The sequence below is a fragment of the Chiloscyllium punctatum genome, chromosome 28 (assembly GCF_047496795.1).
Source record: "Chiloscyllium punctatum isolate Juve2018m chromosome 28, sChiPun1.3, whole genome shotgun sequence".
Taxonomy (NCBI): Eukaryota; Metazoa; Chordata; class Chondrichthyes; order Orectolobiformes; family Hemiscylliidae; genus Chiloscyllium; species Chiloscyllium punctatum.
In genome coordinates this window covers 9,352,615-9,424,703 of record NC_092766.1, presented here as the reverse complement: position 1 = coordinate 9,424,703, position 72,089 = coordinate 9,352,615, and the positions used below count along the sequence as shown (strand labels likewise).

Sequence of the window (72,089 nt, the reverse complement as noted above, 5' to 3'; positions counted from 1 at the left end):
TATTTTTAAGCTGAAAGGAGAAAGATTTAAAAAGGATATGACGGGCAGCTTTTTTGTACAGTGTGGTTCATGTGTCGAATGAACTTGCGGAGAAAGTGGCAGGTGCAGTTATAATGTTTAAAAGACATTTGGATAAGTTCATGATTAGGAAAGGTTTGAATGGGTTATGGGCCAAGCAAGGCAAGTGGGATGAGTTTAGTTTGGGAACGTGGTCAGCATAGACTAGTTGGACTGAAGGTCTGTTTCCATGCTTTATGACTCTATGTTGACTCACCGTTATTCTCCCAAGAGCAAGTAAGGATGGAAACAAATGTTGGCCCAACCAACATCACTGACATCCCATGAAATAATAATAAAACTAAGGCTAGCACTCCATTGAGCACAGAGGAAATGCTGCACTGTCGATCAGGCTGGGACCTTGGAAAGCAAGCATGTTCCCACTTTCCCATTGCACTAATTTGACAAATGAGTGAGGTAACCTTGTCGAGCCAGCTCATATTTATCCCTCCATTCTCATCACTGCAAATAATCTGATTATTGCCACATTGTTGTCTGTGAAGGCTTTCTGTTTGTGTTTGCTCTGTTACCTCTGACCACATTTCAAAAGCACCTTGTTGACTGTAAAGCAATTTGGAACATCCTAGGATTGCAAAAGGCACTGTTCATGTGTTAGTGCTTTTGTCTTTATTTCAAGGTAAGGAGCACTGTCTTGTTAGTTTGTCTGAAATGGGGTGTAATTTGTCACTATCTTGTTTCTGTGCAGGTGTTTGATTTGCGTCAGTGTCACCGACAGATGCAGCAACAGGCAGCCACAGCACAGGCAGCAGCTGCTGCTCAGGCCGCAGCTGTGGCTGGGAACATTCCAGGCCCTGGCTCTGTGGGAGGCATTGCTCCTGCCGTTAGTAAGTATCAGTACATCCCACGTATATATTGCTTGTCTCTGCAGAACGAACATCGAAAACATTCCCCTTCTTTGAGAATGTAAAACAAGGTGCCATCTGCCCTTTCTTCTAGATGTCAATGATCCCATTGCAGTCTGCAAAAGAAACCGGAGAAGTTCTTTGTATCCACGTGCATGTTTGTTCTCTAACAAGTGTTCCAAAGAAATTGTAGCACTGCCTAAAGTGAAAAATTTAGTCAGGATGCAAATTTGTCCATTTCCTTTTTGCATCAATGTTGAGATGGAATCTGTGGTTTTGGAAGTTAATTTTAAATCAACCCTAAATTGGAAAAGATGCTGAACCTTCAGCTTCCTGAAGACACTTCAAAACTTGGGTTGTCACTTGAAGCTTGAGGAAGGAAACAATGTTTCTGTGAGTGTTCAATTGGTTAGAAAAAAAAGCCATAATTCAAAAGAGAATGAACAAACTTGAATTCAAAAGAGAAAGGAGAAGATTAGAAAGGGAGGAGTTCAAGTTGGAATTAGAAAAGCTTGTAGTATGTGTATTGAATGGAAAAGTTGAGGATGATCAAGATTGCACTCCACATATTTATTAATTTATAGATTTGTAGATTCATACACTGCAGAAAAGGCCCTTTGGCCCATTGAGTCTGTAGTGACATAACTACTAAAAGTATGTTAATCTAATTTCTTGCACTTGTCCCATATCCTTGATTGTTATGATATTTGAGGTATCCAAATATCTTTTAAAGGCTTTGTTTCCGGCCTCCTCTACCTTTCCAGGCAGTACGTTGTAGATTCCCACTACCCGCTGAGTGGCAATATTTTTTCCCAAGTCCCTTCTGAATCTCCTGCCCTTTACCCTAAACTATGCCCACTCGTGATTGACCCCTCGACCAAGGGAAACAGCTGCCCTACTCCTTCCTCTTTATCCAGTCCTGAATTGTCTTCGATGTCCAAGGATCTCTGAACTTAGCGTTGCTAGAATTTCCTTGAAAGGGTACAAGTTGGACATGTACTCTCCTGAGCTCCTTTTTTGAAACCGCTCCCTACATTGCTCCGCTGCACAGGTTTTAAGGAATTTGTCCCCTCCAAACCCTTTATATTATAACTATCCCAATTTACGTTGGGAAAGTTGAGATCCCCCAGTATAATGACCTGAGATTACTCTTGCACATCTCTGTTAACTGTCTACATATTTGCTGCTCTTTTTCCCCACTGACTCTTTGGGGCCTACAATTCACTCGCAGTAAAGTAGCTGCCCTTAACATTCCTAAGTTCTACCCATGCCATTAATCCATGCCATTAACTCATCAGTCTTACCTATTACACTCAAGCATTAAAGTAAAGACTGTGCAGCCTTGCCCTACACTCTTGACACTCAACATAGTTGAACTCACTGTGACTTGCTATAGCATGATATGTCTCTGTTTTATCGATAATGTGTGACCCCCATAGTTCTTTGTCTCTGGCAAATAATATTTGTCTGATATCTAAATTTAATGAGGAGAGAGAGAGAGCACGTACTTTGTGTCATTAGAAAATAAATGCCAGTTGTCTGAAACAATGCTGCTGAATTCCTTTTAGTGTTTAATGAGGATAGAGGTGGAGACGTACTCCAGTCTTGCAGAGGAGCTCTCAGGTGACTGTGACAGTAAAGACTGCTGTTCTCCATGCCTATGAGTTAGTACTAGAGGAAACAGGGCCACAGCTGCCAGAGAGAAGATGCTGTTCTTAAAATAAAGGAAGCTGCAGTGATAACCTCCAAAGTTACAGATTAACTCAAGCATATTAACAGCATGTCCCATCTGGAGACTTCGAGAAATTGCAGAGGTGGGAATTTTGAGAATGGAAAGATGTCTAACTCTGCTGATGACTGTGGCATAAATGCAGACACAGACAGCCGACAAGTAGTAAAAGAGAAATTCGAGAGGATGTTTATTTTAAGGGGGTGGAAATGCCTACAAAAGGATGTACAAAGGCTGAGTGGAAATGGGAGAAGTTTGTAGCGTCCATGCAAACAGTTGCTAGCCCTCCAGAAAGTGCTGTCCTAGCTAGGAAAGCTCAGGACAAGCAGGTAGTTCTCCCCATGTATATTGATTGTTCTCTGCACCCTGATTCACTATAAACATTTTCTATTTGAAATAATATCCCCATGTTTGTCAACTAAAGCAGGCAAGTTAGTTGTCATCCTTACAGTTCAGTTGTTTAGGGTGTAGGTTTGATATCCAGACGTTTCATTACCTGGCTAGGTAACATCATCAGTGGCGACCTCCAAGTGAAGCGAAGCTGTTGTCTCCTGCTTTCTATTTATATCTTTCTCCTGGATGGGGTTCCTGGGGTTTGTGGTGATGTCATTTCCTGTTCGTTTTCTGAGGGGCATCTAGATCTATGTGTTTGTTTATGCGTTGTGGTTGGAGTGCCAGGCCTCTAGGAATTCTCTGGCATGTCTTTGCTTAGCCTGTTCCAGGATAGATGTGTTGTCCCAGTCAAAATGGTGTTTTTGTTTCATCCGTGTGTAGGGCTACGAGGGAGAGAGGGTCGTGTCTTTTTGTGGCTAGCTGGTGTTCGTGCATCCTGGTGGCTAACTTTCTTCCTGTTTGTCCTACGTCGTGTTTGTGGCAGTCCTTGCATGGAATTTTGTAGATGACATTGGTTTTGTCCATGTGTTGTACTGGGTCTTTTAAGTTTGTTAGTTTTTGTTTGAGAGTGTTGGTGGGTTTATATGCTACTAGGATTCCGTTGTTCAGTTGTTGTTGGCATGTGACATGAATTTTTCTCTACATGGTTTGCTGAAGGTATTGGTGCAAATGATTTTCTGTTTCCTTGTTTAGGGTTAATTTTAAGATGTTGCTGATTAAAGATGTGGGGCTTTGTGAAGAAAGGACGTGGTTGGCAAAATGACATAGGCACATACAGGATTTTAGGAAAGATTGCTGAAATGACTGATAACTTGAAGGGACAGATTTCTCTTTGTGGATCAGCTGCTAAGATTGGATTATAGACAATAGGTGCAGGAGTAGGCCATTCAACCCTTCTAGCCTGCACCGCCATTCAATATGATCATGGGTGATCATTCCTAATCAGTATCTTCTTCCTGCCTTATCTCCATAACCCTTGATTCCACTGTCTTTGAGAGCTCTATCCAACTCTTTCTTAAATGAATCCAGAGACTGGGCCTCCACTGTCCTCTGGGGCAGAGCATTTCACACAGCCACCACTCTCTGGGTGAAGAAGTTTCTCCTCATCTCTGTCCTAAATGGTCTACCCCGTATTTTTAAGCTGTGTCCTCTGTTTCGGCACTCAACCCATCAGCGGAAACATGTTTCCTGCTGCCAGAGTGTCCAATCCTTTCATAATCTTATATGTCTCAATCAGATCCCCTCTCAGTCTTCTAAACTCAAGGGTATACAAGCCCAGTCGCTTCAGTCTTTCAGTGTAAGGAAATCCCGCCATTCCAGGAATTGACCTCGTGAACCTACGCTGCACTCCCTCAATAGCCAGAATGTCTTTCCTCATGTTTGGAGACCAGAACAGCACACAGTACTTCAGGTGTGGTCTCACCAGGGCCCTGTACAGCTGCAGAAGCACCTCTTTGCTCCTATACTCAATCCCTCTTGTTATGAAGGCCAGCATGCTATTAGCCTTCTTCACTACCTGCTGTACCTGCGTGCTTGCCTTCATTGACTGGTGTACAAGAACACCCATATCTCTCTGTACTGCCCTTTTACCTAAATTGATTCCATTGAGGTAGTAATCTGCCTTCCTGTTCTTGCCACCAAAGTGGATAACCATACATTTATCCACATTAAACTGCATCTGCCATGCATCTGCCCACTCACCTAACTTGTCCAGGTCACCCTGTAATCTCCTAACATCCTCATCACATTTCACCCTGCCACCCAGCTTTGTATCATCAGCAAATATTGCTGATACCATCTTCTATATCATTAACATATATTGTAAAAAGCTGCGGTCCCAGCATGGATCCCTGCGGTACCCCACTGGTCACTGCCTGCCATTTCCGAAATGGAGCCGTTTATCACTACCCTTTGTTCCCTATCAGCCAACCAAGAAGAGTAGTCAAGCACGATTTCCCCTTCATAAATCCATGCTGACTCTGTCCTATCCTGTTACTACTATCCAGATATGCCGTAATTTCATCCTTTATAATAGACTCCAGCATCTTTCCCACCACTGAGGTCAGACTAACTGGTCTATAATTTCCTGCTTTCTCTCTCCCACCTTTCTTAAAAAGTGGTATAACATTAGCCATCCTCCAATCCTCAGGAACCGACCCCGAATCTATCGAACTCTGGAAAATAATCACCAAAGCATTCACGATTTCCTGAGCCACCTCCTTCAGTAGCCTGGGATGTAGACCATCAGGCCCCAGAGACTTATCAACCTTCAGACCTAACAGTCTCTCCAACACCAATTCCTGGCAAATATAAATTCCCGTAAGTTCAGGTCCTTCAGCCACTGTTACCTCAGGGAGATTGCTTGTGTCTTCCCCAGTGAGCACAGATCTGAAGTACCCATTTAATTCTTCTGCCATTTCTTTGTTCCCCGTAATCTATTCCCCTGTTTCTGTCTTCAAGGGCCCAATTTTAGTCCTAACCATTTTTTTGCCTTGCACATACCTAAAAAGGCTTTTACTATCCTCCTTTATATTTATGGGCCAGTTTTACCTTCATACCTCATTTTTCCTCTGCGTATTTCCTTCTGTTGCTCTTTAAAAGCTTCCCAGTCCTCAGTTTTCCTACTCATCTTTGCTATGTTATACTTTTTCGCTTTTAACTTTATATGTTTCTTAACTTCCCTCGTCAGCCACGGCCGCCCATGCCTCCTTCTGGGATCTTTCTTCCTTTTAGGAACGAACTGATCCTGCAACTTCTGCCTTATACATAGAAATATCCGCCATTGTTCCTCCACGGTCATCCCTGCTAAGGTATTGCGCCATTGAACTTTGGCCAGCTCCTCCCTCATAGCTCCATAGTTCCCTTTATTCAACAGAAGTACTGTCACTTCCGATTGTACCCTCTCCCTCCCAAATTGCAGATTGAAGCTTAATGTATTATGGTCACTACTTCCCAATGGCTCCTTCACTTTGAGGTCTCTGACCAATTCTGGTTCGTTACACAATACCAGATCCAGAATTGCCTTCTCCCTGGTCGGCTCCAGCACCAGCTGCTCTAAGAATCCATCTCTGAGGCACTCCACAAAGTCTCTTTCTTGAGGTCCAATACCATTCTGATTCTCCCAGTCTACCTGCATGTTAAAATCCCCCATAACAACAGTAGTAACATCTTTGCGACAGGCCAATTTCAGCTTCTGATTCAACTTACATCCGACATCCAGACTACTGTTTGGGGGCCTGTAGATGACTCCGAAGCGGGTCTTTTTACCCTTAGTATTTCGCAGCTCTATCCACACTGACTCTACATCCCCTGACACTCTGTGCCCCTGCGCAAGGGACTGAATATTCTCCCTTACCAACAAGGCCACCCTGTCCCCCTGCCCGTCAGTCTGTCCTTACGATAGCATGTGTCACCTTCAATATTCATTTCCCAGGCCCTGTCCACTTGAAGCCACGTCTCCGTTATCCCCACAATATCGTATCTGCCAATTTCCAAAGAGCCTCAAGCTTATCCATCTTATGTCTACTGCTTCGTGCATTCATGTGTAGTATTTTTAATTTGTTTCTGCCCTCACCCTATCCATCAACCCCTATTTCACTCAACCTTGCAGTATGATCCCTTTCCAAGTTTTCTGCCTCATCGATACAGTTGTCTTTCTTGACTTCTCTTGTTCTAACTTTCCCTTCAATTTCCTTTTTAAACATCCAGTTTGTCCCCACCACCACCACCCCCCGCTACTTAGTTTAAATGTAGCTGTGTTGCAGTAAAAAACCTGCCTGCCAGAATGCTGGTCCCTAACCTATTAAGGTGCAAGCCGTCTCTCTTGTAGAATTTATGCTTGCCACAAAATATACCCCAGTGATCCAAGAACTTAAATCCTTGCTTCCTGCACCAGTTCCCCAACCACACGTTCAAGTCCATTATCTCCCTGTTTCTGGCCACACCTACCTGAGGAACTGGAAGCAAACCGGAGATAACCACCCTGGACGTCCTGCTTTTCAGCATTCTTCCTAGTTCTCCGAAGTCCCGCTGTAGTATGTTCCTCCTCTTCTTCCCGACATCATTTGTGCCGACATGTACCACCACCTCTGGCTCTTCACCCTCGTCCTTGAGGATGTCCTGCACTCTGTTCACGATGTCTTTCACCCTGGCACCCAGGAAGGCAACACACCATCCTTAAATCCCGTCTGCTGCCACAAAAACCCTGATCAGTTCCTCTCACGATGGAGTCCCCGATTACCACGGCTCTGTGTGATGTCCGACTCTTCCGCTCTGTCTCTGTGCCAACTTTTGATTGACAGACCTGGCCGCCTTGCGAACTGGCAGTGTCATCAGTCTCTACTGTTTCCAAAAGCTTCAAGTTGTTCATGACACATACTTCTCCTGGGGTCTCTTGCACCTGTCTCCTCTCTGCCTTCCTCATCGTCTTCTGCTCACTTCTGCTCTCTTCTGGCATGATTGGTGTAATAACCTCGCTGAAGGTCTTGTCCAGAAAGATCTCGTTCTCTCGGATGAGCCTAAGGTCCTCGAGTTCTTTCATCAGTGCTGCAATATGCTCGGTCAATAGCTGAACGTGAACACACTTTCCACATATATACAAGCCAGACACACCAGAGTCATTGACCTCCCACATCAAGCACATAGCGCACTGAACCAGCTGGGCAGTCATGTCTTCACCCTCTTCAACTGTGGCGTAATCACTTCACTCAACCTTGTCAAAGACTCCTGAGCTGAAGCATCTCTCTTCAATCCAAACTTCCTTAGACCCTCTTTTTGTGGCAAGTCTGTGGACTCTTAATTTAGGTTAGAGGAGGAGGGAGGGAGACCCTACCTTGTAGAACACAGCCACTCAAATAACAATCACTTACCTTCCCGACCGGCTTTGCGCTCCACCTGAACTTCTGCCCAGCTCCCGCCGCTCTCTGCTGCGAAAAGACCGTTGGCGTCGAGGTAAGTTCTTTATATAGCAATCACTTTCCTTCCCGACCGGCTTTGCGCTCCGCCTGAACTTCCGCCCAGCTCCCGCCGCTCTCTGCTGCTAAAGATATGACAGACGAGTCAGAAAATCAACTTGGTTAAAAATGCCATTGGAGCACAAACTAAGGAAGAAAAATAATGGCCATTGAATGTGCCTAAAAACAAACTAGAACTACGTAAAAGCACAAACAAGATATAGCAAAGCGGATAGCAACAGTATCTAGAGACAATGATCAGAAATAGCAGTGATATGCATTGCAAAGAAATTGAAAAATGTGCATGCTTGTTCTTCAATTTAGAAGGATGAGATCTAATAAGGTATAGAAGATGCTAAGGGGGATTGATAAAATCGACACAAAGGATATTCCCCCTTGCAGGACAACCTGTAATGAGAGGTCATAGTTTTAGGCTAAAGGGAGGCAGACTTCAAATACAGATGAGAAGAAATGGTTTCTCTCAAAGGGTGATGAATCTGTGAATTCACTCCCCAAGAGTGTGGTTGATGCTAGGACATTGAATAAATTTAGGAAGGAGATAAACAAATTCTTAATTAGTAATGAGTTGAAGGATTATGGGGAGCAGGCAGAAAAGTGGAGTTGAATTGAGATGAGATCAGCCATGATCCTATTGAATGGTTCCCAGTTACCCATCCGTTCTGCTCACCTAATTCTGGACTGGTGCTATTCAGTTGATTTCATCCTCACTATTCAGTTGATTTCATCCTCACTATTTGCCACGCTTCCAAGTTTTCACTTCCATTGACATTGCTTGAATAAAGATGATATTGAACTTGGAAATTTCCTGAGTGCAGGTGAGCTGTGTCCTTAAGGTAAACATCGAGCATCTGCTTGGTGCTTCCTTTGTTGAAAGGAGCTGAGTACTGTAGTCTTTGGACACACCTGGAACAGTTTCAGAAAACTGTCCTTATAGGTACTATCTGTAACAAATTTCGGTGGATATTATCAATTTATTCTGTAATGGTGCTTGGACAATATGGTATGTAGAACCATTTGTTCCAACCAATTCTTCAACTGAGATGAAACAAAGGCTGTGTAAATGCTAGTTCAAAACCCTCTTTTGTGTGGAGTCAGTCAAAGACTCTGAACTGTTCTTTATTAGTGCTGGCAATATGGCTTTGCATGGTGCGCCAATGTTATGATTCACTATCTTCCCCATTACAACTCTCTGCAGAAATGAATGCAATGATCTCTCTGGTAAGGAGAGTAACACTGCATGCCTTACGTTCATTACTTCTCAGACATCCAATGATTTCCAGACATTATTCCTTAAGAATTGGGAAATAGTAAACTCAAGGTTTGAATGTAATTATTGATAATTGTCAGATCTTCAGTTTGAAACTGTTTGAAGTTGTGTTATGAATGACAGAGATAAATTCTGATTCTACCACCTTTTATTTGTAAGCTTCTGAGGACATTCTAACTGCAAAGTGAATAGCTCAGTTCAATCAACATTTCAACCTTCCAATCACCACCATACCCCCTCCCCAAAGTCCAGATATTTCTCCCGTGACACCCCCCTCCCGAAAATGATGTGATAGTAGGAGTTGCTTGTTCTCCATTTGATGTTTTACTCATTTGCAGTTCTGTGACTGTGATATGGGTTCATTCCTTGAATCAATTACTTTTGCAAGCATCTTTAACAAGATCAGATTGTTATACAGGTGATCTCATAGTCGAGTTACGTTATGCTTCATGTAACACCGGCCTTTTGAACTATATCTCCTAATGTTGTGGGTCTTTTAATACTTATCTCCACTCTTATCATTGCCCTAAATTGCTGAAATGTCTCTGTTGTTTCAGGTCTTTCTGCAGCTGCAGGAATAGGTGTTGATGATCTGAGGCGTCTCTGCATCCTCCGTCTGAGCTTTGTAAAGGGCTGGGGCCCAGATTATCCACGGCAGAGCATCAAACACACCCCCTGCTGGATCGAGGTCCACCTGCACCGAGCACTGCAGCTTCTGGATGAGGTCCTGCACACTATGCCCATTACTGACCCAGGATCTGTTAACTGACACAATTCACCTTCCGAGTTTTGTCGTCTTCTTCCTCTTACTTATTATCAAACTTTGTAAACTGATCACTTGAATCTGGGACGTCAGCAGTCAAGACAGACTGATACAGCATAACTTTATTTTTATATGTTTATGTTTATCTTATTGCTTGTTGACCATTTTCTTTAAATCATGGTCATGAAAAATTCACACTACAACTACATTGGAGATGCTTTTGGAACTTGCTGCCCTTACCTCTACAAAATGTATTTATTTAGTTTTCTAATTAGGATTTGCAGCAAATAACAGATGATCTGGTTCCAGTTCAATTCCTAATGCGGAATTTGTTGCAGATTTACTTGCTCTAATTTTGGATTTCCTGTATAACCGGTTTATCAGGACAAGAATCTTCAAACAGTTTTTAGACTTATGACCTGGGCAGTAGATACTCAGTGTGACTTTCATTTTCGAGAACTTAAGCCCAGTTGTTCTGTTATCATTCAATGTCACTATACTGTGCCACAATCTAAAGCTAGAGGTGAAATTGCTGAGGACTGTTTTAACTACTTGATCTAATAATATAGTACATCATGGTATGCTGCATATATTTTCCTCAATGGAGTCTTCACATGGCTGGGTATAAGTATTTCATAAACAGAAGTTGCTGGGAAATGTCAGCAAGTCTGGCAACTGATGGTTCTGAGGAAGGGTCACTGGACCTGAAATGTTAACTCTGATTTATCTTCACAAATGCTTCCAGACCTGCTGAGCTTTTCCAGCAACTTCTGTTTTTGTTTCTGATTTACAGCATCTGCAGTTCTTGCGGTTTTTGAAAGTATTTCATAATCTGGTGAATTTACTTCCAGAGCAGATTGAGGATTGACAGTCTGAAAGCTGCTCCATTGCCTTTAGCAAATTGCTTACTACATTTGCACCTGACTCCTTCCATCGTTGAAAGACGAGGCATTACAGTCCATCGAGTTCTTTGTCGTTCACTTTTGTTATTCAGCATTTCAGGCTTGAGGATAAACTTGGAACACACTAACTCTGCAGCAGAGCTCCAATGATTGCACATATTCTATTATTGCAAAGCCTGAAGGCCCTGCCACAAGCGTAATTATCACATCTAGGTTCTTGCAAGAGAAGAAGATTCAACTGTCAGCCTCAGTGATTTTCATCTAGGTTCTATTGGATTGTGAATGACTGTAAGCTGAGGTATTACAAGTCTTCTATAAGTCCCAGCATTCATACTACCTCTTCTCACTTTACTCCCTGTAGTTTGAGCTTTGCAACAGCCGAACATCAAGTTGTACAGCACAGAAACAAACCCTTCAGTCTAACTTGTCTATGCCAACAAGATATCCTAAATTGATCTAGTCCCATATTGTTTGAAAGTTGCAATAGAATGCTGATGTGCCACTGTAATGTCTACAAATACAGCATAGAACAATTCTGATCTGGCTCTGACGTTTGTGCAGTGCAGAATTGTAACTGTCTTATACATGTGGTTTTGTTTTTATCTGGATTCACTTCTATTTTGGTTCCTTTGCCAAGTCAACTTGTAGTCAGGACATGGCCTTTCACTGCATTACCCAGAATAGACCTGTCTACCACTTTAATAGAGAATCAGTGTACCAGCTGTATATATAGCCAGTGTTTGATTTGGTCCAAATGCCTTTATTCCTCCTAATTGCAGCTTTAGTGTCCTGCTCTCCAGTAATGATTCCCTCCTCGTCAGCTGACACAGGATGAGGCTCAGTTGTGATTATCATTTTGCTGCCACTTGCTGTCTTTGTTCATGTGTACAGATTGTTGCCTATCTCAAACAAAAGCCTATAGTGGGCAGCACGGTGGTACAGTGGTTAGCACTGCTGCCTCACAGCGCCAGGGACGCGGGTTCAATTCCCGTCTCAGGCAACTGTCTGTGTGGAGTTTGCACATTCTCCCTGTGTCTTGCGTGGGTTTCCTCCCACAGTCCAAAAATGTGCAGGTTAGGTGAATTAGCCATGTTAAATTGCCCGTAATGTTAGTTGAAGGGGTAAATGTAGGGGAATGGGTCTGGGTGGGATGCTGCTCACAGGGTCAGTGTGGGCCAAGGGGCCTGTTACAACACTAAGTAAACTAATCTAAAATCAAGACCGTCACAAGGGCTGCTTCCTTCAGGAAGAGGAAGAAGAGATGCTGACCAAAACTTGGAACTAGATTCAAGAACTGCATGCTCTAAATGGCTGAGGATTCTCTTGATCATGATAAGCTTGCGGTTTATATCATACTCTTGGAAGTAGAGTTCCGAAGCGCACCAATCACACTGAAGTGGAGCAATGAGGCAGCTCAGTCTTTGTGTCTGCTGTGAGCTCCTCTTTTCTTCTGCTGGCGATACAATTGCTAAATCTCAACTTTCAAAGGATTGTAATTATATTTGTCTGATTTCTTGTTTGGACAGTGAAATGGGAGCTCTATGGAGTATTTAAAACATGGTGTAACCAATGCTGAATAGGACATTGCAATGGGAGCTGCATTTCGATTGGCTGTGGCAACTGTTCAGTTTTAAATGGGACAAGTCAGGAGTGTTATTTGTTGTAATTTTTGTTGTACTGAATGGGAAAAGTGGACTTTTCTGTTGCTCCATAATGACAATAGCATAATGTCTTCTCCATTAACCTTCTCATGGCGCAGGATGAAATCCTAACCATCACCACTGCTTCCTGTAACAGAAGTGCATTAACTGCGTATGATCGGAGTTGCTTTTTTTCCCCACCCGGCCACCTCACATTTTGCTCCAGTCATCCTCTTGTAGGATTCTCTATCAAGCTGTGTGTGGTATGGGAAAGGGTGAAGGGATTGCTTACTGTAAGTCTCATTTTGTGATAATTATCAATCTAAGAAGGATGTCATCAGTCTGGCACCTGGAATATGCACTTTGACAGTCCCATTTTCCCCTCCCAGATAGCGTGATGTACACCCTGATGTCTCTGATCTTCTAATTGAGTATAAATTGTGATTCCTCAAGTTTCCTGTCCATAGCCCTGATTATCCTGATTGACTGTTTGCCTCTTCTGCTAGATTGTGTCTCCACCTTCTTTCTGTTCTTATCATGCCGTTGAAACATGTACTATAATTTCTCCTGTTATCCTCTTACCCAAAGCTTCACCATCCCATTCCTTCACCATAAGCTACCTGGGGCTTGCATCCTGATAACATAAGCTGAAGTTTTATCTCTTTCCAATGTCCCCTCCCACTTCGAAGCTGCTGTGGGTGGTGCTGGGGTCATGCACTCCACCACCCCATCTCACCCTCCAGTGTCCTTGGACAGTTTGAATTCTGTGTTGCAGGAAGCATGCTAAGCTATCAAATTAATTAATGGAATTCTTTCAATTGTGTCAGAAATTTGAGTAGAATTCAAAGTTGGTTTAGAGGTTATAACATCATCAGAGTGTCACCTGAGGTACAGTCTATGGGAGTGATTAACTATTAAACAGCCGGCAGGCCTCAACCCATACAAATAGAACCTTGCCGAAGATTAAAAACAGTTTCAGCAGTTTGAGGCTTGCAGGTGTTCTTCAAGACTTGTTGACCAATGTATTCGCTTATTCTTCTGGACATATCTGACTAAGTGTAATCAGTATTTGGCCAAAGATGACTGAGTATACTACTGTATTTCAATTCTTGCTGCAACCTTGCCTTTCAGGAGTTGAACGGGGTGGTTCTTTCTGGGTCATTGTCAGTTATTGCAATAGAACTTCCGTGCTGATCAAGAAATATTCAGCGTAATCTTTGTAGTGCATAAAATTCAAGAATACTGTTAGATGGGGATCTCAGAAAGGCCTTTGTTGCCCAAGCTGATTTATCGTACAGCTGTCCTGAAAAGCTGATCTGATTGTCTATTCATTCCATGATGGTCAGTGTGATATAGAATAATGAATCTTAACAGATGCTTTTCCTGCCACGATTAGCATCATTCATGGCTCCAGTTCTGTTTACCAAGTACTCTTCAGCTATATTCTTGTATACACACAAAGATTGTGACATAGCACATACCCTATTCAGGAATCTGAAAAGGCACATGGATCACAGCAGCTACTAGGTGAGAGGATGTTTGCTGATGACTATGCTCTCAATACACTTGAGAGAATGACCAGCCTTCCGAGTTATGTCATGAAGCCACATTATAAAAGCTATGCTGTCACCATATCTCCCAAGAATCGGTGCTTGCAATTGGATCTGTACATAAGATTTGGTTTAACGTCAAATATGAGACAACAATAGCGAGCTTTGAGAAGATTTGTAGTCAGGTTGCGGTTCTAGATGTAGATTTGCTTACTGAGGTGAAAAACAAACCTTCCAGCTCAGCAAGCAAACCTACATCCACGAGACAACAATGTAATACATGAACAACTCATCTCCTTACTGTTGAAGCAATGGGCATCATCAATGAACTTAAAGCCAATTGATTCTGCAATATCTTTCTTCACTTCCCTGCAACTATCTCCTCACCCATAGAAAACCATGGCAAATTAGTAAGCTGCTCGTCAGTATGTCATTGTGCAAACAGATCCCAAAAGTAATATCAGCGCCACATTGCCACATCCCTCTTGAGCAGGAAGGATTTGGGGAGAAGAAAGATTCTAATTGCCTTGGTCAGTGGGAGTTTGAACAGAAAAATCCTTTAATACTAAACTATTCCACGTTAATGTAGCAGTTTTTGCCCCAGATATAAACTGTACCCCAGCACAGAATTAGCTATGGGAGCACTTAGATTTTCAACTATATTTCATGGTAAGGCTTGTTTCCTGTTCTATTTATACTTAGTTACTAAGTAAATAATTGGTACAAATGAGTGCCAATACTCTACATCTGATTTGGAAATTTGTTTAGAGCCTATTGTATGTGTATTGTTCCTGGCAAGCAGTAAGGCTTGTCGGTATTTGATGTGTGTAAAGAGGAGGTTGAAGCTGCCCTCGTCACGTGTATAAAATCTCGTGTCAGTAATCTGTGTACTTGATCTTTTACAAAATGTTTGTGAGAAATTTAACTTGTGTTGTAAATAGCTTTTCTGCCATTCTCTCATTATTCCTTCTGCCTGACAGTACACTGATATAATTTTGAGCCACGTATCCTCAAGGAATATCCCAATATGAATTACTTAACTTTGTTCATCTCAGCCGGGTGAGTTACAGTGGCTTTGCAATTGACCTGACCATATTTGGACTGGGTGGGAGGCTTTTGCCAGTTTGGAAGGCAGGAATATGTAAGGTTAGGACAGGGAGTGACGTAGGGATGTCCTTCATTTTCTAAGTAGTTATTTGAAAGCTGGCAGGGATCTGGGGTATTACTGCCTTACAATTGAAAAATTATTTTTCCATAAAACTCAGAGTTGTCTTATTCCCTTACAAATAAAGAAGTCAGCCAAGAGGGAAAGTCCGGGTCAGTAGGCAGTGGTAGAGTCACACAGGTGTATGAAGAAATGCTCTATTGGCACTGAATTGGTTATTCAAATAGAATGTTGTGATTTATCATTGACAGTAGCATGCTAATATTTTCAAAACTGGGTAATCCATGGAGTTAGATTCAGCAATGCTTCGTTATTGTTTGGAGCTGAAAAAAATGTCTTCATTGCAGGCTAGGGAAAGAGATGGACTGACACATGGACACAACCGCCAGGCTGTCACATACACTCACTCTTGTACATGCTTCTGCCGTCCTGCTTTCTCGCTCACATGCATACTGCACTTACACTCACACTCCTGCATTCTTGCTTGCGCTCTCACTGTCATGTTTGTGCTCTGTACCTGCACACATTCTCACTCTCATACCTGTGCTCCATACCTACACACACACTCATACCTGCACTCACTCATTCTCATATCTGCACTCTACCCACACACACTCTTATATGCACATTCTTGCTCTTATGCCAATGCCCTAGCTTTCATACCTGCATGCTCTCACTTGCTCTCACACTCTCTCTTGCATGGAAACTAATTGCAGGTGATGTAAGAAATGCTTATTAAAAAGTGAATCAAGTTCTACTTCTGTGATTTGATGCAGGGCTGGTATTTTGAGGTTGAAATATTGTATTGTCTGAAGTGAAGCCTTGGAATTGCAGAATTGTCTCAATAGCCATGATGGCTTTCACAGTTGAATTTCCGGACGTTTCTTTCACGTGTAAGCTTTGAATATAGAATGGAACAAGCGGGCAAGAATTGTTCCTGTAGTTATGCAAGCAAGAAACGTATTGACTGCCCAAGTGAATACAGCAGACCTCATACTGTTTCTGGATGTTTCTGTTTCTTAGAGTAGAGTAACCTTTTATTTGTCATTTCTACCTTATGCATCTGAAACAGTAAAAACGAGACAGTGATAGGGTTAGGGTTGCTCCCAGAATTAAAGCTCTGGCCTTCTCTGAAGATAGTCCAAAAGTGTCTCTCTCACTGGTGTTGTGTCCTGACATTTTGTCCTGCCTTTTCTATACATTGGGCATCTTTGCTTGCCTTCTACTGTGTTGAATTACTTGGATAAACTGCCAAATTACCTTTCAAATAAGGCAAATAATTCAGTTTCCAGTTATGCATCATATCTTTACATTGAGCTCATTATTCTTGTTAATTAACAATGACAACCATGAACTTGCACAAGTTTGAGTGCCATCTAGGCAAGTCTATTTGTATTCCACTTCCAAAGCTTGCCCAATGTTTCTGAAGGTAAGGTGACCCTCTGAGTTTGTACCTGTTTTTAAACCAGAGCAATGTTTAAAAAGTATAATTTCTAAACAGAATATTGAATAGAACAGCTTCTCAGTTCTCAGATATTCCACAAATTTACGATGCACATATTGACTGATAGAAACAATGCAGGGGGTGGGTGGAGGATGTTGGAGTTGGTGAGAATCAATACAGGTAGTCCTCCTGTAAAGTTGTATTCCAGCGCAATCTTGCTTCATAGAAAATTGCTTAATATAAATAATGGGGCCTATAGGAAAAGTGGGGTTGGGGCAGACCGCAACATAAGTCTAACAAAGTAAAGCACAGCCTGAATGAAGGCTGAATCATATTTATTAACAAAGTAAATTTAACACAATACATTTTTTTTTAAATGTAAAAAAGGAATTTCCAGAGGTTTTGTCTAGATTTATCTTTTTTCACAACTTTTTTGTGAACATGCTGAACTGTGCATCAGATCTAGTTTGATTTTGTATGCTCACTTGTACTTCCACAGAGAGCTGCAAAAGCTTCCTTGTTAAATCTATTAAAGACTGCAGTCGATGGCTATAGTATTCAGAAATAATGGTACAGATGGTGGAGGTTTGGGTGTATCCAGACGTTACTGAACATCATTTTGGTTGGGCTCTGGAGACTTTACCTTTCGAATGTAATTGTTAATGAGGGCGGAAATATGGACAACAACAGAAATATTGAACTTTAAAACAAAACTTTAAATGAAAGTAAATTATTTTTTATTTGTTAACCATAATGCAAGAATATAAATTTTTTGCAGGAAGTGAGTGTTGTCTCACTGATGCTGGAAAGAAGTCTAACGTTTCCAGAGTTGTCACAAAAGTTAAAAGTTATCTCAGAATATGTAAAATTCCCCAATTTACTTGTCTTTACAAAAACTACAGGCCAAGTTTCAGTGCTTAACAACAATTATTATTTATAAATGAATAGATTCTAGCTGAAGTTAAACAATTACAAACCATTAGTTTATAACTACTCTTCTAATCGCTGTCAAACACACACACATTGCTGTTATGGGTGCAGGGAGAAGGTAGTTTGCAGTCTCTGTCTGTGGTTCATTTGAGATGATCCTTTTGCTTGTCATGACTTGTTATTCATTAACCTCACTTCTCCAGGATCTGTTTAACTGTTGGCATACTGAAGGCCTTTGTCATTAACAACTGGTCACCACTCCACAGACCAATAAGCTACTTAGCACTGGCCAAGTGTCACTTTATACATTGCCTGGTGCCTAACCCTAACCTTCCTATGCTGAGTAAAACAGCAATGTAAACACCACTTACAACAAGTTTTAATAACTCTGTCTTCCTCCTGGGGTTCTAGTTGCACTGGTATTCAGGGCTGTTTGTGGTAAATTTGTCACATTGTTGCATAGTCCACAATTTCCAGTCATCTGCCAGGGTTTATTAGTTATTGAAGTTTCAGCTAACATTTGCATCCATACAAGTGACATCAAGCAAAACTGAGGTCACTGGGAGTGAAGGGAAATATGCAGTCTGGCATGTTAAGGCAACATGACATGAGGTAGTCAGCCCTCAGCCCAGCCTCTTCAGTTGATGTAACAATAACATGCTCTCATTGTAAAGGGTCATTTGTACCTGTGTATGATCTGCATAGTTTATGCTGATATCTCACAGCAGAACCTGGTCTCCAGTCTTCTTGAAATCTACTTGCTGTTGGATCATGTGACAATTAGTTTGCAAAGGCCTTCCATTATTAAGACAAATTGTGCACAGATATTGCCCATTTGTCACAATGAAGTTTGGGATGTTTGGGCCTTCACCAGCCTCAATAGGTAGAGGCCTGAGCGCTACCACCAGCTCTCACTGCACATAACCACAGCCCCCACTGGAGACACTACATGCAGGAGGAGCCCATTTGAAGGCACAAGACAGAAGGTGAACCTTTCTTTTGGAAAGACCTTCCGTCAGTGGATCAAACACAAGACTTCTGGGCAACACAGGCAGCTATTTAATTTTGTTCTCATTGGAACTAGAAATCGCAGGAATATTCACATGACCCACAGCATAACAGGAATCGAAGGCTGCTGCTATTATCACCAGCTTTATCTGACCTACAATCTCCAATCAACAAAGCTTCAAAATGTCCAAAGCCACACAAGTAATGCTGCAAGAAATTAAGACGAAAGATTTCAAAGTTGGCCTTTCTCCCCAGTTGCCCAGAGGCTGGTCTGGAGTCGCATATCAGCCAGGCCAGGTAAGGATGGCAGATTTCCTTCCCTGAAGAATATTAGTCAATAGGATGGGTTTTTCTGCCGATCGACAAGTGTTTCGTATTCATTGTTAGTCTATTGTTTCCATATTTTCTTTTTATTGAATTCAAATTCCACTATCTGCATGGCAGGATTCAAATTCGAGTTCTCAAGGTATTATCTGAGTCACTGGACTGATAGTCTAGCAGTAATATTTCCCCCACTGAATAACTTGACTTTTTTTAAAATTCATTCATGAGATGAGGGGGTCACTGGCCAGGCCAGCATTTATAGTTTATCCCTAATTGTCTAGACAGATGTTAAGATTCAATCAATTACTGTGGGTCTGGAGTCACTTATAGGTCAGACCAGGTAAACATGGCAGTTAGGACATCTTCTGTCAATCAAAAGCTCTCTGTCAGCCCTGAAGATAATCAATGATGTAACCTCCAGTGCCCAGGTTAACAGAATTTCAATGCTTAATGATTCTTAAGAAAATGAAGTCCTCATTTGTCTTCAATGGGAGATTTCTTAGTTCCAGATTCCAAGGTGAATCAGCCTCCTACTCAGTATCTTGTATATTTCAATAAAATTACCTCTCATTCTTCTAAATGAATATAGGCCTACCCTGCTGAATCTGATTATAAGACATTCCTCATCCTAGGAATCAGCCTCATGTACCCTTCCTGACCTGCTTCCAACATGCAGCCAATGTAGCAACATATAAACACCATTAACTTTCACAGTTTCTTCAGGACTGTCAAGATGATAAGGGCCAAGCATGGAAGGGAGCTCAGCAAGGACGGGAGGGTTGCAATGCTCATTAGAGAGAACAGTTTGCAGAACCTCTTCAATCACATGTCTGTCTTCAACTTGAACCTCATCAACTGCATGTTTCAGAGAATGATGGGTGTGGATAGAATAATTGATTCAAATAACTGAAAGATTAAAAATTCAGGCCATCTGATTAAACTTGTAAATTGGTTGACCAAAGAATCAGATGGCTTGAGAAAATAGATTAGATTCCCCACAGTGTGGGAACAGGCCCTTCGACCCAACAAGTCCACGCCAACCCTCCGAAGAGCAATCCACCCAGACCCATTCTCCTACATTCACCCCTGACAAATGCACCTAACACTGTCAATTTAACATGGCCAATTCACTTAACCTGCACATCTTTGGACTGTGGGGGGAAACCCACGCAGACACAGAGAGAATGTGCAAACTTCACACAGACCTTTGTCCAAGGTGGGAATTGAATCCGGATTCCTGGCACTGTGAGGCAGCAGTGCTAACCACTGAGCCACCATACTGCCACAAAGTGGTTAAGACTTAGAAAGCACTGATTAATGAGATGAAGCTGGTCCAAATTAGTGTTCAAAATGAAATTGGAGAAATACTTGGAGAAAAAACTGGGGAAATAGCATGTTGCACAGTGTGAGAACTGACTGGTTTTCTCTGTGAAAGAATGAACACAGACTTGATGGGTCGAATATCCTATTTCTGTGATGTCGATTGTTTTGAACTCAAACTGCATTGCAAAGTTGCTCATGATTGTTAAAAGAGTTCTTATGTGCATGGGAAAGGAGGGATCTGGGATTAGGAGAAGTACCAGGTTAAGGGATGATCACCTTATTGGGATTGTATTATTGACCCCCTGATAGTCAGAGGGAAATTGAGAAACAAACTTGTAAGGAGATGTCAGCTATCTGTAAGAATAATAGGGTGGTTATGGTAGGGGATTTTAACTTTCCAAACATCGACTGGGACTGCCATAGTGTTAAAGGTTTAGATGGAGAGGAATTTTTTAAGTGTGTACAAGACAATTTTCTGATTCAGTATGTGGATGGACCCACTAGAGAAGGTGCAAAACTTGACCGACTCTTGGGAAGTAAGGCAGGGCAGGTGACTGAGGTGTCAGTGGGGGAGCACTTTAGGGCCAGCAACCATAATCCTATTAGATTTAAAATAGTGATGGAAAAGGGTAGACCAGATCTAAAAGTTGAAGTTCTAAATTGGAGAAAGGCCAATTTTGGCAGTATTAGGCAAGATGTTTGCGGGTAAAGGGATGGCTGGAAAATGGGAAGCCTTTATAAATGAGATAACACGAATCCAGAGAAAGTATATTCCTGTCAGGGTGAAAGGGAAGGCTGGTAGGTACGGGGAATGCTGGATGACTAAAGAAATTGAAGGTTTGGTTAAGAAAAAGAAGGAAGCATATATCAGGTATAGACAGGATAGATCGAGTGAATCCTTACAAGAGTATAAAGGCAGTAGGAATATACTTAAGAGGGAAATCAGGAGGGCAAAAAGGGGACATGAGATAGCTTTGGCAAATAGAATTAAGGAGAATCCAAAGGGTTTTTACAAATATATTTAGGGCAAAAATGTAACTAGGGAGAGAATAGGGCCCCTCAAGGATCAGCAATGCGGCCATTGTGTGGAGCCACAGAAAATGGGGGAGATACTAAATGAGTATTCTGCATAAGTATTTATTGTGGAAAAGGATATGGAAGATAGAGACTGCAGGGAAATAGATGGTGACATCTTGCAAAATGTCCAGATTACAGAGGAGGAAGTACTGGATGGCTTGAAACGGGTAAAGGTGGATAAATCCCCAGGGCCTGATCAGGTGTACCCGAGAACTCTGTGGGAAGCTAGAGCAGTCATTGCTGGGCCTCTTGCTGAGATATTTGTATCATCGATAGTCACAGGTGAGGTGCCGGAAGACTGGAGGTTGGCAAATGTGGTGCCACTGTTTAATAAGGGTGGTAAGGACAAGCCAGGGAACTATAGACAAGTGAGCCTGACTGTGGTGGGCAAGTTGTTGGAGGGAATCCTGAGGGACAGGATGTACATGTATTTGGAAAGGCAAGGACTGATTAGGGATAGTCAACATGGCTTTGTGCATTGGAAACCATGTCTCACAAACTTGATTGAATTTTTTGAAGAAGTAACAAAGAGGATTGATGAGGGCAGAGCAGTAGATGTGATCTATATGGACTTCAGTAAGGCGTTCGACAAGGTTTCCCATGGGAGACTGATTAGCAAGGTTAGATCTCAGGAATACAGGGAGAACTAGCCATGTGGATACAGAACTGGCTCAAAGGTAGAAGACATAGAATGGTGGTGGAGGGTTGTTTTTCAGACTGGGGGCCTGTAACCAGTGGAGTGCCACAAGGATCGGTGCTGGGTCCTCTATTTTTTGTCATTTACATAAATGATTTGGATGCGAGCATAAGAGATACAGTTAGTAAGTTTGCTGATGACACCAAAATTGGAGGTGTAGTGAACAGCGAAGAGGGTTACCTCAGGTTACAACAGGATCTTGCCAAATGGGCCAATGGGCTGAGAAGTGGCGTCGCAGGTAGATAGGATAATGAAGAAGGCGTTTGGTATGCTTTCTTTTATTGGTCAGAGTATTGAGTACAGGAGTTGGGAGGTCATGTTGCAGCTGTACAGGACATTGGTTAGGCCACTGTTGGAATATTGTGTGCAGTTCTGGTCTCCTTCCTATGGGAAAGATGTTGTGAAACTTGAAATGGTTCAGAAAAGATTTACAAGGATGTTGCCAGGGTTGGAGGATTTGAGCTGTAGGGAGAGGCTGAACAGCCTGGGGCTGTTTTCCCTGGAGCGTCGGAGGCTGAGGGGTGACCTTATAGAGTTTACAAAATTATGAGGGGCATGGATAGAGTAAATAGGCAAAGTCTTTTCCCTGGGGTCGGGGAGTCCAGAACTAGAGGGTATAGGTTTAGGGTGAGAGGGGAAAGATATAAAAGAGACCGAAGGGGCAACTTTTTCACGCAGAGGGTGGTATGTGTATGGAACGAGCTGCCAGAGGATGTGGTGGAGGCTGATACAATTGCAACATTTAAGAGGCACTTGGATGGGTATATGAATAGGAAGGGTTTGGAGGGATATGGGCCGGGTGCTGGCAGGTGGGACTAGATTGGGTTGGGATATCTGGTTGGCATGGACAGGTTGGACTGCAGGGTCTGTTTCCGTGCTGTACATCTCTATGACTCTGTGACTCTGACTCTAAATGAATTCTCTGACAGGGGCACCTGGATGTGGACATAACCATTGAAAAGATAAAGACACAAGTAATTACACAGTGATATATCATAGAGATATACAGCATGGAAACAGACCCTTTGGTCCAACTTGTCCATGCCAACCAGATATCCCAAATTAATCTAGTTCCACCTGCCAGCATTTGACCCATATCTTTTTAACTCCTTCCTATTCATATAGCATTCAAAAGGCATCTGGATGGGAATAATTGTACCAGCCTCCTCCACTTGCTCTGACAGCTCATTCCATACACGCACCACCATCTGCGTGAAAATGTTGCCCCTTTTATATCTTTTCCCTCTTATTCTGGACTCTCCCATCCCAGGGAAAAGACCTTGTCTATTTACCCTATTCATGCCCCTCGTGATTTTTTAAAGCTCTCAAAGGTCACTCCTCAGCCTCTGAGGCTGCAGGGAAAACATCCCCAGCCTATTCAGCCTCTACCTACAGCTTAAACCCTCCAATCCTTTTACAACCTCCTTCCGATAGGAGGGAGACCAGAATTGTATGCAATATTCCAAAAGTGGTCTAACCAATGTCCTGTACAGCTGCAACATGACCTCCCAACTCCTATACTCAATGCTCTGACCAAGAAAGGAAAGCATACCAAAAGCTGCCTTCACTAATCTATCTACCTGTAACTCCACTTTCAAGGAACTATGAACCTACAATCCGAGGTCTCTTTGTTCAGCAGCACTCCCCAGGACCTTACTGTGAATAATACAAGTCCTGCCCTGATTTGCTTTTCCGAAGTGTAGCACCTCACATTTATCTAAATTAAACTCTATCTGCCAGTCTTGGGCCCAATGGCCCATCTGAACAAGATCCCGTTGTATTCTAAGGTAACCTTCTTCCCTGTTCATTACACTTCCAATTTTGATGTCATCTGCAAACTTACTAACTATTCCTCCTATGTTCACAGCTAAATCATTTAAGTAAGTGATGAAAAGTAGTGGACCCAGCACTGATCCTTGTGGCACACCACTGTTCACAGGCCTTCAGTCTGAAAAACAACCCTCCATCTTCTGCCTTCAAGGCAGTTCTGTATCCAAATGGCTTATTCTTCCTGTAATCCATCTGATCTAACCTTGCTAACCAGTCTACTATGAGGTCTTCTGGAGAAGTGTTCATGTGGGTGAAACACTTTCTGTCAGTTGCTGTTCTGAAGAATAACGTATTTGGGTCAAAAATAGGTGTAAACTACATGGCATCACAGGTTCTAAAAAGAGTGTAAGATAACAGATGATGACACATACCTCCCAGATCGTCTCAACACTTTCAATGCTCCAATTTCAGCAGAATTTCGGCGGAGAGGTAACACCTATTCCGACAAGTCCTGACAGACCTATCCCAACAGTCACTGCATCAGACGTCAGATCAGTTTTCCTTTGCGTGAACCCAAGGAAAGCGATGGGACCAGATGGAGTACCAAGCCATGTACTCAGAGCATACACAGATCAACTGGCAGAGATCTTCTCGGACATCTCCAACCTCTGCCTGCAGCAGACCACTGTCCCTGCCTGTTTCAAGAGGGCCAACATCATCCCTGTGCCTAAGAAGCTCATGCAGCATGTCCCAATGACTACCATCTAGTGGCATTAATCAACTCCAGCCTCCTCACTACTCATGACCCACTCCAATTTGCCTATTGGACCAATAGATCCACATCAGATGCCATAGCACTTGCCCTTCACTCCTCCCTCGAACATCTTGACACCAAGGACAGCTATGTAAGAATCCTTCTTATTGACTACGATTCAGCCTTCAACACTATTAGCCATTCGAGACTGATTACTAAAGTTAGTGATCTTGGACTAAACCCCACTCTCTGCGACTGGATCCTCAGTTTCCTGACCCACAGGCATGACAGCGAACACCCTTGCCACTTTTATAGGTGCGCCATCGAGAGTATTCTGTCTGGATGTATCACTACCTGGTATGGCAACTGTACCATTCAACATTGGAGGTGGTTATGGAGAGTGTGAACTCAGCCTGGACAATCACAAAGGCCAACCTCCCACCTATAGAATCCACCTACCAGGCCCGCTGTCAAGGAAAGGCCACCAGCATTCTCAAAGATCCATCCCACCCTGGCAAAGCATTTCTACAAACTCTACCATTGGGGAGAAGGTACAGAAGCCTGAATATACGCATCAGCCGGTTTCAAATCAGTTTCTACCCTACTGTTGTTAGAATACTGAATGGACTCACAAACTCTTAACATTCGCCTGTACCTGTGTTTTTGTTTTTGCTGCTGTTACCTAAACTTGAGTCGGGGGAAAGGGAAAGCAATAGGGAGTATGGAGTAAATTAGGAAGATAAGCAAACGGTTAGCATGTGTGCAGGGTTTAAGTTCAAGGCAGACTCAGAATGAAGCAAAAAGGAATAACAACTTAGGACATATTACGAGAGATGTTGGAAATCATGAGGATTAGCATTAAGGCGCTTTATTTAAATGCTCGTAGTATTCGTAACAAAGCAGATGAATTAACGGCACAAAGCATCATGAATGATTATGATGTGATAGGCATCATAGAGACTTGGTTGCAGGGGTTTCAGGACTGTCAGTTAAACATTCAAGGATTTACAACTTACCGAAAAGACAGGGAGATGGGCAGGGGAGCGGGATTGCCTTATAGTTAAGAATTAGATTAAATCTATGGCACTGAATGACAGATGATGTGGAGTTGAGGAACCACAAAGGCAAAAAAAAACATAACAGGGAGTTATGTACAGATCTTCCAGTAGTGGTCAGGACCAGGGATGCAAAATGTACCAGAAAATAGCAGGTGGGCTGGATGAATAATGTTGCCAGTGGATCCAAAGAAAGGGAATTCATGGAATGCTTACAGGATGGCTTTTTGGAACAGCTTGTGGTGGAGCCCACAAGGGAGCAGGCTATTCTGGACTTAGTTCGATGTAATGAGCCAGACTTTATAAAAGATCTTAAAGTAAGGGAACACTTAGGAGGCAGCAATCATACTATGGTAGACTTCAGATTGCAGTTTGAAAGAGAGAAGGCAAAATTGGATGTCATGGTGTTACAGTTAAATAAAGGTAATTACAAGGGCATAAGAGAGGAACTGACAAAAATCGACTGGAAGCAGAGCCCAGTGGGGAAGACAATAGAGCAATAATGGCAGGAGTTTCTGGGTGTAATTGAGGACACAGTACAGAGCTTCATCCCAAAGAAAAGAAAGATTATCTGGGGTGGGGGGTTAGACAGCCATGGTGACAAAGGAAGTCAGGAAATGTATCAAAGAAAAAGAGAGAGCATATAAAGTAGCCAAGAGCACTGAAATCAGACGATTGGGAAGACTACAAATACAAACAGAGGATAACAGAAATAAGGAAGGAGACGATCAAATATGAAGGTAAGCTCGCCAGTAATATTAGAAATGATAGCAAAAATTTCTTACAATATATAAGAAACAAATGAGAAGCAAAAGTAGAAATTGGGCTGCTCCAAATTGATGCAGGAAGGCTAGTGCTGGGAGGTAAGGAAATAGCTGAGGAACTTAATAAGTATTTTGTGTCAGTCTTCACAGTGGAAGACATTAGTAATATACCAACAATTTAAGGAGAGTCAGGGGGCAGAGTTGAGTATGGTAGCCATTACAAAAGAGAGAGTGCTAGAAAAACTAAAAGATCTAAAAATTGATAAATCTCTTGGGCCCCAATGGGCTACATCCTAGAGTTCTGAGAGAGGTGGCTGAGGAAATAGTGGGGGTACTGACTGTGGTCTTTCAAAAAATCACTGGAGTCAGGGAAAATCCCAGATTACTGGAAAATCACTTGTTAACCCCCTTGTTCAAGAAAGGATCAAGACAAAAGATGGAAAATTATAAGCCAATTAGCCTAACCTTGGTTGTAGGTAAAATTCTACAATCCATTGTTAAGGATGAAATTTCTAAATTCTTGGAAGTGCAGGTCAGCATGCAAGTAAGCATGGATTTAGTACGGGGAGGTTGTGCCTGACAAATCTGTTAGAATTCTTTGAAGAGGTAATAAGTAGTTTAGACCAGGGAAACCTAGTGGATGTCATCTATCCAGACTTCCAAAAGGCCTTTGATAAGGTGCCTCAAGGGAGGCTGCTGAGTAAGGTGAGGTCCCATGGTGTTTGAGGTGAGCTGCTGGGATGGATTGTGGATTGGCTGACTGACAGAAAGCAGAGAGTTGGGATAAAAGGTTATTTTTCGGAATGGCAGCTGGTGACAAGTGGGGTTCCGCAGGGTTCAGTGTTGGGGCCGCAGCTGTTCGCTTTATATATTAATGAAAGGGGGCATTCTGGCAAATTTTCCCAATGATAAAAAAAACTTAGGTGGACAGGCAGGTTGTACTGAGGAGGTGGGGGAAGCTGCAGAAAGATTTACACGGTTTAGCAGAGTGGTCCAGGAAATGGCTGATGAAATTCAATGTGAGCAAATATGAGGTCTTGTACTTGGAAGAAAGAATACAGGCATGGAGTATTTTTTTTAAGTGGTGAGAAAATTCATAAAGCCAAAGTAGAAAGGGATGTGGGAGTGCTAGTCCAGGATTCTCTAAAGGTTGATTTGCAGGTAGATTCCGTGATTAAGACAGCAAATGTAATATTATCATTTATCTCAAGAGGGTTGGAATATAAATGCAGCGATGTGCTACTGATATTTTATAAAGCTCTAATTAGGCCCCATTTAGAATACTGTGTCCAATTTTGGGCCGCACACCTCAGGAAAGATATACTGCAGTGAAGCGTGTCCAGCAGAGATTCACACGGATGATCCCTGGAATGGTAGGCCTAACGTGATTGTATTCATGAGAGTTTAGAAGGTTGAGGGGAGATCTAACAGAAACTTAGAAGATAATGTGTGACTTAGAAGGGGTGGACACTGGGAAGTTGTTTCCATTAGACAGGGAGCTTGGGACCCATGGGCACAGCCTTTAAAATTAGAGGGGATCAATTTAGAACAGAAATGAGACATTTCTTCAGCCAGAGAGTGGTGGGCCTGTGGAAGTCGTTGCCACGGAGCGCAGTGGAGGCTGGGTCATTGGGGGTCTTCAAGGCAGAAATTGATAAATTCTTGATCTGGCAAGGAATTAAGAGCTACGGGGAGAGAGCAGGTAAGTGGAGTTGACTGGCCCATCAGCCATGATTAAATGGCGGAGTGGACTTGATGGGATGAATGGCCTGCTTCCACTCCTATAACTTATGTTCTTATTTACTTATCTATGCTACTTAACTATGTTTATTGCTCAGAAGACAAAGTTTTTCACTGCCTCGGTACACGTGACAATAAATTCAATTCAACTGTTAAGAGACCTGGAATTTTCAAGAGGGTAGAGGAGGGATAAAAATGTGATGAAAAGCTGTTGTTACTGTTTGGTTCTTGCTTGTATTTTTAGCTGGTGAGCTGTGATGGCTAGAGTTTGAGGTACCTTGGTGATTTGTGTGTGCATTATGGAGGACTATGACATGATAAACCTGAGTGTTCCCACAGGGGGTTACTTTTTTAAAAATATATCATTAATTGTCCCCACATTTGTAGTAGTAACTGCTTGTATTTCTGATAGATCAGATGCTTCCTTCAATCTACATGCTCCTCTTTGTTTTCTTCCACCATATTCCAGTAACAAAGAGGATTGAAAAGAGTAGAATGGTAGATATGATCTATATGGACTTCAGTAAGGCGTTCGACAAGGCTCCCCATGGGAAACTGGTTAGCAAGGCTAGATCTCATGGAATACAGGGAGAACTAGCCTTTGGATGCAGAACTGGCTCAAAGGTAGAAGACAGAGGGTGGTGGTGGAGGGTTGTTTTTCAGACTGGAGGCCTGTGACCAGTGGAGTGCCACAAGGATCGGTGCTGGGCCCTCTACTTTTTGTCATTTAAATAAATGATTTGGATGTGAGCATAAGAGGTATAGTTAGTAAGTTTGCAGATGACACCAAAATTGGAGGTGTAGTGGGCTGAGAAGTAGAAGATGGAATTTAATTCAGATAAATGCAAGGTGCTGCATTCTAGGAAAGCAAATCTTAGCAGGACTTATACACTTAATGGTAAGGTCCTAGGGAGTGTTGCTGAACAAAGTGACCTTGGAGTGGAGGTTTACAGCTCCTTGAAAGTGGAGTTGCAGGTAGATAGGATAGTGAAGGTGGTGTTTGGTATGCTTTCCTTTATTGATCAGAGTATTGAGTACAGGAGTTGGGAGTCATGTTGCAGCTGTATAGGACATTGATTAGGCCACTGTTGGAATATTGTGTGGAATTCTGGTCTCCTTCCCATCAGAAAGATGTTGTGAAAGTTGGATAGGTTCGGAAAAGGTTTACAAGAATGTTGCCAGGGTTGGAGGATTTGAGCTGTAGGGAGAGGCTGAATAGGCTAGGGCTGTTTTCCCTGGAGTGTCAGAGGCTTAAGGGGTAACCTTATAGAGTTTATAAAATCATGAGGGGCATAAATAAAGTCATTTCCCTAGGTCAGGGATTCCAGAACTAGAGGGCATAGGTTTAGGGTGAGACAGAAAACATATAAAAGTGACCTAAGGGGTAACTTTTTTATGCAGAGGGTGATATGTGTATGGAATAAGCTGCCAGAGGAAGTGGTGGAGGCTGGTACAATTGCAATATTTAAAAGGCATCAGGAAGAGTTTAGAGGGATATGGTCTGGGTGCTGGCAGGTGGGACTAGATTGAGTTGGGATATCTGGTCGGCATGGACAAGTTGGACCGAAGGGTCTGTTTCTGTGCTGTACATCTGTGACTGTATTACAAAGCAGATTATATGCTCATGACCATATTGTTTTTTGTGGAATATTTTTGTGCATGAATTGGGTGTCGTGTTTCCTACGTTGAATTATCCTTCAAAATGTGTCTGCAATTTTTTTTCCTATTTATAGAATCAGTCTTGTAAGCAATTTCCACGAGAACCAAAAAACTTTTCTCCAGATTTGTAGTGTTTTTCAAAAGACAGGTTTCAGATTGTTGAAAGGAGGATGTGCATTTATTGTAACTTTCAGTTTACTGTCTTGAATTTGTGTTCCATACAGCTTTCTTGGGTACAATTAATGATAGCACAGGCCTGATCTCAGGCAGACACAAAATGTTAACTGCTGTAATAGTTCAGACCCCCAACAGGTGGTAGTGTGATCCAAAGTTGTTTGCTGTCTTCAAACAGCTGGCAAATATGGACAATAACTGAATTTGGCAAATATGGACAATAACTGAATTTGGCAAATATGGACAATAACTGAATTTGGCCAATCACCCGTCATCTTCCCAGAATCCTTTGTGTGGTTATCCTGCATTTGAAAAAGCAACAATTCCCTTTTGAAAGTCTTGATTGAGCTTGCCTGTGTCAACCTTCTTGCGCAGTGTATTCCACATCCTCAGCATCAGTCATTGTATGAACAATCTGCACACACCTAGCAGAGGCTGAACAGGATCAAATAAAAGTTAAGCAATAAGACTTAAGATGATCTCAAGTTAACTCTGTGGGAGGGAATGCAGGAGGCAAAGTTCAAGATTGGATTTCTGGCTTATGAGTCTGAGGCAGGGTCTGAACGCATGCCATGTGTCTTTTACTTGACATATACTGTATGCGCTCACATTGATCTCTGTGAAAGAGGAAGGAATAGACAGAAGGCTAGGTCTCTTGTGCCATAGTGTAGTGCCCGTACCTCTAGACTAGAAGACTAGGGTTCAAGTCCCACCTGCTCCAGAAGTCTGTCCCAACATCTCTGAACAGGTTGATTAGAAAATATTCAGTAGTGGAAGCTACAGCCAAAGACAAGTCATTTGAACAAAGCTCTCCCTCAGAGTAGACATGAGCAACCCATGAAGTTCACCCTCAGCTAGGAACATGACATGTAATTATGATGACAAAGTGCTAATATAATCTGTGGTTTATGGAAGTATCGTATCTAGCCAAAATACCCTTCAGTTATTAATTTTGTGCCAACTGCTCTTCCTGTGGTCAGGAACAGGACTCCCGGAAGGTGTGTTGCCTCCCCGGTGCCAGGATCCGGGATTCTGAAGGAGGAAGGTGAGCAGCCAGAAATTGTGGTACATCTTGCCACCAATGTCAGGAAAGGGATTGAGGATCTGAAAAGTGACTACAGAGAGTTAGGTTGGAAGCTGAAGAGCAGGACGAGTAGAGAAGTGACCTCAGGTTTCCTACCGGTGCCATGAGATAGTAAGATGAGGAACAGTCAGCAAATGCAGCTTAACACATGGCTGGGAGGCTGGTGCAGGAGGGAGGGCTTCAGATACCTAGACCATTGGGATACCTTCTAGGAAGGTAGGACCTGTACATGAAGGACGGGTTGCACCTGAACTGGAGGGATAAAAGTGTCCTGGGTGGGAGATTTGCTTGTGTGATTCAGGAGGGTTTAAACTAGTTTGGCAGGAGGGTGGGAATCAGAGCCACATCTGAGAGCGGGACAGTTGCAGATGGGAAAGTGACAGGATGTATTGGATCTATCAGGAAGGTTTCTCACGCGATGAAACAAAGGGATCGGTTAAAGCGTGTCTGCTTTAATGCAAGGAGTGTCCGAAAGAGTGACCAACTTAGAGCATGGATCAGTACTTGGGGCTACGATGTTGTGGCCATAATGGAGATATGGGTTTCACAGGGCCAGGAATGGTTGCTTGATGTTCCAGGGTTTAGAACGTTTAAAAAGAAGAGGGGGATGTAGTATTGCAAATCAGAGAGTGCATCACAGCTACAGAAACGAAGGTTGTTGAGGAAGGTTTGTCTACTGAGTCAGTATGGGTGGAAGTTAGGAACAGCAAGGGAACAGTCACAGCATTGGGGGTTTTCTACAGACCACCTAATAGCAGTAGAGAGATTGAAGATCTCATAGGCAGGCAGATTCTGGAAAAATACACAAGTAGCAGGGTTGTTGTTATGGGTGATTTCAACTTTCCCAATATCGACTGGTGCCTCCTAAGTGCAGATGGTTTGGATGGAGCTGTTTTTGTCAGGTGTGTTTCGGAGAGTTTCCTTAGTATGTAGGCAGACCAATGAGGGAAGAGGCCATTTTGGATTTGAAGCTAGGCAACAAGCCAGGACAGATGTCAGATCTCGTGGTGGGAGAGCACTTTGGTGACAGTGATCACAACTGCCTCACATTTAGCATAGCCTTGGAGAGTGAGTGAAAGGAGCAGATATTTAATTGGGGAAAAGGAAATTATGACGCTTACAGACAGGGAGCAATTGTTCCACAGAAAGGGCACAGCAGACATGTGGAGACAATTTAAGGAGCAGTTATTGCTATTGATGCATGAATTTGCATCACTATGAAGGGGTAAGATTGAGGAACCTTGGATGATGAGAACAGAGGAGTTTGTCAAAAGGAAGAAGCAAGAATCTAGCACAGCTTTAGAGGATTACAGGCTTGCTAGAAAAGAGCTCAGAACTGGACTGAGGAGAGCCAGGAGGGGACACGATAAAGGCTTGGCAAGAAGGATTAGGGACAACCCAAAGGCATTTTACTCCTACATGAGGAATAAGAGAATTATCAGGGAGAAGGTAGGGATAGCAAAGGGAACTTGTGCATAGAGTCTGAGCAGATAGGGGAAGCCCTAAATGATTTTTTTGCTTCAGTTTTCACCAAGGAAAGGGACCTTGTGAATGAAAATTTAGAGGAGCTGAAATAGTCTTGACCAGATAAAGATTGATGAAGTTGATGTGCTGGAAATTTTGGAAAACATTAAGATTGATAAGTCCCCAGGGCCAGGCCAGATTTATCCTAGACTGCTCCAGGAAGCAAGAAAGGAGATTGCTAAGATGCTGGTGAGGATATTTGCCTCCTCACTCTCCACGGGAGTCGTACAAGAGGATAGGAAGGAGGCGAATGGGGAAATCCCTGGCAATTACAGACCAGTCAGTCTTAAGTCTGTGGTCAGCAAAGCTTTGGAAAGAATTCTGAGGGATAGGATTTATGACTATTTGGCAAAGCATAGTGTGATTAAAGGCAGTCAGCATGGCTTTGTGAGGGGCAGGTTATGCCTCACAAATCTTGAGTTCTTTGAGGAAGGGTCAAGACAGGTCAACGAAAGTCAAGCAGTGGATGTGGCATATACGGACTTCATCGAGGCATTTGATAAGGTTCCCCATGGTAGGCTCATTCATAAAGTCAGGAAGTATGGGATACAGGGAGATTTGGCTATCTGGATTCCGAATTGGCTGGCTGATAGAAGGCAGAGAGTGGTTGTAGATGGAAAGTATTCTGCCTGGAGGTCAGTGTTGAGTGGGGTCCCTCAGGGCTCTGTTCTTGGGCCTCTGCTCTTTATAGTTATAAATGACTTGGATGAGGAGATTGAGGGGTGGGTTAGTAAATTTGCAGATGACACAAAAGTTGGAAGTGCTGTCGATAGTATAGAGGGCTACTGCAGGCTGCAGAGCTGGGCTGAGAAATGGCAGATGGAGTTCACCCTGGATAAATGCGAAGTGATGCATTTTGGAAGGTTGAACTCAAATGCTGAATATAGGATTAAAGACAGTGGCAGTGTGGAGGAACAGAGGGATCTGGGTGTGCAAGTACATAGCTCCCTCAAAGTTGCCTCCCAACTGGATAGGGTTGTTAAGAAAGCATATGGTGTTTTAGCTATCATTAACAGGGGGATCGAGTTTATGAGCCATGAGGTTTTGCTATAGCTCTACAAGTCCCTGGTGAGACCACACTTGGAATATTGTGTCCAGTTCTGGTCGCCCTACTATAGGAAAGATACAGTGGCTTTGGAGAGGATGCAAAGAATGTTTACCGGGATGCTGCCTGGACTGGAGGGCTTGCCTTATGAAGAAAGGTTGAATACGCTCGGACTTCTCTCTCTGGAGAGGAGGAGGAAGAGAGGAGACCTGATCGTGCTATACAAGATAATGAGTGGAATAGATAGTCAATAGCCAGAGACGTTTCCCCAGGGCAGGATTGACTGGTACGAGGAGTCATAGTTTGAAGATATTAGGAGGAAGGTATAAGGGAGATGTCAGAGGTAGGTCCTTTATGCAGAGAGCTGTGGTGGTGGTGGAAGCAGAGTCATTGGGGACATTTAAGCAACTGCTGAATATGCACATTTATAGCAGTGAGTTGAGGGATGTGTAGGTTAAGTTATTATATTTTACATTAGGATTAAACCTCAGCACAACATCGTGGGCCAAAGGGCCTGTTCTGTGCTATGGTCTATTCTAAATTCTCGGTCCTTGTTTCCCAAATAGAATTTACTTTTGTAAGCTTGTAATGCTGTAATTACAACCTCCCACCAGCAGTGGTGCCATATTACTACAGAAACAAATCCATTCTCCTCAATAAATGAAAGTAGTTGTGTGACTATTCACAGAACGGTGGAGTATATTTAAATTGCAGAACAAAGCAAAGGCAGACAGTAGCTGCTGCAGCTACTTGTCAGCTTTGTGTCTCAGTCCATTGGAGAGGGTGCAGAGAAGTGCTGAACAGTACGTTTTCTAGAACTCTCAACATCTGCACACCTATGATCATGAAAATAAAAGGATGCTTTTAGATACAATCTGCTTTTCACCATTCAATTTATTCATTGGTCAAAGCTGTTACATTTTCCACAGTTTAAAATGTAACTTTGTCCCTGAAAAGTAGGCAATCGAATAACAACAGCTATCCTCTAATATTAGAGAACTGGTACCAATTCTGTCAGTGAATGAAAGAATATTTCTACATCAGACACCACTGAGGTGCTAAATTTCACATGAAAATGACAGCCAACTGAGCTAAGCAACAGTTAAACAGTGGCTGACTGGGTTCTTATTTTATTTGGTCAGAGTAAGTCTGAGCAGCAAGCACATTCATCTGAACCATTGTCCAGTAACTCCTGCTCATAGGTACTGGTGAAGAAACATTTAAAACTGCTGTTCACGTCAATTTTCCACACCCAGCTCTTAGACCTCCCTCTTCACATATTATCATTACATCACATGAGCAGAACAGATACAAAAGTTGACTAATGAATAACAAAAACTGGCCAAGATGCAAAGAAACCTATTCTTGAAAGTTGATACATTCCCAGACCAGGACAAAAAAAAGATAATCTTACTTGGAAGTCTGTACTGAGAAGGGAATATACAGGTCGGTACAAGACTCCGAACTCAAGGCAGAACAGGTACAGCCCAAACTAAAACCCTTTGAGTTAATGAGCATCAGATGGAGATTTTATTTCAGTTTTACAAGAATTTGTACTTATTCTTATGATAGTATCTCAGTTTCAAATAAAATCTTGACTTTGAATTACATGGTATTTGATTCCTGGCTTCCAACGTCAATAACTAACAAATGTTATTTTAATACTAGACATGAATTATCAAAGAAGTGAGACACTGTCCCTGTCATCACACTATTACAGTGGGTGCTAAATTCAGAGCACCCCACTACACTGACAAAATAGGACTGCAACATATCATTTATTTTGGCCCTGACCTGTGGTGCAGGGTTTAAGGCCCTGGCCATACTGCATCTTCAAATTTTACAAAATACAACCAATAACAGTGCTCAAATCTTTTGTACTTTGTTTTGTTCCCACTTACTGCCAGCACTCCCAACTCCTCCTCCTCTTCCACCACCACTCATGCCCCTCACTCTATTACTGCTCCCTGACCCCATCAGACCCTCACTGTCCCTCATCAACATCGTCATCTTCCAGAGGGGAGGACTGCCTTAGTGCATTATGGGTTGATACCCGTTGGATGGAGAGAATTCCACTGAGGAAAGCATAACCAATCATGGCAGAGAGCCCGACCAGCACCGAGAGGATCTGATTGCGTCTCTTGTGAGGATCCTCATCAGAATCCGATGAGTTATTCCGGGGAACTTTCTTGGAGCTACGTTCAGTGTCTGAAACAAAACCAGGAATATAGTATGAACAAGGATTGGGAAGAAAGTGTGTACATTGTTGCCAAGCCTCAGACTGTTCTTGAGATACCTTTCCCAATCGATAAATGACTTTGACATAAAGTTAGTGATATTATACAGGCAAATATAGAGGCAAATTTATGCATTGCAAAATCCCACAAATAAAAACCAAAATGATTTGCTATAGGTCAAGGGAGGGTCAGCAAAGTTTGTCCCAGATTACCTGAACCTTCATTTGGAAAATAAAGACCAAGGATGGACGTGCAGAGTGCGCAAAGGTTGTCAAGTGAGTGCAGATGTTGCTGCAGTTTACTGTTGGGTAGTTTTGCCTTCAGAATTGGTGCCAAATGTCCAAATACAATGGCATCTAAGGAGCTGGGTCTAAAGCAGAAGGAGACACATCATTAAACACAGCAAACCTGACGAAGGTAAGACGACTGCTTGGAAATAGCACTCATTGCATCCAACACAAACTCCTGTTCCAGAGCATAATGTGACTTTTCATCAACTGAGTAAGTGCTGTGCCAGCAAAGCCACAGTATACAGATCCCAATTGTGCTCATTGGTGGGTGTCTGCAGAATGTGTGTTTCTTTTACTCATTCATGAAACACGAGCTTTGCTGCGAAGGCTACAAATTTATTGCCCATCCCCAGTTACCATTGAGGAGATTGTGATGAGTTATCTTTACTCAATCCACATGGGGAAGATAGACCTTAAATATAGATTTAGGGAGCTTCAGAATTTTTACCCCATCACAATGGAGGAATGATGACATATTTACAAGTCAAAGTTCAGTGAGAAACAGCATCTTGAGGAGAGGGAACCTAAACCCCTAGTGAGAGTCAGCCCATTCAGGATAGGGAGGAGGACACCGTACCCCAATGAGAGTCAGACCCTTCAGGAGGGGAGGGGTCACTGTACCCCAATGGGAGGGGGACCCAATACTTTAGAGTCAGTAGTACCTTCAGGAGATGGAGGAGGACCTTTTACTACCCATGTGGACATGATTGTCTGGCCAATGGTCAACAAAGCCAAAGTTTCCTGCCCGTTTCACCTGTCTCCTGGGTCCAGCTGTGGCCAGGCGCCCACTTGTTTGCTCCACCTTGCTTTTAACATCACAGTCACCAGTAATGAAAAATAATGGACCCTTCACTTTCACGATCGAGAAAGAACAAACAACTTACGAGTCTCCAAAAAAGAATTTATGTGACCCTAGCCTCTGGGACAGTAGCGTCAGGCACTCACGGGCCTCTTTGTAGATCTGAAAGTAAGCAAATATTCAGAGTTTGCAGCTTTTGGCATTCTTGAATTCCCCATATACCATTCAGAATGACTCATTAAAGACTCCTGAGCTTATTCTTGGAGATCAAACATCTCGTGTAGTAATTGAAAATTATGATTTCTTCAAGGAAACATTCTACTTAGAAACCCGCTAAATTGTAAATTCTCTGAATTCGAGTAGCCAAGGTGCTGGAATCCCTCTACCTCAGTCTCGGTTTCCTCCTCGTTGTCATGCCACTGGCCACCCCGGATCAAGCGAAGACGCTCCAGGGAGCGTGTGTGCATCCGGTTCGGGAGGAAAAAGTTCAGTGGAAATGGTATTGTCTCTCCATACCAGGGCCTTGTGAATGATACATAGTTCTTGGAGTCAACCCAAAACATGTAGATCTGAGGAAAGAAAAGACAGTAAAAGTTGAAACAGGAGTTAAAGGGGGAGGCGATGGCTGAGTGGTATTATCACTGGACTATTAATCCAGACACTACATGTGACTAATATTCTGGAAATACATATTAGAATCCCACCATGGTCGATTGTGAAATTTGAATTCAATAGAAATCTGGAAATAAGAATCTAATGATGACAATGAATCCATTGCTGGCTGTCAAAACAAACCATCTTTTGTACTTTGGGGCAGGAAACTGCCATCCTTAGCAGGTCTGGCTTACATGTGACTCCAGACTTTCAGCAATGTGGTTGACTTCTAACTGGCCTCTGGGCAATTGGGGATGGGAAATAAATGCTAGGCTAGCCAGTGATGTCTTGATCCTATTAATTAATTTTTAAAAACTCAGCATGGAATATCCCAGACAAATAGGACAACAGTGTTAACAAAGCAAAAGAAAGCAACACTCACCAGTGCAGGAAGTAACTTCTCTTCTATCAGAGAGGCAAAGGCAAGTGTGTCAGCCGCCTGCGTTGCTGAGAGCCCGTAGTCAGCATTGTACTTCTAAGAAGAGAAATGTAATGTTGGTAAGCAGCTATTCAGCAGCAATATCACAACGGAAACCATATGGATGTCCAAAGGGAAGGAGTTATGAGTTGAATATATATACTTTTATACACAATATGACAGCTGGAAGTGAGTTACAGCCTGCATTATAAACAAGAGCTTGGGACAGTTCACATGTAGAATACATATACTTGGGAAGAGAAGTTTTGTACAACACAGCTCATTAAATATTTTTTAATTTGCCAACATTGAAACTGTAACTTTAGCAACTGTAAAGTTTAAAAAAAGTTCAGGTTTGATCCAAAAGCAAAATGTGCAAGATTGTCTCCCTGTCTCTGACATCAATCAATTTTCATCACGATCTAAAATTTAGTAATATTTAGTAATGATGGAAGGGATCACATTCCTTGCCAGTTTGAGTAAATAAGAGGTTGCTATAGTTACTAGTGCTACACCAGGTTTACTAGGCCTCAGGTGATGAGAGTGAATTGCAGGAAATACAGACCTGCATCATACAGGCCAGATTAGACCAGACAACCCAGGCTCCAGACCAGTCTGTCCTGATTCTCAGCCAGGATGAGTTGAAGAATACTTTTACTCTCCTTTCTCAGTATCACCTGTTATTGCTGCTGCACGTGGCCATGAGAGAATTATCTACGTGTAGTGTGCAGCTTCCACACATTCCCAATTATATTTTCCACTCAGAGGTTTGGACTTCTTTCATGTAAAGTGCTTGACTGAACAATTTTCACTGCGGGCTTTAACTTTCTCTGTAAAAGGTTACAGAATTCTCTAACAATCCTTCCACCTGAGGAATACAATCACATCTTTATATAGTCCAGAAGATCCTAAGACTATGGGAGCAGAGTAGGCTATCCATTCCATCACGTCTGCGCCGCTGTTCAATGAGATCTTCAATTCCGCTTTCCTAACCTTTCCACCAGAATGCTTTACTTACTCACTGACTAAGTATATTCACAGCTGAAACTGAAAATATTTTAATGACCTAGCTTTGGCAGCCCTCGAACGAAGAAGCATCTCCATCAGTCTTAAATGGGCGACCTCCTTTAGTAATTGACTTTCAACAGCAGCATAAACATGGGAGCAACTCACCAACTCGCCCATTGGTGAGAGCAACAAACAGCATTTCCCAACACTTCTAGCCTAGTCCAGGAAAATGACTCAAACAGAAAGCAGTTTCTCAAGCTGATGGCTGAACTTGTACACTTCCTTTAGTATTGCTAAATCCCTGTACAAATTCTACTGCACTAGAGTTTACTGTAACCTCTCAATATTGCAATACATTCTGAGGGTACAACATTTGGCACTGATATCCCCTACACAGCTATTCAACTAACCAGGATTCCACATTATCAAGCTTAGAAACACAGTCAGATTCTCCAAACCAGAAAAACATAACACAGGATACGTCAATCTAAGTATCCACTTTCTTCTTCTGAAGGTTCGGGAGACAGGATGCCAACTTGTGGATCGTTTCAGAGAACATCTTTGGGACACCTGCACCATTCAACCCCACCACCCAGTGACTGAACACTTCAACTTCCCCTGCCATTCCACCAATACTTCAGGTCCTGAGCCTCCTCCATCACCAAACCCTAACCCCTGACGCCTGAAGGAAGAACTCCTCATCTTCCGCCTTGGGACCCTGCAACCATACAGGATAAATGTGGATTTCACCATTTTGCTCAATTCACCTTATCCCAGTCCCAAGCCTCCAACTCGGCACTGCCCTCTTGACCTGTCCATCTTCCTTCCCACCTATCCACTCCACCCTTCTCTCCAACCAATCACCTTCACCCATTCATCACATTCCCAGCTACCTTACTTCCAGCCCACAAGCTCATGCCCAAAATGTCGATTCTTCTGCTCCTTGGATGCTGCCTGGCCAGCTATGTTTTTGCAGCACCACACTCTCGACTCTGATCTCCAGCATATGCAGGCCTCACTTTCTCTCATCTGTGATACTAGTCAAACCACATTCATTAATATTTAAAGCTTTTTAAACTTTAAGTGAACAAAATGATTCTTTGTGCTTTTACACTTGGTAAAACAATTCAAATCTGTCTAGCAATATCATAACACAAAATACCAACTCCAACTAGAAAGAACTTCCACAAAAAGAGTGATGTACCTGTTTCCTGAGGTAGGTAAGGATCTGGAGAGGCTGTGACACAACATCTTTCTCAGTCTTCAGTGCTGGCAAAACTCCTGGCGATAAAATAGAAGAAACAGATTCATTTCACACACACTGTTCTTGGAAAAGCTGTCACCATGTCAGAAAACTGCACAGTTGCTAAAAACCCCTCACCCAAAGGGAGGATTACTCTTCGAGCTAAAGTCTGGATAGAGAGAAGGTTAAAAGGATTAATTGAAAAGAATCAGAGTCTAGCCAAATCCTGACCTCCAGCCAATACATTCCAACAGGCTGAGGTTGCCCTTGTTAGCATGAGGCTCTGAGCCAATTATGGCTGAAATCTAAGGTTAATGCTGAGACCTGTCCACAATGGAAAATGGTGGTAGTTGTTGGAGATCAGTTACCTTCGTCTGAGAACATTGTTGCAGCAATTCCTCAGCATAGATATTTTATAATAAACCTGTTCAAATGTATTATTAGACACCTCTGAAGCAGGATGGGATATCAACCCAGGCCTCCTAATTCAGAGGTAGGGACACTACCACTGCACCCTGAGAACCAACAATGTTCAGATGCTTCATCAATTATTTTGATTTTTTTTGTCAATTATTTTTAGATTCTTGATTGTCGACTAAAATGGGAAAAAGAACTGGTTTGAAAGCCAATGATTGCTGCATTTTTTTAAAAAAAGCAGGTTAGCTGATGCTCATTGTAAGTGCTGTTTACACAGCTGTTGGTTCAAGCAATGTGGAAGTCTGGTTAGAGACTAGCTGGAACTAGGGAGAGATAGGCCAACAGCATGTATCTGATTGGTTGTGAAACAGTGGCCAATAATCAAAGCAAAAGCCTCTGCCTGACAACTATGGTGTGATTGGCTCTGAGGCAGCGGAACAGCTTGGGGATGTGAATATCCAGGACAGGAACTACTGGATTTCTAGAAGGGAAGGAGCTGTTTTATCTCTGCACTATAAAGTTTCTCCAGTCTGAAGTTGACCAGTTTATTTCCCCTGTTGTAGCGTGATGTTTAATAAGGCAGAGACCTTTACAGGTGTGAACCAGTCACCCTATGCCTCCTACAAACAAGTGAACATCCCTGGAGAAGGGAGACTAGAAGCAGCATTCTGATCAAGGGGATTATCTCAGCAAACCCATGGACAGGACCCACTGAACTGTCTTCCCAACTACCCATAACCCCCCATTGTTTCAGTGTCTGTCTATATCTGTGTATTGAGGGGTAGCTTTAGAGTTTAACAAGTACAGGTATATGTCAATGGTTTAGAATTGTTTACCCGTAATTAAAATCTATTTATTTGTAATAATAAGCAGTCATTGTTAAATACAGAAACCTGGTCTACGCTTTCTGTTAACCTGGGTCTAAAAGACAGAGGAATTAAAGAGTTGTTCATACTTCTCAAAATCTTTAACTTTTGTAATAACTCCGAGAATAGCGGGGCTTGATTTCCAGTACATTGTCCCAATGAGGGGTGACACCTTCCATTCATCACAATGTCAGATGTAGGCATGTTTTCTGATCATTGTAGAAGATCAAGCCAATAGAAATGATACAGAACCTTGGAAATGTAGTGTGCAGTTTCAGAAAGAGGATACTTGTACAAACAGGTTTAAATTCTGAAACATGTTGCACAGACTAAGTTCATATTTGCCTGAAACATGAAGAGTGAATAGAGATATTTCAGTTGATGAAAGAATTGGGTTGGGTACATAGAAAGGAAGTCTCTTCCGGGAAGTGACCAAAGAGGGGCAATACTGTAATTTTCAATTTAGGACGAAGATTTTCAAGGTTCACTCTGCATGACCCAAGTTAACAGAAAATATGGATCAGGTTTCAAGGTTCATCCTTCATGATTTCAACACCTCTCAAATCTGTCTTCTTCTCTGAGGAGAAGGCAGCCTTCCCAGTGTACCCTCTCTGCTCTGGAACCATTTATATCAATATCTTCCACACCCTGTTTAACACATTATCAACAGTAATGGAACGAAAATGGGCAAATAGGTTATCACCTACATATTGATCATCATCACCCATCTTACAGATTAGTTCCAGTTTAAGGAGCTGAATAGCTTCCTCCTAGAGATCAAGCCTGCACTCATAGTGACGTGAACAAATCCAGTTTGCTGAATAATCTTACCAGAGGGACTCCTCCAGGGATTGCTGAGCTTGTGCACTCTGACAGGGGCTCCTGAAAACCGTGCATAGGCCTGACAGGGAAAAAAAAATTCACTTAAGTAAACATTAGACACTTTTGAAGTCTTTCACAAAGGTTAGCATTTTAACATGAAGGTTTAGAAAGGCTAGACAGTCCTAGAGCAGATACAGAACAGGGTTAGATCCAGTTAAACTGAAAGTAAAGTTCCTTCCTCATTGCTGCTATCAAACATACCTAGGACAGGTGTAGAATGGGCTTAGCAGTAGAGTAAAGCTCACTCTACCCTTTTTAACTGAAAGTAAAGATCCTCAACACTGTCCCCATCAAAAGTCCAAGAACAGGTACAGCAGGAGATTAGATAAAAGTCCCTCTCTATTCTTTTAAACTGAAAGTAAACCTCCCTGACACTATTTTCATCAAACACTCCCAGGACAGGGACAGCAAAGGGTTAAATACACAGCGAAGCTCCCTTTAAATTTTTTAACTGAAAGTGAACCTCTTTTAAACTGAAAATAAAATTCGCCCTACACTGTTCCCATCCAACACTCCCAGGGCAAGGACAGCATGGGGTGAGAGAAAAAGCCAAATTCTACGCTGTATTCCTGATGACTTCCGTAAATGACAGCACCTCAACCTGAAACGGGAGAGGGAATCTCTCTCTTCCAGGGTGGAAATATCTGTTTCTCTGCCTCAGGAAAGGTCATCAGTCTCACCAGATCCAAACAACAACAGCAGGAATATTCCAAGCTCTCATTTGCTTCAAACTGTTTACAATGAATAATATTGAAATGTAATCCGAGCACAAAGATATGTCACAGCCTAGTGATGAACTCCAGTTGTCTGAGACAACCTTCAGTCCTGTATCCACAGTCATTCAGGCTGGTCATACAGAATGGCAACACTGTAGGCCACCCTCAGGCTGATGTAAAGCTGCACTAACTTCATTCCTTGGTCACTGCTTTTCGGGAACACACTATAAGACCATAAGACATAGGAGTGGAAGTAAGGCCATTCGGCCCATCGAGTCCACTCCGCCATTCAATCATGGCTGATGCGCATTTCAGCTCCACTTGCCAGCGTTCTCCCCGTAGCCCTTAATTCCTCTAGACAACAAGAACCTATCAATCTCGGCCTTGAAGACATTTAGCGTCCCGGCTTCCACTGCACTCCGTGGCAATGAATTCCACAGGCCCACCACTCTCTGGCTGAAGAAATGTCTCCGCATTTCCGTTCTGAAATGACCCCCTCTAATTCTAAGGCTGTGTCCACGGGTCCTAGTCTCCTCGCCTAACAGAAACAATTTTCTAGCATCCACCTTTTCAAAGCCATGTATTATTTTGTACGTCTCTATTAGATCTCCCCTTAATCTTCTAAACTCCAACGAATACAATCCCAGTATCCTCAGCCGTTCCTCATATGCTAGACCTGTCATTCCAGGGATCATCCGTGTGAATCTCCGCTGGACACGTTCCAGTGCCAGTATGTCCTTCCTGAGGTGTGGGGACCAAAACTGGACACAGTACTCCAAATGGGGCCTAACCAGAGCTTTATAAAGTCTTAGTAGTACATCTCTGCTTTTATATTCCAACCCTCTTGAGATAAGAGACAACATTGCATTCGCTTTCTTAATCACAGACTCAACCTGCATGTTTACCTTTAGAGAATCCTCGACTAAGACTCCCAGATCCCTTTGTGCTTTGGCTTTATTAAGTTTCTCACCATTTAGAAAGTAGTCCATTCCTATATTCTTTTTGCCAAAGTGCAAGACCTCGCACTTGCTCACGTTAAATTCCATCAGCCATTTCCTGGACCACTCTCCCAACCTGTCTAGATCCTTCTGTAGCCTCCCCACTTCCTCAGTACTACCTGCCTGTCTACCTAACTTTGTATCATCGGCAAACTTCGCTAGAATGCCCCCGGTTCCCTCATCCAAATCATTAATATATAATGCGAACAGCTGTGGCCCCAGCACCGAACCCTGCGGGACACCGCTCGTCACCGGCTGCCATTCTGAAAAAGAACCTTTTATCCCAACTCTCTGCCTTCTGTTAGATAGCCAATCCTCAATCCATCCCAGCAGCTCACCTCGAACACCATGGGCCCTCACCTTGCTCAGCAGCCTCCCGTGTGGCACCTTATCAAAGGCCTTTTGAAAGTCCAGATAGACCACATCCACTGGGTTCCCCTGGTCTAACCTACTTGTTACCTCTTCAAAAAATTCCAACAGGTTTGTCAGGCATGACCTCCCTTTACTAAATCCATGTTGACTTGTTCTAATCAGACTCTGCTCTTCCAAGAATTTAGAAACCTCATCCTTAATGATGGATTCTAGAATTTTACCAACAACCGAGGTTAAGCTGATTGGCCTATAATTTTCCATCTTTTGCCTTGATCCTTTCTTGAACAAGGGGGTTACTACAGCCATCTTCCAATCATCCGGGACCTTTCCTGACTCCAGTGACTCTTGAAAGATCTCAACCAATGCCTCTGCTATTTCCTCAGCAACCTCTCTCAGAACTCTAGGGTGTATCCCATCAGGGCCAGGAGATTTATCAATTTTAAGACTTTTTAACTTTTCTAGCACTATCTCTTTCGTAATGGCAACCATACTCAACTCAGCCCCGTGACACCCTTTAATTTTTGGGATATTACTCATGTCTTCCACTGTGAAAACTGACGCAAAGTACTTGTTAAGTTCTCCTGCTATTTCCTTATCTCCCATCACTAGGCTCCCTGCATCAGTTTGAAGGCCACAAGAAATAGGAAGAGGAGTCAGCCATTTGGCCCTTTGAGACTGCTCCACCATTCAAAAGGATCATGGCTTATCTGACATTCTTCATGTCCACTTTACTGCCTTTTCCCTGTAAACCTTGATGCCCTTACTGATCAAGAATCTATATCATCCTTAAATACATACAAGTTCTCTGTCCCCACAGCTCTCCATAAGGAAAGAAATTCCTCCTTATCTAAGTTTTAAATTTATTTTGAGACTATGCCCTACGATCTTAGACTCTGAGAACAGATTTGCACAGGCTATCTTCTAGCTGCAGTTACAGGACAGATATCAGTCCAAAAATATGCAGGTTAGGTGAATTGGACGTGCTAAATTGCCCAGAGTGTTAGGTGCAGAGGTAAATGTAGGGGAATGGGTCTGGGTGGATGCACTTTGGGGGGGTCGGTGTGGACTTGTTGGGCCAAAGGGCCTGTTTCCACACTGTAAGTAATCTAATCAAATGGGTCCTTGGACGTAATACAATAGCAATCAATGCTGTTTAGTACAGTATCGTCCAAAAGAGCAGACACAGCCATTTGTAAACATTGCCTGTGGCTGCTTGATGGAGCAGTGCAGGGAAACAGTGTTCAGCTATTTCACAAACATGAACCTTCGCAATACAACACTCAATGCTCCCTCTGGGTCTTTTGCCAGTCCGTTCAGTCTGCCGAGGTACCCCACATTTACTGAGAGCTGACTGCAGCAGCTGGTTAGTGGACTGCAGCTTTACTGTAACTCTTTCAGGAAAAATAGCAGGAGGCCAAACCTGAATTCCATCCAAACACTGAGGACAGATGATGTAATGGAATCAAAGCGAGACAGGGACGTGCAGCCCAAACCTCACAGGCATGATATGTGGAAAATATAACTGAACCACAAAATATTCATCCTGTTTATTCACTCATGGTCAAAAAACCTGACCACAACACACAAAACTGACGCAGCTTCTCCCTCATAAACTGATCTCAGAGACAAAGCTGACATTCAGGAATGCTCACATGTTAAAGGTACCAAACAATCAGAACAAAAAAGGACTAGGGGACACACAAAGTGAAATGCTGAAATATGGCACTATATCAAATTACTTGATTACAGACTGTAACTTACTCCTGGGTATCGATTATGTATATAAACCACACCCACCCCTTGATAACATTCCAGCCCGTCTCAATCCTTGGTATCAGTTATGTATATAAATCACTGAGACACCTCGATTATATTTCAGCCTGTAATTCACTCCAGGGTATCAGTTATGTATGTTAACCACTCACACCTCTGAGCAGCACGATGGCTCAGTGGTAAGCACTGCTGCATCATAGCACCAAGGACCCAGGTTAAATTTCAGGCTCGAGCAACTGTCTGTATGGAGTTTGCACATTCTCCCTGGGTCTGCATGGGTTTCCTGTGGGTGCTCCAGTTTCCTCCCACAATCCAAAGATGTCCAGGTTAGGTGGCTTGGCTATGCTAAATTGCCCATAGTCTCCAGGGATATGTCGGTTAGGTAGGTTAGCCATGGGAAATGTAGGTTAGGGGTGAGGATGGATAGGATGCTGTTCAAAGGGTTGGTGTGGACTCAGAAGACCAAATGACCTGGTTCCACACTGTAAGGATTTTGTGATTACATTTCAGCCTGTGGCTCAATCCCAGATGTCAGTTATGTACAAGAACCACTTCGACGCTTCATGTAAATTCCAGCCTGGAACTCAGTCCCAGGATTCAGTTATCATCATAGGATGATAGAATCCCTACAGTATGGAAACAGGCCCTTCAGCCCAACAAGACCACACCAACTCTCCGAAGAGTAGCCTACCCAGACCCATTCCCCTGTCCTAGTATCGTACATTTACCCCTGAATAATGCATTTATATAAATGAATCACTCAGACCCCTCGATTATACTCCAGCCCGGAACACACTCCCAGGAATCAGTTTTGTAAATAAATCACTCAGACCCCTCGATTATACTCCAGCCTGGAACACACTCCCAGGTATCAGTTATGTAAATAAATCACTCTGATCCCTCGATTATACTCCAGCCTGGAACATACTCCCAGGTATCAGTTATATAAATAAATCACTCAGACCCCTCGATTATACTCCAGCCCGGAACACACTCCCAGGTATCAGTTATATAAATAAATCACTCAGATCCCTCGATTATACTCCAGCCTGGAACACACTCCCAGGTATCAGTTATATAAATAAATCACTCAGACCCCTCGATTATACTCCAGCCTGGAACACACTCCCAGGAATCAGTTATATAAATAAATCACTCAGACCCCTCGATTATACTCCAGCCTGGAACACACTCCCAGGTATCAGTTATGTAAATAAATCACTCAGACCCCTCGATTATACTCCAGCCTGGAACACACTCCCAGGAATCAGTTATATAAATAAATCACTCAGACCCCTCGATTATACTCCAGCCTGGAACACACTCCCAGGTATCAGTTATGTAAATAAATCACTCAGACCCCTCGATTATACTCCAGCCTGGAACACACTCCCAGGTATCAGTTATGTAAATAAATCACTCAGACCCCTCGATTATACTCCAGCCTGGAACACACTCCCAGGTATCAGTTATGTAAATAAATCACTCAGACCCCTCGATTACATTCCAGCCCGGAACACACTCCCAGGTATCAGTTATGTAAATAAATCACTCTGATCCCTCGATTATACTCCAGCCTGGAACACACTCCCAGGTATCAGTTATGTAAATAAATCACTCAGACCCCTCGATTATACTCCAGCCTGGACATACTCCCAGGAATCAGTTATGTAAATAAATCACTCAGATCCCTCGATTATACTCCAGCCTTGAACACACTCCCAGGTATCAGTTATATAAATAAATCACTCAGATCCCACGATTACATTACAGCCTTGAACACACTCCCAGGTATCAGTTATGTAAATAAATCACTCAGATCCCTCGATAATACTCCAGCCTGGAGCATACTCCCAGGAATCAGTTATGTAAAATCACCAGATCCCACGATTACATTACACCCTTGAACACACTCCCAGGTATCAGTTATGTAATTAAATCACTCCGATCGCTCGATTATACTCCAGCCTGGAACACACTCCCAGGTATCAGTTATGTAAATAAATCACTCAGATCCCTCGATTACATTCCAGCCTGGAACACACTCCCAGGAATCAGTTATGTAAATAAATCACTCAGATCCCTCGATTATACTCCAGCCTGGAACACACTCCCAGGTATCAGTTATGTAAATATATCAGTCAGATTCCTCGATTATACACCAGCCTGGAACACAGTCCCAGGAATCAGTTACGTAAATAAATCACTCAGACCCCTCGATTAAACTCCAGCCTGGAACACATTCCCAGGTATCAGTTATGTAAATAAATTACTCTGATCCCACGATTACATTACACCCTTGAACACACTCCCAGGTATCAGTTATGTTCATATATCACTCAGACCCCTCGATTATACTCCAGCCTGTAACACACTCCCAGGTATCAGTTATGTAAATAAATCACTCAGACCCCTCGATTATATTCCAGCCTGGAACACACTCCCAGGAATCAGTTATGTAAATAACTCACTCAGACCCCTCGATTATACTCCAGCCTGGAACACACTCCCAGGTATCAGTTATGTAAATAAATCACTCTGATCCCTCGATTATACTCCAGCCTGGAACACACTCCCAGGTATCAGTTATGTAAATAAATCACTCAGACCCCTCGATTATATTCCAGCCTGGAACACACTCCCAGGTATCAGTTATGTAAATAAATCACTCTGATCCCTCGATTATACTCCAGCCTAGAACACACTCCCAGGTATCAGTTATGTAAATAAATCACTCAGACCCCTCGATTATACTCCAGCCTGGAACACACTCCCAGGTATCAGTTATGTAAATAAATCACTCTGATCCCTCGATTATACTCCAGCCTGGAACACACTCCCAGGTATCAGTTATGTAAATAAATCACTCTGATCCCACGATTACATTACACCCTTGAACACACTCCCAGGTATCAGTTATGTAAATAAATCACTCAGACCCCTCGATTATACTCCAGCCTGGAACACACTCCCAGGTATCAGTTCCGTAAATAAATCACTCAGATCCCTCGATTATACTCCAGCCTGGAACACACTCCCAGGTATCAGTTATGTAAATAAATCACTCAGACCCCTCGATTATACTCCAGCCTGGAACACACTCCCACGTATCAGTTATGTAAATAAATCACTCTGATCCCTCGATTATACTAGACTAGTGGCACTGGAAGAGCACAGCAGTTCAGACAGCATCCAACCTTGACCTATCACCTTCATCTCCTCCCCCACTCACCCACCACACTCCACGCCACTCTCTCCCCACCCCCACCCCCCTCCAGCCCACCTCCCCATGCTTCAGGCCCACCGCCCCCACCCCTGACGAAGGGCCCCCGCCCGAAACGCCGACCTCGCCGCCCGAACCGCTGTGCTCCTCCAGCACCACTAATCCAGTATTTGCCCTCCAGCATCTGCAGTCATCGTTTTTACCTACAGGAGTTGGCAGTCATGTTGCAGATGTCTTGGATATTGGTTAGGCCATGGTTGGAATATTGCGTGCAATTCTGCCCTCATTCTTATTAGAAAGATGTTGTGAAACCTGTAAGGGTTCAGAAAAGATTTACAAGGATGTTGCCAGGGGTGGAGGATTTGAGCTGTAGGGAGAGGCTGAATAGGTGAAGGCTATTTTCCCTGGAACGTCGGAGGCTGAGGGGTGACCTTATAGAGGTTTATAAAATCATGAGGGGCATGGATAGGATAAATAGACAAAGTCTTTTCCCTGGGTTGGGGGAGTACAGAACTAGAGGACATAGGTTTAGGCTGAAAGGGGAAAGATATAAAAGAGACCTAAGGGGAACTTTTTCATGCAGAGGGTGGTACGTGTATGCCAGAGGAAGTGGTGGAGGCTAGTACAGTTGCAACATTTAAAAGGCATCTGGATGGGTAAACGAATAGGAAGGGTTTGGAGGGAAATGGACCGGATGCTGGCAGTTGAGATGAGATTGAGTTGGGAATCTGGTCGGCATGGACAGGTTAGACCGAAGGGTCAGTTTTCCGTGCTGTACATCTCTATGACTCTATGCGGCCCAAACTACGTTATTCTAAAGCAACAGGGCCAGTCCTCTAGACTTGCATGTTTATTTTTCTCAACGTGGTCACCCAATTTCTATCTTGTATCAGTTATGTAAATAAATCACTCAGATCCCACGATTACATTACACCCTTGAACACACTCCCAGGAATCAGTTATGTAATTAAATCACTCAGATCCCTCGATTATACTCCAGCCTGGAACACACTCCCAGGTATCAGTTATGTAAATAAATCACTCAGATCCCTCGATTATACTCCAGCCTTGAACACACTCCCAGGTATCAGTTATATAAATAAATCACTCAGACCCCTCGATTATACTCCAGCCTGGAACACACTCCCAGGTATCAGTTATGTAAATAAATCCGTCAGATCCCTCGATAATACTCCAGCCTGGAGCATACTCCCAGGAATCAGTTATGTAAAATCACCAGATCCCACGATTACATTACACCCTTGAACACACTCCCAGGAATCAGTTATGTAAATAAGTCACTCTGATCCCTCGATTATACTCCAGCCTGGAACACTCCCAGGTATCAGTTATGTAAATATATCAGTCAGATTCCTCGATTATACACCAGCCTGGAACACACTCCCAGGAATCAGTTATGTAAATAAATCACTCAGACCCCTCGATTATACTCCAGCCTTGAACACATTCCCAGGTATCAGTTATGTAAATAAATCACTCAGATCCCTCGATTATACTCCAGCCTGGAACATACTCCCAGGAAACAGTTATGTAAAATCACTCTGATCCCACGATTACATTACACCCTTGAACACACTCCCAGGTATCAGTTATGTAAATAAATCACTCAGATCGCTCGATTATACTCCAGCCTGGAACACACTCCCAGGTATCAGTTATGTAAATATATCACTCAGACCCCTCGATTACATTACAGCCTGGAACACACTCCCAGGAATCAGTTATGTAAATAAATCACTCAGACCCCTCGATTACATTACAGCCTGGAACACTCCCAGGAATCAGTTATGTAAATAAATCACTCAGATCCCTCGATTATACTCCAGCCTGGAACACATTCCCAGGTATCAGTTATGTAAATAAATCACTCAGATCCCTCGATTATACTCCAGCCTGGAACACACTCCCAGGTATCAGTTATGTAAAATCACTCAGATCCATCGATTACATTACACCCTTGAACACACTCCCAGGTATCAGTTATGTAAATAAATCACTCTGATCCCTCGATTATACTCCAGCCTGGAACACACTCCCAGGTATCAGTTATGTAAATAAATCACTCAGATCCCTCGATTATACTCCAGCCTGGAACACACTCCCAGGTATCAGTTATGTAAATAAATCACTCAGATCCCTCGATTATACTCCAGCCTGGAACACACTCCCAGGTATCAGTTATGTAAATAAATCACTCTGATCCCTCGATTATACTCCAGCCTGGAACACACTCCCAGGTATCAGTTATGTAAATAAATCACTCAGACCCCTCGATTATACTAGACTAGTGGCACTGGAAGAGCACAGCAGTTCAGACAGCATCCAACCTTGACCTATCACCTTCATCTCCTCCTCCACTCACCCACCACACTCCACGCCACTCTCTCCCCACCCCCACCCCCCTCCAGCCCACCTCCCCACGCTTCAGGCCCACCGCCCCCACCGCCGACCTCGCCACCCGAACCGCTGTGCTCCTCCAGCACCACTAATCCAGTATTTGCCCTCCAGCATCTGCAGTCATCATTTTTACCTACAGGAGTTGGCAGTCATGTTGCAGCTGTCTTGGATATTGGTTAGGCCATGGTTGGAATATTGCGTGCAATTCTGCCCTCATTCTTATTAGAAAGATGTTGTGAAACTTGTAAGGGTTCAGAAAAGATTTACAAGGATAAGACCATAAGACCATAAGACATAGGAGTGGAAGTAAGGCCATTCGGCCCATCGAGTCCACTCCGCCATTCAATCATGGCTGATGCGCATTTCAGCTCCACTTGCCAGCGTTCTCCCCGTAGCCCTTAATTCCTCTAGACAACAAGAACCTATCAATCTCGGCCTTGAAGACATTTAGCGTCCCGGCTTCCACTGCACTCCGTGGCAATGAATTCCACAGGCCCACCACTCTCTGGCTGAAGAAATGTCTCCGCATTTCCGTTCTGAAATGACCCCCTCTAATTCTAAGGCTGTGTCCACGGGTCCTAGTCTCCTCGCCTAACAGAAACAATTTTCTAGCATCCACCTTTTCAAAGCCATGTATTATTTTGTACGTCTCTATTAGATCTCCCCTTAATCTTCTAAACTCCAACGAATACAATCCCAGTATCCTCAGCCGTTCCTCATATGCTAGACCTGTCATTCCAGGGATCATCCGTGTGAATCTCCGCTGGACACGTTCCAGTGCCAGTATGTCCTTCCTGAGGTGTGGGGACCAAAACTGGACACAGTACTCCAAATGGGGCCTAACCAGAGCTTTATAAAGTCTTAGTAGTACATCTCTGCTTTTATATTCCAACCCTCTTGAGATAAGAGACAACATTGCATTCGCTTTCTTAATCACAGACTCAACCTGCATGTTTACCTTTAGAGAATCCTCGACTAGCACTCCCAGATCCCTTTGTGCTTTGGCTTTATTAAGTTTCTCACCATTTAGAAAGTAGTCCATTCCTATATTCTTTTTGCCAAAGTGCAAGACCTCGCACTTGCTCACGTTAAATTCCATCAGCCATTTCCTGGACCACTCTCCCAACCTGTCTAGATCCTTCTGTAGCCTCCCCACTTCCTCAGTACTACCTGCCTGTCTACCTAACTTTGTATCATCGGCAAACTTCGCTAGAATGCCCCCGGTTCCCTCATCCAAATCATTAATATATAATGCGAACAGCTGTGGCCCCAGCACCGAACCCTGCGGGACACCGCTCGTCACCGGCTGCCATTCTGAAAAAGAACCTTTTATCCCAACTCTCTGCCTTCTGTTAGATAGCCAATCCTCAATCCATCCCAGCAGCTCACCTCGAACACCATGGGCCCTCACCTTGCTCAGCAGTCTCCCGTGTGGCACCTTATCAAAGGCCTTTTGAAAGTCCAGATAGACCACATCCACTGGGTTCCCCTGGTCTAACCTACTTGTTACCTCTTCAAAAAATTCCAACAGGTTTGTCAGGCATGACCTCCCTTTACTAAATCCATGTTGACTTGTTCTAATCAGACTCTGCTCTTCCAAGAATTTAGAAACCTCATCCTTAATGATGGATTCTAGAATTTTACCAACAACCGAGGTTAAGCTGATTGGCCTATAATTTTCCATCTTTTGCCTTGATCCTTTCTTGAACAAGGGGGTTACTACAGCCATCTTCCAATCATCCGGGACCTTTCCTGACTCCAGTGACTCTTGAAAGATCTCAACCAATGCCTCTGCTATTTCCTCAGCAACCTCTCTCAGAACTCTAGGGTGTATCCCATCGGGGCCAGGAGATTTATCAATTTTAAGACTTTTTAACTTTTCTAGCACTATCTCTTTCGTAATGGCAACCATACTCAACTCAGCCCCGTGACACCCTTTAATTTTTGGGATATTACTCATGTCTTCCACTGTGAAAACTGACGCAAAGTACTTGTTAAGTTCTCCTGCTATTTCCTTATCTCCCATCACTAGGCTCCCTGCATCAGTTTGAAGTGGCCCAATGTCTACTTTTGCCTGTCGTTTGTTTCTTATGTACTGAAAGAAACTTTTACTATTATTTCTAATATTACTGGCTAGCCTACCTTCATATTTGATCCTCTCATTTCTTATTACACTCTTTGTTATCCTCTGTTTGTTTTTGTATCCTTCCCAATCTTCTGATTTCCCACTGTTCTTAGCCACTTTATAGGATCTCTTTTTCTTTAATACATTTCCTGACTTCCTTTGTCAGCCAAGGTTGTCTAATCCCTCCCCGGTTAATCTTTCTTTTCTTGGGAATGAACCTCTGTACAGTGTCCTCAATTATACCTACAAACTCCTGCCATTTTTGCTCTAGTGTCTTCCCGGTTAGCCTCTGCTTCCAGTCTATTTTAGTCAGTTCCTCTCTCATGCCCTCATAATTACCTTTATTCAACTGTAACACCATTACATCAGATTTCGCCTTCTCCCTTTCAAACTCCAGACTGAACTCTACCATATTATGGTCGCTACTTCCTAAGGGTTCCCTTACTTTAAGATCTTTTATAGAGTCTGGTTCATTGCAAAGCACTAGGTCCAGAATAGCCTGCTCTCTTGTGGGCTCCATGACAAGCTGTTCCAAAAAGCCATCCTGTAAGCATTCCATGAATTCCCTTTCTTTAGATCCACTAGCAACATTATTTACCCAGTCCACCTGCATATTGAAGTCACCCATGATCAATGTAACCTTGCCTTTCTGACATGCCTTCTCTATTTCCCGGTACATGTTGCGTCCCTGGTCCTGACCACTGTTAGGAGGTCTGTACACAACTCCAATTATGGTTTTTTTGCCTTTGTGGTTCCTCAATTCCACCCACACAGACTCCACATCATCCGACGCTATGTCATTCAATACCATAGATTTAATTTTGTTCTTAACTAACAAGGCAACCCCACCCCCTCTGCCCACCTCTCTGTCTTTTCGATAAGTTGAAAAACCATGGAGGTTTAACTGCCAGTCCTGACCCCCCTGTAACCAAGTCTCTGTGATGCCTACTACATCATAATCATTCACTATTATCTGTGCCATTAATTCATCGGCTTTGTTATGAATGCTACGAGCATTCAGGTAAAGTGCCTTAATGCTAACTTCCTTATTAGAGATGTTGTAAGTCATATGTCCTAAGTTATCCTTGCTTTTTTCTGCATTCTCAGTCTGCCTCAATTTTAAATCCGCCTGGAAACATGCTAGGGGTGTTGCCAGGGGTGGAGGATTTGAGCTGTAGGGAGAGGTTGAATAGGTGAAGGCTATTTTCCCTGGAACGTCGGAGGCTGAGGGGTGACCTTATAGAGGTTTATAAAATCATGAGGGGCATGGATAGGATAAATAGACAAAGTCTTTTCCCTGGGTTGGGGGAGTACAGAACTAGAGGACATAGATTTAGGCTGAAAGGGGAAAGATATAAAAGAGACCTAAGGGGAACTTTTTCATGCAGAGGGTGGTACGTGTATGCCAGAGGAAGTGGTGGAGGCTAGTACAGTTGCAACATTTAAAAGGCATCTGGATGGGTAAACGAATAGGAAGGGTTTGGAGGGAAATGGACCGGATGCTGGCAGTTGAGATGAGATTGAGTTGGGAATCTGGTCGGCATGGACAGGTTAGACCGAAGGGTCAGTTTTCCGTGCTGTACATCTCTATGACTCTATGCGGCCCAAACTACGTTATTCTAAAGCAACAGGGCCAGTCCTCTAGACTTGCATGTTTATTTTTCTCAACGTGGTCACCCAATTTCTATCTTGTATCAGTTATGTAAATAAATCACTCAGATCCCTCGATTATACTCCAGCCTGGAACACACTCCCAGGTATCAGTTATGTAAATAAATCACTCAGATCCCTCGATTATACTCCAGCCTTGAACACACTCCCAGGTATCAGTTATATAAATAAATCACTCAGACCCCTCGATTATACTCCAGCCTGGAACACACTCCCAGGTATCAGTTATGTAAATAAATCCGTCAGATCCCTCGATAATACTCCAGCCTGGAGCATACTCCCAGGAATCAGTTATGTAAAATCACCAGATCCCACGATTACATTACACCCTTGAACACACTCCCAGGAATCAGTTATGTAAATAAGTCACTCTGATCCCTCGATTATACTCCAGCCTGGAACACTCCCAGGTATCAGTTATGTAAATATATCAGTCAGATTCCTCGATTATACACCAGCCTGGAACACACTCCCAGGAATCAGTTATGTAAATAAATCACTCAGACCCCTCGATTATACTCCAGCCTTGAACACATTCCCAGGTATCAGTTATGTAAATAAATCACTCAGATCCCTCGATTATACTCCAGCCTGGAACATACTCCCAGGAAACAGTTATGTAAAATCACTCTGATCCCACGATTACATTACACCCTTGAACACACTCCCAGGTATCAGTTATGTAAATAAATCACTCAGATCCCTCGATTATACTCCAGCCTGGAACACACTCCCAGGTATCAGTTATATAAATATATCACTCAGACCCCTCGATTATACTCCAGCCTGGAACACACTCCCAGGTATCAGTTATATAAATAAATCACTCAGATCCCTCGATTATACTCCAGCCTGGAACACACTCCCAGGTATCAGTTATATAAATATATCACTCAGATCCCTCGATTATACTCCAGCCTGGAACATACTCCCAGGAAACAGTTATGTAAAATCACTCTGATCCCACGATTACATTACACCCTTGAACACACTCCCAGGTATCAGTTATGTAAATAAATCACTCAGACCCCTCGATTATACTCCAGCCTGGAACACACTCCCAGGTATCAGTTATGTAAATAAATCACTCAGATCGCTCGATTATACTCCAGCCTGGAACACACTCCCAGGTATCAGTTATGTAAATATATCACTCAGACCCCTCGATTACATTACAGCCTGGAACACACTCCCAGGAATCAGTTATGTAAATAAATCACTCAGACCCCTCGATTACATTACAGCCTGGAACACTCCCAGGAATCAGTTATGTAAATAAATCACTCAGATCCCTCGATTATACTCCAGCCTGGAACACATTCCCAGGTATCAGTTATGTAAATAAATCACTCAGATCCCTCGATTATACTCCAGCCTGGAACACACTCCCAGGTATCAGTTATGTAAAATCACTCAGATCCATCGATTACATTACACCCTTGAACACACTCCCAGGTATCAGTTATGTAAATAAATCACTCTGATCCCTCGATTATACTCCAGCCTGGAACACACTCCCAGGTATCAGTTATGTAAATAAATCACTCAGATCCCTCGATTATACTCCAGCCTGGAACACACTCCCAGGTATCAGTTATGTAAATAAATCACTCAGATCCCTCGATTATACTCCAGCCTGGAACACACTCCCAGGTATCAGTTATGTAAATAAATCACTCAGACCCTTCGATTATACTCCAGCCTGGAACACACTCCCAGGTATCAGTTATGTAAATAAATCACTCTGATCCCTCGATTATACTCCAGCCTGGAACACACTCCCAGGTATCAGTTATGTAAATAAATCACTCAGATCCCTCGATTATACTCCAGCCTGGAACACACTCCCAGGTATCAGTTATGTAAATAAATCACTCAGATCCCTCGATTATACTCCAGCCTGGAACACACTCCCAGGTATCAGTTATGTAAATAAATCACTCTGATCCCTCGATTATACTCCAGCCTGGAACACACTCCCAGGTATCAGTTATGTAAATAAATCACTCAGACCCCTCGATTATACTAGACTAGTGGCACTGGAAGAGCACAGCAGTTCAGACAGCATCCAACCTTGACCTATCACCTTCATCTCCTCCTCCACTCACCCACCACACTCCACGCCACTCTCTCCCCACCCCCACCACCCTCCAGCCCACCTCCCCACGCTTCAGGCCCACCGCCCCCACCGCCGACCTCGCCACCCGAACCGCTGTGCTCCTCCAGCACCACTAATCCAGTATTTGCCCTCCAGCATCTGCAGTCATCATTTTTACCTACAGGAGTTGGCAGTCATGTTGCAGCTGTCTTGGATATTGGTTAGGCCATGGTTGGAATATTGCGTGCAATTCTGCCCTCATTCTTATTAGAAAGATGTTGTGAAACTTGTAAGGGTTCAGAAAAGATTTACAAGGATAAGACCATAAGACCATAAGACATAGGAGTGGAAGTAAGGCCATTCGGCCCATCGAGTCCACTCCGCCATTCAATCATGGCTGATGCGCATTTCAGCTCCACTTGCCAGCGTTCTCCCCGTAGCCCTTAATTCCTCTAGACAACAAGAACCTATCAATCTCGGCCTTGAAGACATTTAGCGTCCCGGCTTCCACTGCACTCCGTGGCAATGAATTCCACAGGCCCACCACTCTCTGGCTGAAGAAATGTCTCCGCATTTCCGTTCTGAAATGACCCCCTCTAATTCTAAGGCTGTGTCCACGGGTCCTAGTCTCCTCGCCTAACAGAAACAATTTTCTAGCATCCACCTTTTCAAAGCCATGTATTATTTTGTACGTCTCTATTAGATCTCCCCTTAATCTTCTAAACTCCAACGAATACAATCCCAGTATCCTCAGCCGTTCCTCATATGCTAGACCTGTCATTCCAGGGATCATCCGTGTGAATCTCCGCTGGACACGTTCCAGTGCCAGTATGTCCTTCCTGAGGTGTGGGGACCAAAACTGGACACAGTACTCCAAATGGGGCCTAACCAGAGCTTTATAAAGTCTTAGTAGTACATCTCTGCTTTTATATTCCAACCCTCTTGAGATAAGAGACAACATTGCATTCGCTTTCTTAATCACAGACTCAACCTGCATGTTTACCTTTAGAGAATCCTCGACTAGCACTCCCAGATCCCTTTGTGCTTTGGCTTTATTAAGTTTCTCACCATTTAGAAAGTAGTCCATTCCTATATTCTTTTTGCCAAAGTGCAAGACCTCGCACTTGCTCACGTTAAATTCCATCAGCCATTTCCTGGACCACTCTCCCAACCTGTCTAGATCCTTCTGTAGCCTCCCCACTTCCTCAGTACTACCTGCCTGTCTACCTAACTTTGTATCATCGGCAAACTTCGCTAGAATGCCCCCGGTTCCCTCATCCAAATCATTAATATATAATGCGAACAGCTGTGGCCCCAGCACCGAACCCTGCGGGACACCGCTCGTCACCGGCTGCCATTCTGAAAAAGAACCTTTTATCCCAACTCTCTGCCTTCTGTTAGATAGCCAATCCTCAATCCATCCCAGCAGCTCACCTCGAACACCATGGGCCCTCACCTTGCTCAGCAGTCTCCCGTGTGGCACCTTATCAAAGGCCTTTTGAAAGTCCAGATAGACCACATCCACTGGGTTCCCCTGGTCTAACCTACTTGTTACCTCTTCAAAAAATTCCAACAGGTTTGTCAGGCATGACCTCCCTTTACTAAATCCATGTTGACTTGTTCTAATCAGACTCTGCTCTTCCAAGAATTTAGAAACCTCATCCTTAATGATGGATTCTAGAATTTTACCAACAACCGAGGTTAAGCTGATTGGCCTATAATTTTCCATCTTTTGCCTTGATCCTTTCTTGAACAAGGGGGTTACTACAGCCATCTTCCAATCATCCGGGACCTTTCCTGACTCCAGTGACTCTTGAAAGATCTCAACCAATGCCTCTGCTATTTCCTCAGCAACCTCTCTCAGAACTCTAGGGTGTATCCCATCGGGGCCAGGAGATTTATCAATTTTAAGACTTTTTAACTTTTCTAGCACTATCTCTTTCGTAATGGCAACCATACTCAACTCAGCCCCGTGACACCCTTTAATTTTTGGGATATTACTCATGTCTTCCACTGTGAAAACTGACGCAAAGTACTTGTTAAGTTCTCCTGCTATTTCCTTATCTCCCATCACTAGGCTCCCTGCATCAGTTTGAAGTGGCCCAATGTCTACTTTTGCCTGTCGTTTGTTTCTTATGTACTGAAAGAAACTTTTACTATTATTTCTAATATTACTGGCTAGCCTACCTTCATATTTGATCCTCTCATTTCTTATTACACTCTTTGTTATCCTCTGTTTGTTTTTGTATCCTTCCCAATCTTCTGATTTCCCACTGTTCTTAGCCACTTTATAGGATCTCTTTTTCTTTAATACATTTCCTGACTTCCTTTGTCAGCCAAGGTTGTCTAATCCCTCCCCGGTTAATCTTTCTTTTCTTGGGAATGAACCTCTGTACAGTGTCCTCAATTATACCTACAAACTCCTGCCATTTTTGCTCTAGTGTCTTCCCGGTTAGCCTCTGCTTCCAGTCTATTTTAGTCAGTTCCTCTCTCATGCCCTCATAATTACCTTTATTCAACTGTAACACCATTACATCAGATTTCGCCTTCTCCCTTTCAAACTCCAGACTGAACTCTACCATATTATGGTCGCTACTTCCTAAGGGTTCCCTTACTTTAAGATCTTTTATAGAGTCTGGTTCATTGCAAAGCACTAGGTCCAGAATAGCCTGCTCTCTTGTGGGCTCCATGACAAGCTGTTCCAAAAAGCCATCCTGTAAGCATTCCATGAATTCCCTTTCTTTAGATCCACTAGCAACATTATTTACCCAGTCCACCTGCATATTGAAGTCACCCATGATCAATGTAACCTTGCCTTTCTGACATGCCTTCTCTATTTCCCGGTACATGTTGCGTCCCTGGTCCTGACCACTGTTAGGAGGTCTGTACACAACTCCAATTATGGTTTTTTTGCCTTTGTGGTTCCTCAATTCCACCCACACAGACTCCACATCATCCGACGCTATGTCATTCAATACCATAGATTTAATTTTGTTCTTAACTAACAAGGCAACCCCACCCCCTCTGCCCACCTCTCTGTCTTTTCGATAAGTTGAAAAACCATGGAGGTTTAACTGCCAGTCCTGACCCCCCTGTAACCAAGTCTCTGTGATGCCTACTACATCATAATCATTCACTATTATCTGTGCCATTAATTCATCGGCTTTGTTATGAATGCTACGAGCATTCAGGTAAAGTGCCTTAATGCTAACTTCCTTATTAGAGATGTTGTAAGTCATATGTCCTAAGTTATCCTTGCTTTTTTCTGCATTCTCAGTCTGCCTCAATTTTAAATCCGCCTGGAAACATGCTAGGGGTGTTGCCAGGGGTGGAGGATTTGAGCTGTAGGGAGAGGTTGAATAGGTGAAGGCTATTTTCCCTGGAACGTCGGAGGCTGAGGGGTGACCTTATAGAGGTTTATAAAATCATGAGGGGCATGGATAGGATAAATAGACAAAGTCTTTTCCCTGGGTTGGGGGAGTACAGAACTAGAGGACATAGATTTAGGCTGAAAGGGGAAAGATATAAAAGAGACCTAAGGGGAACTTTTTCATGCAGAGGGTGGTACGTGTATGCTAGAGGAAGTGGTGGAGGCTAGTACAGTTGCAACATTTAAAAGGCATCTGGATGGGTAAACGAATAGGAAGGGTTTGGAGGGAAATGGACCGGATGCTGGCAGTTGAGATGAGATTGAGTTGGGAATCTGGTCGGCATGGACAGGTTAGACCGAAGGGTCAGTTTTCCGTGCTGTACATCTCTATGACTCTATGCGGCCCAAACTACGTTATTCTAAAGCAACAGGGCCAGTCCTCTAGACTTGCATGTTTATTTTTCTCAACGTGGTCACCCAATTTCTATCTTGTATCAGTTATGTAAATAAATCACTCAGACACCTCGATTATACTCCAGCCTGGAACACATTCCCAGGTATCAGTTATGTAAATAAATCACTCAGACCCCTCGATTATACTCCAGCCTGGAACACACTCCCAGGTATCAGTTATGTAAATAAATCACTCAGATCCCTCGATTATACTCCAGCCTGGAACACACTCCAAGGTATCAGTTATGTAAATAAATCACTCTGATCCCTCGATTATACTCCAGCCTGGAACACACTCCCAGGTATCAGTTATGTAAATAAATCACTCAGACCCCTCGATTATACTCCAGCCTGGAACACACTCCAAGGTATCAGTTATGTAAATAAATCACTCTGATCCCTCGATTATACTCCAGCCTGGAACACACTCCCAGGTATCAGTTATGTAAATAAATCACTCAGACCCCTCGATTATACTCCAGCCTGGAACACACTCCCAGGTATCAGTTATGTAAATATATCACTCAGACCCCTCGATTATACTCCAGCCTGGAACACACTCCCAGGTATCAGTTATGTAAATAAATCACTCAGATCCCTCGATTATACTCCAGCCTGGAACACACTCCCAGGTATCAGTTATGTAAATAAATCACTCAGATCCCTCGATTATACTCCAGCCTGGAACACACTCCCAGATATCAGTGATTATTTATATAAATCACCAGTCCCTCTCTGTGAGACCCCAGTTTGTAACTCCCTCCCGGGCATCTGTTATTATTTATATAAACCCATCCCGGGCATACTTAAACTACTGGACCTGTGCCTCACAACCCACTTCACATTCAACAACCAGATATATGAACAAATAAACGGCACACCCATGGGCTCACCGATCTCTGGACTCATAGCAGAAGCAGTAATGCAAAGGTTAGAACAAACAGTCTTACCGCAAATTCAACCCAAACTCTGGGTCAGATATGTGGATGACACCTTTGTAATCATTCAAAACACAGAAATAGAGAACACCCACCGGATCATCAACGCCACACTCACAGGAATCTGATTCACTAGAGAGGACGGAAAGGATAACCAACTCCTATTCCTAGACGCGATGGTACATGGAACACCGAATGGAGAATTCACCACAAAGGTATACATGAAAGCCACACACACAGACCAAGTCCTAAACTACGAAAGCAACCACCCCAACACACACAAACGAAGTTGCATCAAGACACTATTCAAAAGGGCCACAACTCACTGCAGCACACCAGAACTGCAAAAAGAGGAAGAAGAACACCTCTACAATGTATTCGCCAAAAACGGATACCCCCCGCAATTTCATCAACAGATGCCTAAGGGAAAGACAAAGGAACGAGGACATGCCGCAACCCAAAGGACTAGCCACACTACCATACATCAGGAGCATTTCCGAACTGACAGCCAGACTACTGTGACCACTAGGACTCATAACAGCACACAAACCAACAGCCACTCTCAGTCAACAACTCACCAGGATAAAGGACCCGATACCCAGCAGGAGCAAAACCAACGTGGTATACAAAATCCCATGCAAGGACTGCACAAAACACTACATAGGACAAACAGGAAGACAGCTGACGATCCACATCCATGCACACCAACTAGCCACGAAACGACACGACCAGCTATCCTTAGTAGCCACACACGCAGATGACAAGCAACATGAATTCGACTGGGACAACACTACTATTATAGGACAAGCCAAACAGAGAACAGCCAGTGAATTCCTAGAGGCATGGCACTCATCCACAGATTCAATCAATAAGCACATCGACCTGGACCCAATATACCGACCACTGCAGCTGACAGCCTGAACTGACAACCGGAAGCGGCAGAGACAGACCACTATAAATGCCGGAGGAAAGATCACAGAAGCGCTTCACAGGAGGCTCCCAAGCACTGAGGATGTCACCTAGACAGAATAAACCTCCACACAACAATAAACCCTCCCCCCCCCGCCCCACCCAGTGTGTAACTCCCTCCCGGGTATCTGTTATTATTTATATACCCCCCCCGCCCCAGTCTGTAACTTCCTCCCGGATACCTGTTATTATTTATATACCCCCACCCGTGTGTAACTCCCTCCCGGCTATCTATTATTATTTATATACCCCCCCCCCAGTCTGTAACACCCTCCCGGGTACCTGTTATTATTTGTATAACCCCCCCCCCGTGTGTGTAACTCCCTGCCGGGTATCTGTTATTATTTATATAACCCCCACCGTGTGTAACTCCCTCTGCGGTATCTGTTATTATTTATATACCCCCCCTCAGCGGTATCTGTTATTATTTATATACCCCCCCACTGTGTGTAACTCCCTCCGCGGTATCTGTTATTATTTATATACCCCCCCCCCGTGTGTAACTCCCTCCCAGGTACCTGTTATTATTTATTTCCACCCCCCCCGTCTGTAACTCCCTCCCAGGTGCCTGTTATTATTTATATACCCCCACCAGTCTGTAACTCCCTCCCAGGTGCCTGTTATTATTTATATACCCCCACCAGTCTGTAACTCCCTCCCGGGTACCTGTTATTATTTATTCCCCCCCCACCCCAAGTCTGTAACTCCCTCCCAGGTACCTGATATTATTTATATACCCCCCCGGTGTGTAACTCCCTCCCAGGTACCTGTTATTATTTATTCCCCCCCCTTCCCAGTCTGTAACTCCCTCCCGGGTATCTGTTATTATTTATATAACCCCCGCCACTCTGTAACTCCCTCCCAGGTACCTGTTATTATTTATATATCCCCCCCCAGTCTGTAACTCCCTCCCAGGTGCCTGTTATTATTTATATACCCCCCCCAGTTTGTAACTCCCTCCCAGGTGCCTGTTATTATTTATAACCCCCCCAGTTTGTAACTCCCTCCCAGGTGCCTGTTATTATTTATATAACCCCCACCCCCCCAGTCTGTAACTCCCTCCCAGGTACCTGTTATTATTTATTCCCCCCCCTTCCCAGTCTGTAACTCCCTCCCGGGTATCTGTTATTATTTATATAACCCCCGCCACTCTGTAACTCCCTCCCGGGTACCTGTTATTATTTATATAACCCCCCCCCCTCCCCCAGTCTGTAACTCCCTCCCAGGTGCCTGTTATTATTTATATATCCCCCCCCCCAGTCTGCAACTCCCTCCCGGGTATCTGTTATTATTTATATAACACCCCCAGTCTGTAACTCCCTCCCAGGTGCCTGTTATTATTTATATATCCCCCCCCAGTCTGTAACTCACCCCCGGGTATCTGTTATTATTTATATATCCCCCCCCCCAGTCTGTAACTCCCTCCCGGGTACCTGTTATTATTTATATATTCCCCCCCCCCCCAGTCTGTAACTCCCTCCCGGGTACCTGTTATTATTTATATATTCCCCCCCCCCCCCAGTCTGTAACTCCCTCCCAGGTGCCTGTTATTATTTATATATTCCCCCCCCCCCCCAGTCTGTAACTCCCTCCCAGGTGCCTGTTATTATTTATATACCCCCCCAGTTTGTAACTCCCTCCCAGGTGCCTGTTATTATTTATATACCCCCCCCAGTTTGTAACTCCCTCCCAGGTGCCTGTTATTATTTATATACCCCCCCCAGTTTGTAACTCCCTCCCAGGTGCCTGTTATTATTTATATAACCCCCACCCCCCCAGTCTGTGACTCCCTCCCAGGTGCCTGTTATTATTTATTCCCCCCCCCCCTTCCCAGTCTGTAACTCCCTCCCGGATACCTGTTATTATTTATATAACCCCCCCAGTCTGTAACTCCCTCCCAGGTATCTGTTATTATTTATATAACCCCCCCGGTCTGTAACTCCCTCCCAGGTACCTGTTATTATTTATATAACCCCCCCGGTGTGTAACTCCCTCCCAGGTACCTGTTATTATTTATATAACCCCCCCGGTGTGTAACTCCCTCCCAGGTACCTGTTATTATTTATATACACACCCCCGGTGTGTAACTCCCTCCCGGGTACCTGTTATTATTTATATACACACACCCCCGGTGTGTAACTCCCTCCCAGGTACCTGTTATTATTTATATAATCCCCCCGGTGTGTAACTCCCTCCCAGGTACCTGTTATTATTTATATAACCCCCCCCGGTGTGTAACTCCCTCCCAGGTACATGTTATTATTTATATACACACCCCCGGTGTGTAACTCCCTCCCGGGTACCTGTTATTATTTATATACACACACCCCCGGTGTGTAACTCCCTCCCGGGTACCTGTTATTATTTATATACACACACCCCCGGTGTGTAACTCCCTCCCGGGTACCTGTTATTATTTATATACACACCCCCCCGGTGTGTAACTCCCTCCCGGGTACCTGTTATTATTTATATACCCACCCCCCCCCCCCGGTGAGTAACTCCCTCCCGGGTACCTGTTATTATTTATATACACACCCCCCCGGTGTGTAACTCCCTCCCGGGTACCTGTTATTATTTATATACACACCCCCCCGGTGTGTAACTCTCTCCCGGGTACCTGTTATTATTTATATACACCCCCCCCCCCGGTGTGTAACTCCCTCCCAGGTGCCTGTTATTATTTATATACACCCCCCCCCCCCGGTGTGTAACTCCCTCCCGGGTACCTGTTATTATTTATATACACCCCCCCCCCCCCCCCAGTCTGTAACTCCCTCCCGGGTACCTGTTATTATTTATATACACCCCCCCCCCCCCAGTCTGTAACTCCCTCCCGGGTACCTGTTATTATTTATATACACCCCCCCCCCGGTGTGTAACTCCCTCCCAGGTGCCTGTTATTATTTATATACACCCCCCCCCCCGGTGTGTAACTCCCTCCCAGGTGCCTGTTATTATTTATATACACCCCCCCCCCCCCCGGTGTGTAACTCCCTCCCGGGTACCTGTTATTATTTATATACACCCCCCCCCCCAGTCTGTAACTCCCTCCCGGGTACCTGTTATTATTTATATAAACCCCCGGTGTGTAACTCCCTCCCAGGTACCTGTTATTATTTATATAACCCCCCCGGTGTGTAACTCCCTCCCGGGTACCTGTTATTATTTATATAATCCCCCCCCCCCCGGTGTGTAACTCCCTCCCGGGTGCCTGTTATTATTTATATACACACACCCCCAGTGTGTAACTCCCTCCCGGGTATCTGTTATTATTTATATACACCCCCCCCCCAGTCTGTAACACCCTCCCGGGTACCTGTTATTATTTATATACACCCCCCCCCCCCGGTGTGTAACTCCCTCCCGGGTACCTGTTGTTATTTATATACCCCCCCCCCCCCGGTGTGTAACTCCCTCCCGGGTACCTGTTATTATTTATATAACCCCCCCGGTGTGTAACTCCCTCCCAGGTACCTGTTATTATTTATATAACCCCCCCGGTGTGTAACTCCCTCCCGGGTACCTGTTATTATTTATATAACCCCCCCCCCCCCCCGGTGTGTAACTCCCTCCCGGGTACCTGTTATTATTTATATACACACCCCCGGTGTGTAACTCCCTCCCAGGTACCTGTTATTATTTATATATCCCCCCCGGTGTGTAACTCCCTCCCGGGTATCTGTTATTATTTATATAACCCCCCCCCCCCACACCCGGTGTGTAACTCCCTCCCGGGTGCCTGTTATTATTTATATACACCCCCCCCCCCCCCCCCAGTGTGTAACTCCCTCCCGGGTATCTGTTATTATTTATATACACCCCCCCCCCCGGTGTGTAACTCCCTCCCGGGTACCTGTTATTATTTATATACACCCCCCCCCCCCCCCCGGTGTGTAACTCCCTCCCGGGTATCTGTTATTATTTATATACCCCCCCCCCGGTGTGTAACTCCCTCCCGGGTATCTGTTATTATTTATATACACCCCCCCCCCCGGTGTGTAACTCCCTCCCGGGTACCTGTTATTATTTATATACACCCCCCCCCCCCCGGTGTGTAACTCCCTCCCGGGTATCTGTTATTATTTATATACCGCCCCCCCCCCGGTGTGTAACTCCCTCCCGGGTATCTGTTATTATTTATATACACCCCCCCTCCCAAATCTGTAACTCCCTCCCGGGTATCTGTTATTATTTATATACACACCCCCGGTGTGTAACTCCCTCCCAGGTGCCTGTTATTATTTATATAACCCCCCCCCCCCCAGTGTGTAACTCCCTCCCAGGTGCCTGTTATTATTTATATAACCCCCCCCCCCGGTGTGTAACTCCCTCCCAGGTGCCTGTTATTATTTATATAACCCCCCCGGTGTGTAACTCCCTCCCAGGTGCCTGTTATTATTTATATACACACACCCCCGGTGTGTAACTCCCTCCCGGATACCTGTTATTATTTATATAACCCCCCCCCAAGTCTGTAACTCCCTCCCAGGTGCCTGTTATCATTTATATAACCCCCCCCCCGGTGTGTAACTCCCTCCCAGGTGCCTGTTATTATTTATATAACCCCCCCCCCGGTGTGTAACTCCCTCCCAGGTGCCTGTTATTATTTATATAACCCCCCCCCCCGGTGTGTAACTCCCTCCCGGGTACCTGTTATTATTTATATAACCCCCCCGGTGTGTAACTCCCTCCCAGGTGCCTGTTATTATTTATATACCACCCCCCCCGGTGTGTAACTCCCTCCCGGGTACCTGTTATTATTTATATAACCCCCCCCCCCGGTGTGTAACTCCCTCCCAGGTGCCTGTTATTATTTATAACCCCCCCCCCCCCCCAATGTGTAACTCCCTCCCGGGTACCTGTTATTATTTATATAACCCCCCCGGTGTGTAACTCCCTCCCGGGTACCTGTTATTATTTATATAACCCCCCCGGTGTGTAACTCCCTCCCGGGTACCTGTTATTATTTATATACACACCCCCGGTGTGTAACTCCCTCCCAGGTGCCTGTTATTATTTATATACCACCCCCCCCCCCCCGGTGTGTAACTCCCTCCCGGGTACCTGTTATTATTTATATAACCCCCCCCCCCCCCCGGTGTGTAACTCCCTCCCAGGTGCCTGTTATTATTTATAACCCCCCCCCCCCCCAATGTGTAACTCCCTCCCGGGTACCTGTTATTATTTATATAACCCCCCCGGTGTGTAACTCCCTCCCGGGTACCTGTTATTATTTATATAACCCCCCCGGTGTGTAACTCCCTCCCGGGTACCTGTTATTATTTATATAACCCCCCCGGTGTGTAACTCCCTCCCGGGTACCTGTTATTATTTATATAACCCCCCCGGTGTGTAACTCCCTCCCGGGTACCTGTTATTATTTATATAACCCCCCCGGTGTGTAACTCCCTCCCAGGTACCTGTTATTATTTATATACCCCCCCCCCCGGTGTGTAACTCCCTCCCAGGTGCCTGTTATTATTTATATACCCCCCCCCCGGTGTGTAACTCCCTCCCAGGTGCCTGTTATATTTTATATACCCCCCCCCCGGTGTGTAACTCCCTCCCAGGTGCCTGTTATATTTTATATACCCCCCCCCCCCGGTGTGTAACTCCCTCCCAGGTGCCTGTTATTATTTATATAACCCCCCCGGTGTGTAACTCCCTCCCGGGTACCTGTTATTATTTATATAACCCCCCCGGTGTGTAACTCCCTCCCGGGTACCTGTTATTATTTATATAACCCCCCCGGTGTGTAACTCCCTCCCAGGTACCTGTTATTATTTATATAACCCCCCCGGTGTGTAACTCCCTCCCAGGTACCTGTTATTATTTATATACCCCCCCCCCCCGGTGTGTAACTCCCTCCCGGGTACCTGTTATTATTTAGATAACCCCCCCGGTGTGTAACTCCCTCCCAGGTGCCTGTTATTATTTATATACCCCCCCCCCGGTGTGTAACTCCCTCCCAGGTGCCTGTTATATTTTATATACCCCCCCCCCGGTGTGTAACTCCCTCCCAGGTGCCTGTTATTATTTATATACCCCCCCCCCCGGTGTGTAACTCCCTCCCAGGTGCCTGTTATATTTTATATACCCCCCCCCCGGTGTGTAACTCCCTCCCAGGTGCCTGTTATATTTTATATACCCCCCCCCCCGGTGTGTAACTCCCTCCCAGGTACCTGTTATTATTTATATAACCCCCCCCCCAAGTCTGTAACTCCCTCCCAGGTGCCTGTTATTATTTATATACCCCCCCCCCCCGGTGTGTAACTCCCTCCCGGGTGCCTGTTATTATTTATATAACCCCCCCGGTGTGTAACTCCCTCCCGGGTGCCTGTTATTATTTATATAACCCCCCCGGTGTGTAACTCCCTCCCGGGTACCTGTTATTATTTATATACACACCCCCGGTGTGTAACTCCCTCCCAGGTGCCTGTTATTATTTATATAACCCCCCCCCGGTGTGTAACTCCCTCCCAGGTACCTGTTATTATTTATATAACCCCCCCGGTGTGTAACTCCCTCCCGGGTACCTGTTATTATTTATATAACCCCCCCGGTGTGTAACTCCCTCCCGGGTATCTGTTATTATTTATATACCCCCCCCCCCCGGTGTGTAACTCCCTCCCGGGTATCTGTTATTATTTATATACCCCCCCCCCCCCCGGTGTGTAACTCCCTCCCAGGTGCCTGTTATATTTTATATACCCCCCCCCCCCCGGTGTGTAACTCCCTCCCGGGTACCTGTTATTATTTATATACCCCCCCCCCCCCCGGCGGCCGTCTCCCGGGGACTCCCCCCTCCTGACCCCCCCCGTGTGGGGATGGAGAGGGTGCGGGCCCCTGTTCCCGGGCTGACACCCACCAGCACCATCAGGCTCTCGGTGTCCACGGACGGTAGGCCCCAGTCTCCTTTCCAGCAAAACAGCTCCCACGGAGCCGCCATTACCCACCGGACATGACCCTCTGCTGACCCGGAAGTTCTCCTCCTTCCACCTCATTGGTCAGCAGGTGGAGACAAACCCATTGACCTCTGTGTCTCCACCACTCCCCTCATTATCCTCAACTATTTACACTGTATCTTCATTATCCTCCAGCGAGAGGAGTGTGTCCTCCTTATCCTGTGTGTGTAACACTATCTTCATTATCCTGTGTGTGTAACACTGTATCTTCATTATCCTGTGTGTGTAACACTATCTTCATTATCCTGTGTCTGTAACACTGTATCTTCATTATCCTGTGTGTGTAACACTGTATCTTCATTATCCTGTGTGTGTAACACTATCTTCATTATCCTGTGTGTGTAACACTGTATCTTCATTATCCTGTGTGTGTAACACTATCTTCATTATCCTGTGTCTGTAACACTGTATCTTCATTATCCTGTGTGTGTAACACTATCTTCATTATCCTGTGTGTGTAACACTATCTTCATTATCCTGTGTCTGTAACACTATCTTCATTATCCTGTGTCTGTAACACTGTATCTTCATTATCCTGTGTGTGTAACACTGTATCTTCATTATCCTGTGTCTGTAACACTGTATCTTCATTATCCTGTGTCTGTAACACTGTATCTTCATTATCCTGTGTGTGTAACACTGTATCTTCATTATCCTGTGTCTGTAACACTGTATCTTCATTATCCTGTGTGTGTAACACTATCTTCATTATCCTGTGTGTGTAACACTGTATCTTCATTATCCTGTGTCTGTAACACTATCTTCATTATCCTGTGTCTGTAACACTGTATCTTCATTATCCTGTGTGTGTAACACTATCTTCATTATCCTGTGTGTGTAACACTGTATCTTCATTATCCTGTGTCTGTAACACTATCTTCATTATCCTGTGTCTGTAACACTGTATCTTCATTATCCTGTGTCTGTAACACTATCTTCATTATCCTGTGTGTGTAACACTGTATCTTCATTATCCTGTGTCTGTAACACTATCTTCATTATCCTGTGTCTGTAACACTGTATCTTCATTATCCTGTGTGTGTAACACTATCTTCATTATCCTGTGTGTGTAACACTGTATCTTCATTATCCTGTGTGTGTAACACTATCTTCATTATCCTGTGTGTGTAACACTGTATCTTCATTATCCTGTGTGTGTAACACTATCTTCATTATCCTGTGTCTGTAACACTGTATCTTCATTATCCGGTGTCTGTACCAATGTATCTTCATTATCCTGTATCTGTAACACTGTATCTTCATTATCCTGTGTCTGTAACACGATCTTCATTATCCTGTGTCTGTAACACTGTATCTTCATTATCCTGTGTCTGTAACACTATCTTCATTATCCTGTGTGTGTAACACTATCTTCATTATCCTGTGTCTGTAACACTGTATCTTCATGATCCTGTGTCTGTAACACTGTATCTTCATTATCCTGTGTCTGTAACACTGTATCTTCATTATCCTGTGTCTGTAACACTATCTTCATTATCCTGTGTCTGT

At 43.8% G+C, this 72,089-nt stretch overlaps 2 protein-coding genes across 5 annotated transcripts in view; one reads left to right on the top strand and one right to left on the bottom strand.

The window, feature by feature from the left end:
• Positions 1-15,100, top strand: part of LOC140453977 (mothers against decapentaplegic homolog 4-like) — a 138,712-nt gene extending 123,612 nt beyond the window's left edge. For all 4 annotated transcript variants that reach the window (XM_072548865.1, XM_072548867.1, XM_072548864.1 and 1 more), the window contains 2 exons: positions 764-902; positions 9,840-15,100. In XM_072548865.1, the coding sequence (XP_072404966.1) occupies positions 764-902; positions 9,840-10,051 (351 nt within the window). In that variant the 3' untranslated portion in view covers positions 10,052-15,100. The remainder of the gene's footprint in view (positions 1-763; positions 903-9,839) is intronic.
• Positions 15,101-34,550: 19,450 nt separating this feature from the next.
• Positions 34,551-70,599, bottom strand: mtx1b (metaxin 1b). Its single transcript, XM_072548863.1, has 8 exons — positions 70,484-70,599; positions 42,438-42,507; positions 40,285-40,361; positions 38,037-38,129; positions 37,387-37,569; positions 37,086-37,162; positions 36,124-36,281; positions 34,551-35,882 (listed from the first exon to the last, which is right to left on the bottom strand). The coding sequence occupies exons 1-8, from the start codon at positions 70,562-70,564 to the stop codon at positions 35,659-35,661; spliced, it is 963 nt and encodes a 320-aa protein (XP_072404964.1). The 5' UTR covers positions 70,565-70,599; the 3' UTR covers positions 34,551-35,658.
• Between the last annotated feature and the right edge of the window lie 1,490 nt (positions 70,600-72,089).

Excerpts from the sequence above, each read along its gene's own strand:
- mtx1b (XM_072548863.1), bottom strand. The coding sequence starts at position 70,564 with ATGGCGGCTCCGTGGGAGCTGTTTTGCTGGAAAGGAGACTGGGGCCTA. Across the intron at positions 42,508-70,483 it reads CCGAGAGCCTGATGGTGCTG|GCCTATGCACGGTTTTCAGG; the intron begins GTGGGTGTCAGC and ends TTTCCCTGTCAG. Across the intron at positions 37,570-38,036 it reads AGAAGTTACTTCCTGCACTG|ATCTACATGTTTTGGGTTGA; the intron begins GTGAGTGTTGCT and ends TTCTTTCCTCAG.